Source organism: Athene noctua, chromosome 3 (genome assembly GCF_965140245.1).
Source record: "Athene noctua chromosome 3, bAthNoc1.hap1.1, whole genome shotgun sequence".
Lineage (NCBI taxonomy): Eukaryota > Metazoa > Chordata > Aves > Strigiformes > Strigidae > Athene > Athene noctua.
In genome coordinates this window covers 29,287,566-29,357,371 of record NC_134039.1, presented here as the reverse complement: position 1 = coordinate 29,357,371, position 69,806 = coordinate 29,287,566, and the positions used below count along the sequence as shown (strand labels likewise).

The 69,806-nt window shown below is 48.4% G+C and overlaps 4 protein-coding genes across 4 annotated transcripts; all 4 read left to right on the top strand.

Moving 5' to 3' along the window:
- The first annotated feature begins 433 nt into the window (after positions 1–433).
- SSTR3 (somatostatin receptor 3) lies at positions 434–1,639 on the top strand. The gene has a single exon (XM_074901342.1). The coding sequence runs from the start codon at positions 434–436 to the stop codon at positions 1,637–1,639; it is 1,206 nt and encodes a 401-aa protein (XP_074757443.1).
- A 7,776-nt stretch (positions 1,640–9,415) lies between these two features.
- C1QTNF6 (C1q and TNF related 6) lies at positions 9,416–16,013 on the top strand. Its single transcript, XM_074901340.1, has 3 exons — positions 9,416–9,524; positions 13,406–13,643; positions 15,140–16,013. The coding sequence occupies exons 2-3, from the start codon at positions 13,412–13,414 to the stop codon at positions 15,685–15,687; spliced, it is 780 nt and encodes a 259-aa protein (XP_074757441.1). The 5' UTR covers positions 9,416–9,524; positions 13,406–13,411; the 3' UTR covers positions 15,688–16,013.
- A 16,103-nt stretch (positions 16,014–32,116) lies between these two features.
- On the top strand, positions 32,117–43,746 carry IL2RB (interleukin 2 receptor subunit beta). The gene is made up of 9 exons (XM_074901339.1): positions 32,117–32,270; positions 32,602–32,728; positions 34,184–34,277; positions 35,458–35,566; positions 36,769–36,917; positions 37,344–37,515; positions 39,383–39,479; positions 41,284–41,368; positions 42,601–43,746. Exons 1-9 carry the CDS (start codon positions 32,144–32,146, stop codon positions 43,429–43,431), a joined length of 1,791 nt encoding a protein of 596 aa, XP_074757440.1. The 5' UTR covers positions 32,117–32,143; the 3' UTR covers positions 43,432–43,746.
- A 5,716-nt stretch (positions 43,747–49,462) lies between these two features.
- On the top strand, positions 49,463–69,203 carry TMPRSS6 (transmembrane serine protease 6). Its single transcript, XM_074902437.1, has 17 exons — positions 49,463–49,610; positions 49,779–49,921; positions 50,105–50,172; positions 51,403–51,578; positions 55,156–55,197; positions 55,994–56,198; positions 56,553–56,689; positions 57,265–57,377; positions 57,852–57,961; positions 59,037–59,182; positions 60,133–60,231; positions 63,191–63,304; positions 63,569–63,685; positions 64,461–64,629; positions 66,489–66,760; positions 68,003–68,139; positions 68,858–69,203. The coding sequence occupies exons 1-17, from the start codon at positions 49,463–49,465 to the stop codon at positions 69,014–69,016; spliced, it is 2,355 nt and encodes a 784-aa protein (XP_074758538.1). The 3' UTR covers positions 69,017–69,203.
- The last annotated feature ends 603 nt before the right edge of the window (positions 69,204–69,806 follow it).

The following is a 69,806-nucleotide window of genomic DNA, read 5'->3' as shown; positions in this document are numbered from 1 at the left end:
CCTGACACTTATAAATGAGAATCAGGCCCCTGGTGACTCTCCTCAGTACTGGAGCCGTTAGCAGAAAATTAAGAACTTCCCTGTCTGCATCCTAGTCTGTGATTCTTTCCCCAGAGGCTCTTTCCCTAGGGGAGAGGATCCATTGACCCACACTGAATCATGTCCCTCTTTGTCCTTCCACGCCTACTATGCCTCCCAGGACTAGATGGGGTCAATATTGTCCTGCATCTTCCAGCAGCTGCCAGCATCCACAAACTCACCTCGACTTCCCATGTCTGTCCATACCTACACACAGTTTATGTGGTGATTTTATCTATAGCTTGTTCAGCTGTCATGTCCCCAGTATCAATGGCTTTTTTCTCCTCCTCTCACCTCCAGATTGCTAGCTGATCCTGCAAGGACACTGCCCCCCATCCTCTTCCCTGCCTCTGCTATGGACACTTCCGCTTTCAGCCTCCCCACACCGGCAGTGCTGGAAGAGGGGAATGCCTCTGGCAGCTGGGCAGGCTTCACTGCCCCCAACGGCTCCACCACCACCAGCCCTGGTGTGGTTGTCAGCAGTGTCCTCATACCCCTGGTCTACCTCATTGTCTGCGTGGTGGGGCTGGCTGGGAATTCTCTGGTCATTTACGTGGTCCTGCGGCACTCTGTGAGCGAGTCGGTGACCAATGTCTACATCTTGAACCTGGCCCTAGCTGATGAGCTCTTCATGCTGGGCCTGCCATTCCTGGCTGCACAAAATGCCCTGTCCTACTGGCCATTTGGGTCTTTCATGTGCCGCCTGGTGATGGCTGTGGATGCGATCAACCAGTTCACCAGCATCTTCTGCCTGACGGTGATGAGCATTGATCGCTACCTGGCCGTGGTCCATCCAGGGAAGTCCTCCAAATGGCGGACAGCACGGGTGGCCAAGGCTGTAAGTGCGACTGTGTGGGTTCTGTCTTCTGTAGTGGTGCTGCCCGTGGTTGTCTTCTCAGACGTCCCTTTAGGGATGAGTACATGCCACATCCAGTGGCCAGAGCCTGCCTCGGTGTGGAGAGCTGGCTTCATCATCTACACTGCCACCGTGGGCTTCTTTGGGCCACTGCTGGTGATATCTCTCTGCTATCTTCTTATCGTTGTGAAGGTTCGTTCCTCTGGCAGGCGAGTGAGGGCTCTGTCCTCCAAGCACAAGCTTTCAGAGCGCAGAGTGACCCGCATGGTGGTGGCTGTTGTGGCTGTCTTCGTCCTTTGCTGGCTCCCCTTCTATGTCCTCAACATAATCAATGTCGTCTGCCCACTGCCAGAGGAGCCATCCCTCTTTGGTGTCTACTTCCTTGTGGTGGTGCTGCCATATGCCAACAGCTGTGCCAATCCTATCATCTATGGCTTTCTCTCCTACCGCTTCAAGCAGGGCTTCCGGAGGGCCATCTTCAGGCCATCCCGCCGAGTCCAGAGCCAGGAGGTGCCAGCATGCCCCCCAGAGAAGACTTATGATGAAGGGGAAGAGGGTGAGATCAGCAAGATCACCCAGAATGGTAATGACAGGCAGGAGCATCCTCTAAGCAGTGGGGAAGGAGAAAGCAATGAGCAAAAACCACTCCCTGAGGAGCCTGTGGGATGCGAAAAGAGCAACAAGTTGCACATCAGTTATTTATGATGAAAGGGATGGTGCAGGGGAAAGAGACATTGAGACATGGGATCCCCTTCACCCTCTGTGTTTTTCCACCTCAAAAGCGATGGGAGACAACAATAAAAGGGAATATTAAGGTCCAAGACTCTTCTTGAAGATGAAGAGGTCTCCATGAACTTGTGGAAAAAGCAAGGCATTGTTCTTGGCTTTGGAAGGGACACCTGAGGTTTGTGTGGTACCCGGTAAAGGAATGACTGCATTCAGGGAGAGCTGAAGAGGTGATGGGCACTAACAGTATGGAGAGAGCAAGGTCAGACCTAGATTGCATGATCCATCATTAGATTACCCAACTGTGAAGGGCATCAGCTGCCATCTGACTGTGGCACCGCAAGGAAATCCTCAAATGGCATATACAACAAATGGGCATCCCTGTGCCTTGATTATCTCCCTTATAAACTTGAGAAGCAGTTTACCCTAAAAGAAAAACAGGAAGTAAAAGGTGTCTCCAGTGAAGACATACCAGCCAGTTGTATGAATGGCTGACCCTTCTCTAGCTCTCCAGTAAGTCTTGGGGACAAACTTTCCTACCCGTTCTGGTCGTGGCTAGAGACCACTCTGACTGCTTAAAGCCTCCTCTTTCTTTCCAGGGGTCTCATGGACACTGGGCAGGCTGATGAGACTCACCTGGGAGAGCAAAGGGAACATTTCTTTCCTGCATTCTTCAGAGTTTTCCTGGTGCCTCTGTGCCTTGGCGGAAGATGTAACAAGCATACAGAAGAAGACAGAGGCATGGGTTGGAGGCAGGGTTTCTTACAAGCTGAAATGCCCTTTCCCTTTTCCTCTCCCTAAGCCTTATTGTAAATAAACAAAAAGCCTTTGGACTTAAAAGGCCAAATGAACAGAACCATTCTGTGTGTTTAGGGGAGGTGGGTGCTATAGATTTGGCTCTCCTGAGATTACACAATGTCTTTGAGATGAGTTGATCTCTGTATGGAGTAATGTTTGGCTGGTACAGGAGATATAAAGCATGTATCAGTACAGGATGGGGGTAGGGAGCAGAGGGAGGTCAAGGGATCTCCAGTTTGCGAGAGCTATGGTTGCAGGGGTCTCGGCAATACTAGGAACTGATTTGTGTTATGGGAAATGGCAGAGTATTTGGCTTAGAATGGAGAAGAAATGATGTGCCTGCATGTGTGCAAAAATTTGATCACTGGACTGTATGAGTATGAGAATGGCTGAACAGGATCAGAGATCGAGAAGTCAGGGCTGATGGGAGATGTGCATGGGTTGGGCACTGATGCTAACCTGTGTGTGGCTGTGGGGTGTGTATAAATGCATACAAATGTACTCTAAGGAGGTATGCATGTGTGTAAGTGTATATAAACACAGATGAGGAAGTGTGTTTATGTAATTGTGGGATGTTTATGTTCTGTAGGCATGCGAGTATGGAAATGGGTGCACACATGTGAATGCTTGGATAGGAATGTGAGAGTATGCGTGTTGCTGTGAGTGTTGGATGAGTGCTTGCTTCTGTGCATTGGTTGTTGGAGGGAAGTTGTGGGTGGGCCCGTCTGAGTGTGCAGGCTAAAGGAACAGCAATGTATGATGATGGGTGGGATGAAGTTCTCTCTCCCCAGTTTGGCTTCATTCCTGCAGGTTCTGCTAAATGTCTGTCCCTACACCTTGAACTTCTCCATGAATGCTGTTGCTAAGCTACAGCCACCAAGAAGACTCTCATACCAGAGCCCTTAGTTATATCTGGGCACTTTTCTCCACAAATAATTTTAAGAAATGGAAAGGAGAGACCCATCAAAAGGACACATGCATCCCTAATATTAGGAGATGTTGGAGAAAGCAGTCTGTGGAAGGCCAGCGGCAAGAGCTGGCTGGGTGATGGAAAGATGTCTCACAGGTCACTTGAGAGAAGGCATGAGATGTGAAGGGATGGCATGAGGTCAGATGTGCTGGAACAGAAGACAAAAGCCCTGGACTGGGAAGCAGAACAAGCTGCAGCAGCAGAGGATGATAGGAACAGAACCACTTCATGAGGAAGCAAGAGACAAGGTCATCCAAAGGCAATGTGAGAAGAAGTGAAGGCCTGGCAGGCATAAGGGGAACTGCAGTGCAGGGCGTTAGAGTTTGGGAAAGGACCGTCACAGGGTGTCAGGTGAGGAGACATGTCCTAGCCAGGCCAGAGAGCAGAGGAAGTGTGGGAAGGGTCTGCAGACATCACCTGGTAAAAGACATTCAGCTGTGCTCTCAGCCACCTCCCTGGCAGAGAAAGATTGTCCCTATGAATCCTCCAACCTCTTTTTTCCTCTTTGAACCTGTGACGCTAGTACCAAAGCTGTCCATGTGTGTAGCGTCAGTCCAGGAAGCTGAGCTACCAGTGATACTACACAGCTATTCCTTAGCTCCTCTTACAAAGTGCACTGGCTCAGTCAGACACTGCAGAGTGCAGGCTCAACTCATGGGGAAAAGAAAGTGCTTGATAGCCGGTTTCTATCCTCTGCTATTTCTTCACATCTCTTCCTCCTCCTATCCATGCATCAGCTGCCCATACTGTGGGCCCCGTGAGAAAAGCAGTCAAACTATTCATGGGCATGGGATACACAGTCTGTTGGACTAAAAAAGCCTATGTTTTTTTTCACTTGGGGAGCTCCTGCAGCATCCACTGGATGAAGCACAATCAAGAAATCCTAGTACAATGAAGATGAACTGCCAAAGCTCCTGCCTCTATATGGGGCAACAGTGAGAAGATTAAAAGGTCTGGCTACCAAGTGGTCAGATAGATGGACAACACAGCACTTTAAACGGGGGACTGTGTTGCTCCTCTTGCAGTGAGGAGCAGGGCAAGGAGAATGCTGGGCACCACTGGCACAGCAATCACTGTAGGACAGAGGAGAAATGGTATTAGCTGAGGAACACATAGCATTGTTCATGGTTGATGACCAGGCACTGAAGAAGGCAGGTGACAGTGAATGAGGACCTTGCAGGAGGCAGCTCAGGTGGGTGGGGGGCAGATACAGGGAGGGTTTCTTTCTCCACAGAGTGGCTGCACAGCTGCTGTGGGGAGATGGTTGAGTTCCCTTGTTGCCAACACACTTAACAGAGACACTCTCCTTCACCACTGAATCAAGCTGAAACTTCATTTCACACGCCTTTGCTCCATCTGCTGCAAGTCACCACTCAAGAAACTCCACCAACTGGTTGGCTTCTTAAAATACCTACATCTCTGAAGAGCCCAAACACTACAATCCAGTATCAAGCAAGTGTGCCAAGGAGACATCATTTTGATGCATGCAGTCTGAGCTCACTAGTGAGGCAGCTCTGCAGGGGAGCCTGCTGGGGAAAACAAAATGTGTTCCAGGGAGACCTGCAAAAAACTGGGGGTCTTTAGTTTAAACAGAAGTTTAAAACAAAAGGGTCACAACATCATATTTTTCTGTCTTGTGTTTTCTTCTCCCCCCTATGCTGCATCCAGAGTCATTTCAGTGACAAGTTGGGAAAAAAGATGGAGATGAACACAAAATAAGACTGGGAGAGGAAAAGGATAAGGTATTTTTTGTCCAAAATTCATGAGGAGAAAATGAATGCTACAAAATTCTGCAAACCATCACCACTGATTAAAAGGCTGTTTTTCATAGGAACAGACATTTGACATAACGGACAGTACCTCGCTCCCTCCTGACCCCTGCCCTCTCTCTACATCTCTGTCTCCCTCCTGGTGAATCTCCAGCTTTTTCTGTGGTATAGCATTAGTTTGACTGACCTTCTGATCCCTCTCCCTCTCCTAACGATGGTGCGATTGACTCTGGGCAATCCAGAGGCCATGGGAACCGGTTGCAGTAGCTAAGCAAAATTCTGGCTGTGTTCAGGGGGATTTGTTCCAGTCAGATGTGGAAATGGATTTTTCTATTCTGGGTGCAGAGGCATGGAGATAAGAGCTCCATCAAGCCCTGTTGCTGCACAAAAGGTTTTATTCTCGTCACGTAGAGATCAGGAGCTGCAAGACTAGAAAGGGCTACAATGATTTCAGCAGCATTGTGCAGTTCCTCTTCCCAGCAAATGTTTGATCATAGATGGGGTGTCAGATACATGGAAAGACCATTCTGCCAGCTGCTCAGAGAGTTTGTATGCACATGTCGGAGTGCACAAGAGCAGATATAGAGAGGCATATGTATGTGATGTGTATACATGCATAGAAATGAGTATTGATGTGATTGCATGCGTGTATGTGTGGGCACATGTGACTGTGTGAATGTGTATAAATATATATACATATTCATGTCTGTGGGTGCTTTGATTCAAGTATATCTACATGTGTGTGAGACCTTATGTGGCCACCTACACAGATGTATGCGTACCCAGATATACACCTACCTCTTGACCTAAGCATGAACACAAGAACACAACACACGTACACCTTCATACACACAGCCCGAGCATGGGCTAAACCTGGGAGATGAGAACTGGACCTTGCAAATGATCCTCCCTGCACAGGGACCCACAATACATGCACACCCAAACACATTTCTGTCAGCCCAACAGTGTGGCCAGGGGCAGCTTTGGACCCACTCCATGTGACCTTTTTGTGCTGCAGTGGATCTTCAGGAGAGAAACTGGGAGGGCAGTGAATGTTGACTGGGGAGGGGTTCCAGCATTGAGAGGAGAGGGTGCATTTCCAGGCTGTTACTAACACAGCCCACACAGTGTTATTTGAAGCTGTATTTGTCATCAGCAGGGAAACACAGCAGCTCAGCTCAGGCAACAGCAAAACTGTCCAGGCCACATTCTGCTTCAGGTATTGTATGGGACGGTGGAACAAGAGGGTGTGGGGAGAGGGCAGGAAGCAGTTAATCAGCTTTTGAAATCGGGTAGCCGGTAGATAGACGGGGAGATACAAAAAAGGGAAACAGGCCCTTGTAAAGATGTTCCTGGCTCTCCTGAGGATTGAACAGAGAACTGAAATGCTTTATCTGCGTGAACGAGTGGAAAATATGCAAATATTTGCTCATGAAAAGTTGGTGTTCTTTGCCTTCCCAAGCATAAAATATGCAAACGCCACGCACAATGCAGCCGGCTGGCTCAGATCTCACACTTACTGCATCATGCACAAACACACACACAGCTACCCGGCACGTCAATGCGGCCAGGTAGAGACACGTGCCTGGGCTGCAGGATGGCCTTCTAGACATGACAAACAGTGCCCTGTGTGAAGGAAATACAGACGCCTTGACCCCAGGCTCTGCGCGCACGGGCTGTGGCGCATCACCGTTTCCTTCAGTGGTCTTTCACCGGAGCGGCTGCGGAGCGGCGGGTGGGAGGTTGCAGAGGGCGGAGGTTCGTGCCCGCCCCGTCCCTGCCCGCCCTCGGCCACAGGTGGCACCCGTGGGCAGGCCAAGGGCGCTGCCCGCCGCCCGCGGGCAGCCGGGCCCCGCCGGGGCTGGCAGGAGGCGGCGCGGCCGGCAGGGGGCGGGCGGGAGCCGGGGCCCAGCGCGGGGGCCGGGGCAGCCCTGCCCGCCTGTCACACCTCTGTGGTTTCTCACCCGGAAGCGTCCCCGGTGTGAGGCAGGGCTGTGCTCGGCGGGAGGCTGCAGGAATGGCTGGTCCCCGCACACCGCGCGGTCTGCACATCCCGCAGGAATAAGGGATTGTCATCGGGATTCTCCTCGGGAAGCCTCTCTGACACCACTGTCTTCTTGGAAATCCCATGTACTCACCATGCAGGTTGTGGGCCTGGAAAGCCAGGCAGAGCCCTCTGTTAGACCCTTGGAGGCACTGTAGCTGCTGCAAGGCATCATACAGTCGCAACAGAGATATGTTGCTGTGACAAGCATCGAGCTTTGCTGCACGGGCATCGAACAACGCCTGTGCCCCGTGCCTTGGAGAGGGAGGGTTCAACATGCCCGGGCTGTATCAGATGGCCAGAAAACGTGGCAGGGCTCTTGCCCTGTTTACTGGTTTTAGGACCAGACACAAGACAGTGCTACCAAGTGATGGTGGAACCTCTCTGTTTCAAACCCCACCAGTGTCAGGTTGGTTCCCTTGGTGGGAAGTACCCATCACAGATACAAGAGTTTCTGTGAGCTCTTAAACACCAGCTTGCCCTCTCTTGCCACGAAGACCTTGTTTCTTTGGTGAGAAAGCTCATGGGTACCTCTGAAGAAGATTTTCTTGCCCTAATCACTGTCCACCTCTCTTAGCACTCCTTGTGAGAGTTGAGAAGACCCCCAGTAGTGATCTACTGTTGATAACTGCTCAGGACAGGGGAGTGTGTGTAGGAGAGGACAGCACTAGGGTAAAAACTCCTGGCTTTACAGAGGAGTGGATGGGAGGAGGAGGTGTTCAGATGCATTCACATGCAGAGAAGCAGAAAGCAGCAGGCTCAGCTGAAGGTTGTTTTTAAGAACTGGTTCAGACAGGCTACAGTGGCACCTGGTATCTCCCACCCAGCCAAGCTTTTGGGCCTAGATGCTCACAAGGCAGCAAAGCCTTGCTGGTTGCAGTAGGGTTAGCACTTGTAGGTACATGCCAGAGTTTGGGGGTGGATACTGGCCCAGCTTCTTGTCTCAGTGGTCTCATAAGCAGGGTCACAAGGTGGAGGTAAGAGATGGGACACTCAAGCTGGAAAAGTTGCCTATGGGGAGAGCAGCAGCCTGGGTGATGCGCCCTTAGCTGCTAGGCATCTCCAACTGACACAGCTTGTCACCCCATCTCTGATACACCATTCAGTTGTGTCTGGCAGACATGCGGTTGTCTCGGACTAGCTGTGGGGGCAGTGGGAAGTGGGAGAGAAGCTCATGCTTTCATGTCTAGTGCTGGAGACTGCTAGATCTAGCAACATCTTTGCTCCAGTAATTAGTACAGGTGAATAGCTTTTCCAGCTGCTCTTCAGCCACGTGGCATTTCAGCAATGCACAGCAAAAAATCCAGCAGTTTTGCCAGGCCTTGATCTCTGTGTGAGACAGTCCAGGCCACCGAGCAGCCCACAGCAGAAATCCCTGCTGGCAGAAGTGCCTTCAAACTCAGCAGCAGCCTGTGTTAGGCCAGGGAATGTGTTATTCCTGGTTGATCCAGGCCCCACACGGGCAGAAGTTATGACAGAAATGTAGCCAGGCAGCTGACATCCAACAGCCCTGCCCATCCTCAGCAACGTACAAGATATTCTAAGCCAGTAATTTTATATCACGTTGGTGCTCTTGGGTAACAAGGCCTGGCTGTTACACAAGCCTTGTGCACAGCCTGGAAAAGTTTTGTTTTATCATAGAATGATAGAATAATTTGAGTTGGAAAGGACCTTTAAAGGTCTTCTACTCCTCCCAATCCCCTCTGCAGCCTGGCCAGATGATCAGCAATCCTGATACAGCAGAAGGTCAACTGCTGTTACAGGGTAATCCAAGGGCACCCCGAAGTATTGAAGCATAAAACCACACTGCCACCTTTCCATATCTCAAGTGTACCCCTCTCCATTTTCAGGCACTACAGAAGAGCAAGGAAAAGGTAAGGCAGCGGTCAGGCAGTGATGGAGAGGAGGTGAGCGCAGAGCAGTGCTTCCTAGCTCTTGAAACACGTGAGCTCTCATTCCAAGGGTAGCAACAGCAGTAGCCAAAAGCCTGAACTTTGCTTCCAGAAGGAATCAGCTGTTGAGCTGAGCAAATCGTGATGTGATGCAGGGTGGGTGGAGGGAGGGAGGGAGAGCCAAGCCTGACACGGGCCAGCACAGGGCGGGGGAGGCTCTCACAAAGGCCTTGGAGGCAGGATGGAAAAGACAGTAATTACATAAGAACACTTGGCGAGCATCTGGCTGGAGTCAGCTGGGCCCCACCAGCCCGCTCTCCCTGCACTGCTAACCAGGAGCAGCTGAGGATACGGACAATCCAACGCAGGACCCCTCCAGAGGGGAACGGAGGTAAGAGGTCCTCCGCTTTTGATGCTCTTTGAGAGGCGGGGCAGAGGGGTGGGGAAAAGGGGAAAGGGAAAGCAGCTGCGATGGAGGAGAAGCAGCCAGGAAGGGGAAGAGAAGGAGCTGTTTCTCTGCTTCTTGGTGTTGATGATACCTTTGCTCCAGAGGTTTTGGTGAGGGAGGAGCCATGAAGGATGCGTGTGTGGGTATTTGTGTGTGGATGCAAGTATGTGTAGCAGGGCAGGGTATCCACATGTGCAGCAGGGCAACTGAGCTGTACACAGGGGCTGGAAAGGGGAGAAAACATCAAAGTCATTTGCTTCCTTCTGTACCTGTGGTAGAGAAGGTTAATAAGATGGAAGCAGTCACTGGGAAGAGCCAGGATTTACCCCCTACTTTGCCCATGTTGGGGGGGGGGGGGGGGGTGGGGGTGCAGGAGAAGGGAGGAAATGTAGACGGAGGAGGAAGCAGCTGCTTTTGAGCAGGGATTGTTGCAGTCCAGTGTGGCCAGAGCTTCCCTGGGCTGCTTCCAAGACAGAGTGTTTGATGAGGCAGAGGGAAGACTGTTGAGCACACAAGGTGCCTTCAGGCTTGGGTTACACCTAAAAGTGTGGCTGGCACAGGGTTATTGGATAGCATTCTCAAAACTCGTATCTTTGAGCACTTGGCCATACAAGCCAAAGCCTCCTGCAAATGTGGCTGCCCTGGCAAATGTTGCTGGTACAGCCAGTTCCCTTCAGGAAGCAGGGCAATATTACCCTGGCAAATGTGTCTCTGCTGGCATAAACTGCTGCCCCGCTGGACAATGCCACCAGTGCATGTCTTTGCTGGCTCCCTGTGGGTCCCTATTCAGCTAGATGAGACATTAAATACAAAGTCTTGCTCACTGCCCACTGTTAGCTGTTCTTGCAGTCTGATGAGACAAAGGCAAAGGCCCCAGCTGATGAGGTTCTCCATGAAGAACATTTGCTTGGTTGGGAGCAACTTGGGAGTACAAGTGGAAATGTGGGACAGAAATGAGGACAATGGCCTCCCTGCTACTTGGAAAGAGAGAGGGGGCCAGACATAAGGCTGAGAGCTGCAAAAGGGGATAATGTCATATTTGAAAATAAGTCAGGCAGGAAAACCTGAGGGAATGAGGCACTGCAATGTTTTTGATGGGACAGAGGAACTTTGTCTTCAGTGTCAATCTCTAAGTTTTCATGCACCCCAGAAAATTTATTGGCTTTCAATAGTACTGTCAGCTGCCAAAATCCCCACCAGCAGCAGGCAAGAGTAGACAACACAACTGATAACAAAAACCTGCTTCTGTCTGCTGACAAGGCTCCATTAGCAAGACGTGTTGCCCTAACCGTTCCCCCTCTCATTTTCCAGCAGGGGAAACTGAGGCACAGGCAGATGTGGGAGACCTGCAATGGGTCTCATTGCATGTCAGTGCTGGAGCATGGCTAGAGGAACTCATGAACACAGCAGTAAATTTCTTATTCTTCTTGCTGCCCCAGCTGGGAGACATGTTCACTCCATGTTCATTGAGCTCCAGGCTGACAGACAGCCTGAGAATATCTCCAGGCCTCACAGCCCCCCTTCCTCCCTTCCCTCCAGCTTGCAGCACATATTTTCCCAGAGTTTTCCGCTTGCTTCTCCAGTGGTGCTGGGGTCCTGCCAAACGCCAGCCACTCTGGGAAGCGGGGCCTCCCATTCCAAAACCAAACAAACGGGAGATGAAAACAGGAAAAAAAAGTCCAAGCACACATAGACACTCACAAAACCCTTTCACCCTCAGAAACCTTGGAGCCTTCTCCAGCTCCTCTTGGAAATTGCAGCAGTGCTGACTTGGCGCTTCTGGTGTCTGCAAAAGAGAGCTATTGTTCATCCTTACTTCTGCCTCCAAAAGATACATATGTGCACCCCCCGGGGTATAAGTTCCCAAATCCAGTTTTGCTGCAGGGTAGGATCCCCAAAATCCTCTTCCCAATATTCTGCAGTGTAAGGAAAGTCTCCTGCCTGTCCCCCTCCGCACTCTTCCCCCCCCCTCCCCCCCAAATACCCTTCATTCACAGGTTCTGGTGCAACCACAGAGTGCTCACCCCAACAGCACAAGCACATCAGTTGGGGGCAAAGATCATGGCCAGGGTTTGCTCCAAGTCCTCAGCTTTTCTGGCAGGCAGCTTCCCACTTCAGGCCACACACACCCTCCCCTGTGAACTGCTCAGCCTGGGACCTAACTGTGGGATGTGATGGGGGATGATGTGTACTAGAGTGCAAGGCCTGGGGCCCTGCCCAGGAGGAGGGGATGACCCATGAGGGAAAAAACCTGATGCCTCTCCCAGTTGGCAGATGAGCATGCTAGAAATATCATGCCTGGAGCGAGAAGCCACAGTGACGCGCAGAAGAAACAATGCAGGGCAGAATGAAAGATGTAGTTTGGGGACTATAAGTGAGAGAGGCACAGCTGGGGAGAGAGCATGGCCAGATAGGTGAAGGGTTAATGCACAGGACAAGGGACTGGTGAAAGGAGTGAGGGCAGAGTTCTGTACCATCCCACCTGAAGGGAAGTCTGTCTCTTGCACTGATGCACTCACCTTGCCCATTCTGAGATGCTCAGGGAGGGACACTGCTCAGCTGCCTGCCCACCCTTTGCATGGGGTGCAAATCTGTGCTACCTGCATTTTGCTGACCAGGGCTAGGCTGTTTGGAAGCAAAAAGGCAGAAAAAACAGCAAACAAAAATACAGATAAGGAAAAGGCACTACCTAGGAAAGAGTTAAAAGGCACTGAAACGCAAGCCTCAAGCCAGTTTGCAGCGGAGAGCGCCCAAAGCCAGGGAGGGAAAGGGAGGGAGAGGAGAGGGGAGGGAGCAGGTCCAATCCCAGCTTGTGCACCCAGCCAGCACTGAGCAGTGCCTGTGCCAAGAGCCAGCTTTATTAAAGCCATGGGCCCGGAGGCTGGCTTTGCAGGCGGAGGGGAGCCCTCGGAGCAGGGGCGGGGAACCAAAGAGGGGAGCCCTTAGCCTGTGGGGTGAGCTGCCATGCTGTGCTAGGGTGCAGGCAGAGGGAAGGGGGGCAGAGGCTGTGAAAGGGGCTTTCTCAGCTTGTTTGCATGTCTGTCTTTCGTAAGCATACTTCTCTGAAGGCTGCCTGCTCCGAGCTTTGCTTCCTTCTCACTCTGCAGTGGAGCAGCTGCCCTGTGGTCTGTCTGCAAAGGCTTGCACTGCCGGCTCCTCTCAGAGGAGGCAAGCAGCCCTTTGGGAAGGTGCTGGGGTCTGGCTGAGAATACAACTGAGCATTGGTAGGAGGGGGCTGAGGCACAGAAAGAGATGGGATTTGGTAGGGGGAAGGAGGGGGCTGAAATTAAGTTCCCATCCCACAGGACAAGGAGCCTCTCTGCAGAGAGATGTGGGTCAGACTCCTGTTGGGACAGGGTTATCATTGGATTAGACTCCTGTAAAGAGTTGATACCTAGTAACCGGAGAACTGGAGAAGGTTTTTACAGCCCTCCCCACAGTCAGCAGCCTACCAGAGCATGTTTTTTCTAAAAGGGCCATGTGGTTTGCCATGTTTCCTTCCTCTATCCCAGCCTGGGAACTGAACCTTCCAGTGGCTCCAGTGGTTTGCCTAGTGAGGGCCAAGCCTTCTTCCAGGGTTAGCACCTAGTCTCCATTTGTCTGGGCAGAAGGGCATGGGGCATGCTCTTGGGCCATGTGGTTGCTACTCAGATCGCAGCCTTGAACCTTCAGGGTCTGCAAACATGTGAACTCCCTCCACAGGACAATGCCATTTTGTCCCACTGCTGGCTCCAGCCACAGAAAGATGTTTTGTGGCCTGTGCTCCATCCCCCGTGTCCTCCCCTTTTTACACCTCACTCTGGCACTTCCTTGTATCTTCCCAGGTCACCATGGACATAATTTACCTGCGCACACCCCTGGCCTTCCTTCTTCTCCCTCTTATTGTACTTGGGGCACCCACTGATGAACCCAACCTCACAGAACCAGCCCCTGGTGCTTGCAAGCGCTGTTGTGACCCACTGGACTCTTCCACAGATGCCCCACCGCTCCCTCTCAGCCACCACCACTTGCCCTACCCAATGCCGGAGGTCCGTCCCTATATCAACATCACCATACTGAAGGGTAAGTGCCCGTCTTGGCCCTGGGATGCCAAGGCCTGCTCAGGGACTGGTGGCACTGTAGTGGAGGTGACAGCTGGGTTGCTGGCATGCTGGTCATGCGAACAGACTGCCAGGTGCCATCCTGAAGCATATGTGCCCACACACACTGTGCCCACGGTTTAGATGTTTTGTGCTGTGATCAAGAGTAGCCTGTGAGGAGGGAAGTCAGTGCATATCTGTGCTGTGACCTCTGTGTCTCATGATGCTGCCTGCGACAGAGTCCTGTAGTGCCTGAGGGAAGGCACAGTCTCTATCCAGCTGCAAAATAAGCATGTTTGGATGGTAGGCATTGGCACTGGGGAAGTCTGTGGGAAAACCTTCTCCAGCTCACAGGTCACATGAATTCTGGAGATAGTGGAGGGCAAGGGGACGCAGCAGCTATTTGCAAGCACCTCCAGGCTAACTGGCAGTAACCTCCAGCTCATTCCACACTGCTGTGGCTGGCTTGTCTAATGGGAAAAGGCTCCCTGTTTTAGATCAGCTCCTCCCTTCAGGCCTCCCCTTTTAGTCTTTGCTGTGGGCAAAAGCCTGTTCCCAGCTGGATCCTGCTTCACTCGTTTATCATTGCTTTGTGGTTCCTTTGGGCTAGCTGGGGAGATGCTCCCCCTTCCCTGCCCAGCCTGGAAATAGCTGCAATCCATCAAAGCTCAGAAGCGTGTCTGGGGCAGATGGAGGCCTGGTCTAGAGTTGGGTGTTGCAGTACCACTCCAGAGATGGACAGGAGGGAAAGAACAAGGTCCAAATTTGGGATGCTGTCACTTGTGCTGGAGGCTCCTCTGACCCCCATCTCTTCTTTCTATACACAAAGTACATCCTGGTGCTGCTCTTTCTCTGTATTGATGCCTGCCCAAGTGTGTGAGAGGGTAGAATTGCAGTATTAATTATAAAGGATGCCCAAAAGATGCTGGTATTGTCAAAGTACCAGTCCTCTAACTTGCACTGCCCCATCTGCCAAGTCTGACTTGGAGCTTGTGCCTCTGACCCACCTCACTGTCTCTCTAGTCATATTCTCCCACAGGCATTAGCACTTCTTCCCCTTCTCCAGCCTACAGCAAGAACGGTGTGTACACTGCATGGTTAATTGGGTCATAGGTGTGTAGGTGTGAAGGTGCTGTGATGGAGGTAAAGGAGTGTGGAGGAGGAAGAAGTTGTCAAAAGCCCCAGTGGTACTTTACACTCTCATCCCTCCCAGGCTGAAGTCTCCTAGGGACAGGTCCTACTGCCTCCAGCAAGGCTGTATCGTGATGAGCAAGGAGTTCATATGAGAAGGTCATACTCAGCTCCACTAGCTCCTTTCCCATGAAGCACAATGATATTGTGACCCTCACAAGCATTCCATCTTCTGACACTGCCCCTTCCTTGACCATTCCTATGCCTCCTCATTAGGTTTTCTCACCACCACCTTCACGTCTCCCTCTGTTATCACACAGGAGTTGTGTCCTCTGCTTCCTCTTGCAGGAGAGAAAGGAGACCGGGGAGAGCCTGGTATGCCAGGGAAATGGGGCAAAGAAGGACCACGAGGTGAGAGAGGTGCCCAGGGCCAGAAAGGCAGTAAAGGACAGATGGGCACAGCGGGAGACCCCTGCAAGCATCAGTATGCTGCATTCTCCGTTGGTCGCAAGAAAGCGCTGCATAGCAGTGAGGGCTTCCAGGTCTTGATCTTCGACACCGTCTTCGTCAACCTCTACAGCCACTTTGACATGTTCAATGGCAAATTTTACTGCTACGTAGGTGGACTTTACTATTTCAGCCTCAATGTCCACACCTGGAACTTTAAGGAGACCTACATGCACATCATGCACAATGAAGAAGAGGCAGTCATCTTGTATGCCCAACCCAGTGACCGCAGCATCATGCAGAGCCAGACCCTCATGCTGGAGCTTCAGGAAAATGATGAGATCTGGGTGAGGCTCTACAAGCGGGAGCGGGAGAATGCCATTTACAGTGATGATGTTGATGTGTACATCACCTTCAGTGGGTACCTGGTCAAGCCCAGCCTTGACTAATTGCCACTCCTCCTCCTTGGAGCCTCTTTGGCCTTTTCCTTCTTCCTCTCTTTCTCTCTTTTCTGCCCGCAACCACTGCAAATCACTTGGAAATGGGCCTGTCAAGTCTCAGGCACTGAGTGTGAAACTTGCCGCACTGGCTTCCACCTCACACTCTCTTGTAGCCAGGCCTGTATCTGTCCACTTACAGCATGATACTACCATCTTTTTTCCCTTCACCTCATGAGCCCAATTTAGGCTATTGGCTTATTCTAAATCTGCCAGTAAACTGTGTCTGGCATTCTGGGTTCTAGAGCAGGAGGAAAGTCAAAATGCTGCTCCTGGGTATGTGTCCATCTTTGGGGCTTCATACACAAAGGACTCCTGTAGAAAGGGCTAGAAAGTCCCCACCACCCAGGTGCATCCTGGTTCCTCTCTGTCCCAAATAGACATGTTGGGTTTGCAGCCTGCAACATGGCCTTAATGTCACCTCTCACACCTATAGTCTGGAGAGTGGCCTGGGGTCCAATGTCCTCCTGTAATGCAAAGAAAATATAGGAGCAGTGAGAGATGGTACTGTCTTTCCAGAAAGGGGACTGTTGGCCTTTTGATGTATGTCATTGGCTTTCTTAGAAACTCTTCTGGGTCACAGAGTCCAGGCTGACTGTAAAATCTAGGCCTAGTGGGAGTATTCTCTGTATTAGCTCTAGATCTTTGAGGAGATGAAAAGCCAGACACTCAGCCAGACCCTTCAGAGGCATCTGCCATTGAATCAGTGAAGTCCACCACTCTATTCCCATTAGGGATCATAAGTACAGAATGAGAAAGAGAGAGACAACCCTGTAAGTGGTAACAACCGTACCAAACCTCCCTCCCAAACCTCCTCTGGGATGCTACTCAGTATTGGTTCTCCAGCTGTGAGAAGCTAGTCCAGACAGCGAACCCGAATCTGCTCTTTTCTTTGGCAGAGGTGCACCCATGCCCTTCCATTGGTATCAGCAGTCGTCCCTAACACAGGGGAGAGTCAAGCCCTGGCTCCTGCATGCCATTCATTGTCCTTCTGAAGGTGGTTCTCCAACACTGGTATTGAGGGACCTGAGCTGGAGGCTGTAAGGGCAATTGCACTTAAATCAGTTCCAGACCTGGTCAGGTTGGCACCTCTTTGCCTCTGTGATGGAAAAGAGATAGAGGTGAGACTACAGCACCTCACCCCAGGGTTAAAAGCTTCCCTGCCACATGCTCTGTGCCCTTTTCTGGAAATCTCATAAGAGCGTGTGGCTAAATTAAACTCACACTCCTCTTGTCAGGTTGGAGATATTGAAATGGGAAAGGAGTGCCAGCAGTAGTTTTCTAGTACAGTTTGTACTGGTCTGACACTGCGCTCACTCACATCCCTCTGGGGTTGCTATGGTCCGGGGAGACCTGGTGACGCTGACTCAGCACTTTGGGAAAACTACTTCTGCATGTTGTGATGGTCCTGTAAACAGCAGTGCCAAGAATTGTATGGTTTTTGTTTCAGGACAGGAAAAGCAGGAGAAACTGTATTTCTCCTCTGCCCATTACTGATAATGAAGTCTTCTGACTTAACTAGCTTCTGTGGATTCATGATTAGCCATGATCTATAGCACCTAGGACCACCAGAGCTCTCCCATAGGAGATATGCATTATTATACAGAACTAGGTCGTCTGGTACACTCAGACCAGGATGGCAAAGGCACAGGGACTCAGGCTAAATACTAAAAATGAACTTGAGAGAATTACAGGGTATTTTCTCTCTTGCCCGTTTACTTACCCTCCCTGCTTTGCTAAGGAAGCAGTTACAGACTGGAATGAGTTTCAAACACTTTTTGCCCTGCATCCTCCCCACCACTGTCATTGAGGCAATGGGTATTAGAAAAAAAGTTTCACTGGGGCAAATCTGGGTTTTTCCCAGGAAAAATGTGGTGATGGTAACATGGGAACTAAAGGACACTGTGAGTTTATTCTACTCCCTTAGCAGGTCAAGCATGTGGCATTGTTCAGAGACAGGATTTCAGGCAGTAGAGAGGAAGCAGCATTCTGGAGGTGATGCTCAGGAGTGAATCCCTTTCTCTCTTCCTCAGCAGGCTGCAAACCCAGATATTGTCTATTTACAGTCTATAGTGCCCCTGCATCTCTCTGAAGAGAAGCAAGCCTCTCTAACACTGAATATTTCCAGAAACAAATTTTCTTCTTCCTCCTTTTCTATTTGGTGTTTAAATGCCAATAATAGGTCTCATGTTGTACCCATGAGCAGCCAGATGGTGCCTGATGCACATGAGAGAGGAGGGCAGGGGGACCAAAGGATGTGTTTAACAGGCTCCTTGGTGCTAAACAAGATGGCGATCCCTTGGTGCTAAATCAGATTTCAGGGGTATTGGGTGCTTTCTGGAAGGTGTAGTAGGCTGAGTTGTAATGTACTGTGGAATTAATGGTGCTTTATGTTACAAAACCAAACTCCAAGAACTTTTGTATATATTTTTTTCTCAGTGATATTAAACGTTTTTCCCTGGTTGTATTGCACTTAGATCTGCTTTTCCCTCCCAGACTATTCCTTCTAACTCTGGTGACCTGAAAAAGACAGGTACAAAGTCTAACTCAGCCCTGAAACTTCCCTGGGCAACCCTTGGCAATCTTCTGTTTGTTTCCTTTATGGAGATTTGAAGATATTTATTGCTTCAACACTTCCAATTATGACAACCCTCTCCTCTTTGCTTGAAAAGCTTTGAGCAAATTCAACGAAAGATTCTTTGGAAATTAAAAAAAAAAAAATCCAAGGACAATACAGTGGGTTGTAAGATTCAAGTACTTCATTATATTGAGGAAGGTTGGGCTAATGCTGGAGTTCTGTCAAGGTGGATCAGACCCTTTATCTTGTGAAATTTTGAGCACATCCTTCTATCAAGTACTTAGTAAGCATGTGTGTTTTCTATTTTCCCTATGGTGTTTCTCTTTTGTCTGCCCAGAGGTGAAAGCCAGGAAGTACAGATGTAAGAGGAACATTAAACTGTTGACTAGACACTTGTGCTTGCTAACAATGGGGTGAGTGGCAGTTCCAGAGTTAAGCTGAACACACATTTTTGGAGGACCTGTGTGTGATGAGAAAGGATTGAGGTTCAGGGCAGAGATGGAAAGACACTTGTCTTGTCCCTAAAGTTGGTGGAAATGGGAATCCATGAGGGAGGAGTGGAGACTTGGAGGCTTGAGTGGAAGATCTAGGAGAAGTAGAGTCCTAAAGACAAGAGGATGCCTTTTGGAGGTTTCAGTGCAAGTTGAAGAGGTAAGTGGGGTTTTGTTTAGCAACTTTGGAGTTTGGACTGAGAGGACTTCTGATGAAATGGAGGAATGAACAAGAAAACAAAAGGAGATGCCCATATAGGACCTTCTGTTTTGAGTTTATCTTCATGTAGTTTCTCCTGTGGTTTGACATATACCAGACGCTTTGTTTGGCAGGGGTAGAAAACATAATCATACACATCCTTACAAGTCTCTTTGGCCCTGTGACAGGTCCAGAACTAGGGAGATATATATTCTAGCAAATACTCTTGTCAGGTCAGAGCACGTATTTCTTTGTGGTTTTTATTTACTTCTGAGGAAGCAGACAGAAATTTGTCCCCAGGACATGTTGCACTTGTGCATGTTCCTGGCCCCTTGAGGTGAGATGCTGGTAGATTGGAGGTGACTTTGTCACACTTACAAATGGAGAGGAGTGAGGGAGGAGGGAGAAGTGAAAATGTGTAGCCAGAAGTTCTAGAAAAGTTTTCTATGATGTAATCCTTCAGCCTTCCCACTTGAAGAGGAAAATGCCACCCGATGAGTCTCTTCAGCAAAATCGATTGGGGCTACAATGCATGGTGAAAGATGGAGTCTGTAGCCAGTGTCATCCATCACACCATGGATGCCGGACTGGGGAGCTGCTGTAGGTGAGGCTCAGCTCAGGCAAGGTTGACCCTGCAGTGCTGCTGAAGGAATGAGGGCTAGACCGGGTCAGACCAGCCTTGCTGCCCTGCCTGTGGGTGAAGCCATGCCCTGAAGGCCACGAGATCTCCATTCACTTCATTCACCCCATGACCGAGTCCTTTTCATGCAATGGGGCTGCCCTCTGTTATGTGAGCCTGGGGTTGGTGACAGCCTCTCTCCTGGGTAAAGCAAGAAGCATGCCCTGGGATGGACAGCTACAGCACTACCCCCGGGGCCATGCCTCTCTTTTCTGCTGAAAGACGGGCCCAGGCTCTGTTGCAAAGGGCTCTGTGGCCATGTCTCAAGATTGTTCGAGGTATCTTCCAAGGGGTTGGCTCTTTAAACTGGCTTCCTGCGGGTTTGTGGTCTTACAGGTATGAAAGTGGGAGGGGGGGAAGGGGGAGTGGAGAGAACAGGTAGAGAGGAGGTAAAGGTCAGGATATGATGCTGTCTCTGGGAAGAAAGTGCATGTCAGGGCCAGCTCAGGAGAAGATGAAGGCCCTGCTCCTTGCCCTGTGATAGTTGTGGGAAAGGAGAAGAGAGAAGCGAGGCAAGAAAAGTAATATAAAAGAAGACCTTTGACCCTACTGGGGGCACTGAGATGGGCACAGGTGGACATGCCTGCACCCAAAGTACCAGGGAAAGCAGGGGCTCAGGTTAGTAGGACCTGGCTCCACATCTCCCCTGATCACAGGTGGGGCAGCCACGGGAAATGTCTCTGGCAGCCCCTCGAGCCACGGTGCAGGGCCTGCCCCACATCAGGGATTTGTGAACCATTCAGAGGGCTGCCACACTGTTTCCCCTCTGCTCCAGCCTGCTCCCTCCCAAAGCACCTAGACAACTGCTTCACCCACACCTCAGCCATATTTATGTCCCAGAGTCCAGGGAGGGAAAGGGGGTGATGCAACACCCCAGCCAACACTACCCAGTGCTGCAAGCAGAGCCCCTGCCTCCCTCCACCCAGTGCATAACAGCCAGGTGCCAGCAATGGGCTGAACCTGCCCCAGATCTCCTTTTTCTCACCTTCCCTTTCCCATTGCTGGCTGGGAGATGCTGTTGGGCCCAAAGGGCTGGATGTGGACCCTGCCCATGGCTGTGTGGATTGTGGGGCACAGCTGCATTGCCAAGGGCGATTGTTCCAGCACCTTGCATGGGTAGCATGGCCCTCCTCTGATCACAATGGGAAAGTGGGCATTTGCTGAACCATGCCAGGCTTCAGAGGCCAGCTCGATGTGCACTCTGCTATGACACCCACACATGTATACACATGCACGTACCAGCCCCATATGGACATCTCTCACTTTCCTGCCAACGGAAACTGTCACCCTTTGTGAACGTGTCTCACTCTGAAGATGCTATCAGGAGGTGGGTAGAGGAGGGCTGAGGCTCCAAGCCTCTTCAGTATAAGCACAGCTCCCTCACCTCTTTTCCCACAAGACCTCTGTGATGTCTCTCCCTGCAGTTATACCACTGTGAATGCCAGGGCAGAAGTTTTAAATCTGAGGCTTCTGACAGTTTCTCAACCCACAGACTGTCCCATCTCTTGAGTTTGTGTCACAACTCAGAGATGACTGGGGAATTATTGCAAAATCTCCCACCTTTCCCAGATTCTGTTTACAGTGGCTAAAATGGAAGGGAGCAGGATAGAGAGCTCTTGGGTTGGAGAAGATAAGGAGTACAAGGTTCCCCATCTACCTGGGAAGGCTGGGAATCCAGCCCTGGATGAGTGGAAGGCAAGGACTAGGTTGTTTCTTGATTCACATGAACATACTTGCATCCATGTCTTCGAGTAGTGAGGCTGACCTGTATCAGTCTTAAAGCTGCTGAAGTGCCTCGACTGCCAGGGAGTCCAGACAATGAAAACTGCAGTGCACCTCTGAGGCAGCAGATGAGTCCAAGCCTCACTGGTTGCTACTAAGGACAGATAAAATGCTTCAAATAAGCCAGGGGAAGAAAGTGCCCAGGGATAAAAAGGAGGACAATAGGATTCCTATCTAACTGACACACATCCTGCAGGCATAATTTTCACTGTTCTGGTCCCCTACTCTGAAGTCCAAACTACCCTCCAGGTGTTTGACACAACAATGTACTAAAGCAAGGCTTGAGCAAAGTATCTTCCATGGGGTGCCTGAGGGTCGCTGCATTCTCCTGTTTGCTCCATGCATGCTTTTCTGGGCTTATGCCATCCTCCCATTCCCCCCTACAGACACTTTTTTTTTTTTTTTTTTCCATGTGTCCTCAATTCTTCTCTTGAAGTAGTGGAATGGGGCAGATCACTGGAAAGGACTTCCCAGGTAACCAAGCCCTGTCCCCTGAAGTCACAGGCAGCAATTCAGCAGATCTTCTGAGCCAAGGCCCACAGAATTACCATTTCATGCACAGTGCAAAACACCTCCCAAGTCCTTGCTTTGCCACGATTCCTGCCGCTCTCCATGTGGTATGCTGGTGACACTGTCTGACTCTTTAGAAGACTTATGCAGGCTTTTACAGTGGTACAACATTTCAAGCTTGGTCCCGCAAGGCTTTGAAATGTTTTTTTTAAATTCCATTTGTTCATGATATACCAGAGTCTGAAGCGCTCCTCTGACCCTAGGACAGGCTTGCTTCTCTTCCCACATCCCCAACCCTGCCAGCTGTGGAGGCAGAACAGCTGTGCCTTCATTAAAATGGCTAGACCAGTCAGGGACAGTGGTGTGTTGTCTCAGCCTGTGACTCTCTTGTCCTGAAGAGTGGCAACCTAAGCTCTGGAGAAATGGAGAGAGGATCGATGCATTGCCTTCTCTTTGCTGCAGGGCTGCTTTTTTCCACTTCCCCCCTCCTTTACACTCCTGTGCCAGCCCTCCTCATCATTGCAAACCACTGTGCAGAGAGCTCTCTGAGTGCAAAGTGCAGGGGAAGTGGTGGGAGGGCCAGGTGAGGACTGAGAAGGGCGAGAGGAAAAGGTCAGTGACGCAAGCCCAAAGCGATGGCTCTCAGCTGAGCTGCTTTGCTGTTTGTCCGTGGTGTGCTATTTCTACCCAGCAGCAATTCACACATCTGGGGACCACAACTCCTTCCACAGCCCACGCTTTTTCTCCCCCCTTGCAGGGGCTGAGGTAGCAGAAGGGGAAAGGAGGGAGAGATACTGCACCAAGCTGCCAGCATAATTTCCAAGACCAAAGGGAAAAAAGCCCCAAGCAGTCCTTTTCAACAGCAACCTTCCCTCTGGACACTGAGCATCTCTGATGAAGGAACCTACTGCTTGCAAAGGGGGTGGGGAGAGTAGGAAGAAAGGAGGGGTGCTTTCTCTTGGGCTGCAGGGAAGGTCAGCACTGGGGAAATGTACTGACACCCTTGTCCTTGAAACATAAAAGCAACAGTGCAAATTTGCCCTTAGAATTAAGGTCTCACCTGCATAGACCATGACTAAGGGAAGAGACCCTGGTGCCTGTACACGTATTGTCCTTGGCCTGTTTCCAGGGTAAGCATTTGAGTGGAGCCAAGTGCTTGATGTACCCTGGTGTCTCCCCACTCAGCGGCAGCTATGTGTGCATGTGTGTGTGTGTTTGTGTTTGTGTGCATGAATGTGTGCACAGGTGCAGGCAGAGGGCATGCCCCCCCCACACCTTCTCCACAGCCTGCTCCCAATTGCGGGGCACGGCACCCTGCCTAAAAAAGCCCTCCTAGCCCAGTGCTGGCTGCAAGGTCTGCAATTGCTCTTTTGAGCCGCAGGGAGAGGGAGGATGAAATGATGAACTGCTTCAATGCTCTGTGCTCTTTCCTTCTTCTTATGCGAGAGGTACTGCAGCAACAGGGAATGGTGATATTCAAAGGGGCATTCCCCTCCTGTGCATGCATGCCACTCTCAGGAACAGAAGAGGAAAGTGGCACCCTGCTCTTGTCTTTCTCTCAAGTGACCAAGTCCCATTTCCCCTGAGACATACACATCCTGTTTCCAAAATACAAGCACAGTCAATGGGGCAGATGTGAGATGTGGCCTGGGCTTTCTGTTATAGGAAGGAACCTGAAATATATCACATGTAAAGGGCTCTGTGTCGTATCTCTCAAGGAGCACCTTCAGGCTCCTCAGAGACCATAGTGGGGAAAATAGTAATTTCCACACTGCTTGTCTTTTCTCCAAGTGGTGGTCTGGCAGTGTTCACCAGGATCTGGTTAGTAATCTCCAGTAACAAGCAGCCTTTCTTACTACAGCCCCCACAGCCAGAAAATGGGATCTTCAATTGTGTGCAGCCATACCCAAAAGCCTTCTCAAGCTGCAGACAGTTAACCTCAGAAAAGGGCTCCCCAGGAGGAAAAGTGTTCAGAGGATCAAGCCCACAGCTGAAACTCTGGCAGGTGAGCTCTCAGGAGGAATGAGGAGCCCTTTGGGCTGATCTGTTTCGCAAGGCAGTACATCACTTGGAGGAGTGAAGTGCCCTAAAGTCCTTGGGTCAGGTTGTGGACCTGGACTTCACCCTTCCCTTCCATTCCTTCCATCCCTGCACACTGGTTGTGGCCATTGCCTTTCACACTGTATTTTCTGCCTCCTGACGTGGGGAAGATTTAGGAGCACAGAATCACAGAATCATCAAGGTTGGAAAAGACTTTGAAGATCATTTAGTCCAGCCATTAACCGAACACTGACTGTTCCCAACTACACCAGATCCCTCAGCACTGGGGACTATTAAACACCTCCAGGGATGGGGACTCCACCACCTCCCTGGACAGCCCATTCCAATGCCCAGCAACCCATTCTGTAAAGAAATGCTTCCTAATATCCAGTCTAAACCTTCCCTGGTGCAACTTGCGGCCATTCCCTCTTGTCCTGTCGCTTGTTACTTGGTTAAAGAGACTCATCCCCAGCTCTCTGCAACCTCCTCTGAGGTAGCTGTAGAGGGCGATGAGGTCTCCCCTCAGCCTCCTCTTCTCCAGACTAAACACCCCCAGCTCCCTCAGCCATTCTTCGTACGACCTGTGCTCCAGACCCTGCACCAGCTTCATTGCCCTTCTCTGGACACGCTCGAGTCATTCAATGTCCTTTTTGTAGTGAGGGGCCCAAAACTGAACACAGGAATCGAGGTGCGGCCTCACCAGTGCCGAGTACAGGGGTCAGATCCCTTCCCTGTCCCTGCTGGCCACGCTGTTGCTGAGCAGTGACATAAGAGGGACAAATGGGGGGTGCTGAACCTGGGAAACCATGGAGCAGGGGAAAAAAATGGGTCTCCTGACTGATCCCAGGGGAGAGATAGGAATGCAATTCCTGAGCACCGAGCTGTGGGGAGGCAGGCAGCGCCTCCAAACAAGTAATTTCTGTTCAGGCATTTTAATGACATGAAAAGTAAAAACTGCCATAGTTGCAATTCAGTAACCCCTGGAAGGGCTTAAGGGGGAGCGGGGGGTTGTGCTTTGGATAAACATGACATCATCAAGCATATTTTGAAACAAAATCAACAATCTAATTAACTTCTTTTTCTAGAAACTGCTCAGGCACAGAGGTAAGAAAAGAGAGAAAGAGCAAAAAGAGCTCTGAGCGGAGTGGGAGTGGTTGTTGTAACTATTTTTTCCTCTAGAGAAGAAAGGTAAATGTGATTAAATTGGGAGCAAGACTTGCTAATCAAAGTACTTGAGGGTTTATTCTCAAGAATGTTCTTGCAGTATCATGTCTTTCCTTCAAGCAATTTTGAATGTACAACCAATCTCTGAATTCTCCTCAATTTATCAAGTCCAAGAAGCAATCTTTGCTTCATATTAGACTTGTCAAGCATTTGCACGCAAGCCCCTCTAACTTTAGAGAGAGATGTAACAATTATCAGGCTGCAAAACAGAGCAGGGCTTTATCTTTCCAAGACCACCCAGGTAACAGGTAATAATTTCCCTCAAGGATGAGAGCAGTTGCTGTTGCTGAATAGCAAATCAACCAGCATTCAGCTCATTATCTTGCTCAGGCACAGATTTGGTGTAAGGCTGGTTTCTGAATCCGGTGCTGCCCTCCTGCAGATCATACAACCTGCACAGGCACTCCCTCTTCGATACAGGTTAGTGAGAAAGTTCAGTAGGCACTCTGGTGATGCATCTTCAGCATTCAACACCAGGGGAACACTCAGGGACTTGAACAGGCACGTTTTAAAACTAGAAGTTATTAATGTCCCTACAGACTTGGGCAGTGAACACCTGCACACAATGCAGGATCTGGTACCTGGTCTGTGAATCTCAGTTCTTGAAGAAGATGGGAAGATGTCCTTTACGCCCTTTCTCTGCTGTGGAAATTGAGATGCAGAGAGGATGTGAGAACTGTACAAATACATTGACAGTCCCATGGGTACACCACCTTCCTTACAGTTCACACTGGTGAGTTTTCCATCACAGGTGTGCCAGGCTAAGCCATCTGCATATGCAGACAGCATGATTCAGCTGACACAGATCGCTTGCCACATTGTGATGGCTCAGATACCTGTTGTGCCTCACACACTATGTCCACAGGCTCGGACAAGGGCATAAATACTGGCCTTTCTTCATGTTGCTGAGCCCAGGGGTACTGAGGGACACAGACTGTTAGGCCCAGGGTGACAACCCAGGCCTTCCATTAGTGTCTCTAGGGAGGGACTTGAGGTCTCAGCAGCCCTTGTGGCACCACAATCACCATCAGGGAGGCAGACAACTAAACTCAGGAGCTCTCTCAAGCCTTAAGTCTGCTGTGTGGGTTCCAGCCCTGCAGACTGAAGTCCTGACACTGTCTAGTTCAACCCAAACATAATGAGGATCCAGGGCTCAAGTCCTGAATGGGGGCATCTTGTGACTGTCCCATGCTCATGCTCATGAATTCATAGCTGTGTCTTCACAGCCAGACAGGCTAAGAGTGAAACTACTCGAAAGTAGCGTGCTTCTCCTCCCACCCTTTTTTCCTCAATTCTCTGGGCCTGTGACCATCACTGTCAGGGAGTTAAAGTGAACACCTCTTCTGTTTTCTCCCTCTTGTGACCCCAGACTTGGCACAGGTGAGAGTGCCTGCAAATGCCTCGACTTCCTACTGCTTTTATCCATGTTCTTCCATAGACTACAGGGCTAGGAAATACCTACTTTTGAACATTTTGTGTATTCGTGTGTATACCTGATGTCTTCTACTTTTATCAGACAGATCTATCAGACACTCTCTGTGGGACAGAAGTTGGAAGAGAAATAACTCAGGAATATCATCTGTTGTGTATGTGGGTTTAACACTTGCTGCTCGGCATGGTTACTCCACTGGTAGTACCTGATCCCAGAATTTAAACTCCATTGCTTTTAAATGCCTCTCCACTTAAACATGGAGATGGAGATTAACCTGAGGGCAGCATTTAAGCCTATAGCAGCAGTATCCCTAGGGCTGATGGAGTCGGAGGAAAAAAAAACACTTTAGTGTCAGCCCAAGGCTGACATTTTGACACAAAGCAAAGCCTTTTTTAGTTTGATAACATGAACAAGTTCAATAAAGACCTCACTGATACACTAAACAGTGGTTCTCTTGTGGGGCCATTTTTACACTTTTTTCAGAGTAGAACCACAATTTAAGGGGAAAAGAACAGCAGACGTAGAACATCATAGTTTTGAGAAGTGCACGTATACAAATGGCAGGAAATTCAATATAAAGGTTATAGTTAAAAGAACATTGTTTGGAAAGTACCAGAATTAACCTAGAGAGCGTCTCAAGATCTTCACAGTGTATCCTGTCAGGAAGCAAATTTTGGTGGCCATCAGGGTATCTCTGCCTTCATCCCCTCACCTCCTGCTGGCTCTGCACCCTTCCCACTGCTCCACCCCAGAGTGCTGTGGGGACAGGACACAGAGATAAATATATTGAGCCCTCCACTGAGCTCACCCCTGGTGAACTGAGTGGTTTGTAAACCACAGGTAAGGCATCCCAGTTAGCCTGAGACTCCAGTCCCAGCTGAGAGACAGCAAAGGGGAGGGATATGGCTAGCCTTATGACAGCTAATGAGTTGATGAATCCTGGGATATTTTCACACCGTGTAATACTTTTGCTCTTCACGCCTCTTCACTCTCTCTGTTCTCTTGTTTACCTCTGACATTTTGCAGAGACTCTCAGTGGACATGCAGCTGAAAATAAGAAGTTTCAGCAGCACTGCTCTTCTCTAACAAAAGCAGAACAAGAGGAAAAAGATGAGCCTGTGCATAAGCACCTGCCCCATCCTTGAGGATTTTTAAAAGTTACATTGCCCCCGAAACACCGATCTGGCCCAAACAATGCCTTTAACCAAACCTCCCACACACACTTTTACCTGCTGCTTTATCACTGAACAACAATGCTGACTATTGAGTTCACCCATCTCAGTCACCATTATGGGGACAGGAAGGTAATCACAAGAACACCTCTCATGTGTTGCTGACAACGTGGTTTTGTTTGGCTTCTCACATTCCTAACAATGTGCCAAATTCTCAGTAGCACAATCAAGTCTAAAAACTGTGCTGACAGCAAGTGTGTTTGTCTGTATTAGATGGGATCTGGATACAATCATACCATGCCTATGTAGGAAACCCTTTCTTACTTATGCCACACAGTTTTTGCTTTAGTACATTTTAAACTGTGATTCCAATGGAAATCAAACATGCTGAGGCAGTGTCTCTGTCTCCATACATTGGTGTTTGGCTGTCTGTTAGCTGATTTGTCAGACCATTACCCCTCCCTCCACAGTGTTGGAAAAGTCAATCAATTACTGTCACACTTGACAAAGAGGTATATCCCTTACTACTGTTAAGCAAAGGTGGCTAGATAGAGGAGAGCTGGCTCTCCATTAGGACCCTTGCTGAGTAATTCTTCAATGTGACATCAGTCCTTTCTAAATATCAAAAAATCTACATAAGAATCTATTATAGAGATCGAGATCTAGAAAAAAAATGTCTCCAGTGAATTCGCTGACCAAATAAATCCTTGTTTTCAACTGTAGCAGCTGCTAATTTTCTCTAGGGACTAGCTACATGTTAAGTTTTCCTTTTTCATTAATTTAGGTACCACAGCGCATGAACAACCTCATCTGAATCTTACATATTAAAAAAAAGAAAAAGAAAAAGAAAAAAGAAAAAAAGACCTGAATTGGTGGGGATTTTCTTTTTTTTATAAGCTGAACAAAAAAAAAAAAATGGGTGCTTTGTGCTCTTGCTTTTTCACAGCTATCTCTGGTTTGACAGAAGATACGGATTTCTCATTCTGAAGGACAAATGGGAAAAATGATTGTTAACATGACTACTCCATTGCAGCTGCAGAACTGGTGATACCACAAAATTACTTACAGAGCACTTCACTGCTTCAGCTGGGCACTTCTGTGCCAGAGTAAGCTGCATTCATTTTAAGAGTTCCTGGGAAAGGCAGGCTGTGCCCTGATGACACATGCCATTACAGCTCCACTCTAGTGGGAGACTCCAAGGCACAGCTACCACAGTCAGTGATAGCAGAGCAGGAGAGCACACAGCCCATCCTCTTCCCTGCTGCTCTTCAACGGAGACAGGCTGGTCAGATTCCCCAGCTGCCTTTACAAAGGGTGGCTATAACAAGAGTCTTCAGATGAGTAGTGAGAGCATCCAGAAGACACCTCTCAGACTCCTGGTCCATGTTGTGGTGAGGAACTGAGTGCTTGAAAAAATTCCTCCTTCTCCCACAGCCTTTTTCCACTACCTGAAACCAAGATCCCTTTGCTGTTAAAGGAGACACCATCCTCCAGGTTTATAGTCCTCAAAAAGGAACAGTCTGGAGACTTGGCATTAACCTCTGGCAACTTTTGGTCAGCAAAATCTGCTTGCCAGGTCTGAGCATGGGCCTTGAGCTGCTCTAGGAGAGAAAGGTGAGGAGCACATAGTGCAGTGACCACTGTGTGTGTAAAAGGATATTCTTGTCATCTAGCCCCACACCAGTGGTCATCTCTGTACAGACCAGACCAGACAGGAAACGTGATGTGCTGCACTTCAGAGAATTGTATTTGTGTATGGAAAATGAGAGGTGTGCAGGGACACATATGAATGTGCATACCTATCTGTGAACTGGACAACCATTGGGCTGTGGATTTGTGTTTGCACATCTGTCTTGGCTTGGAATGTGAAGGCAAAGCGTGCTGGGGAAGGCATATCCGGTGGTGAAAGGATCTTCTAAAATTAAACAAGACCTGCAGGGCCTATGAGGGGTTATCTGTCTGTGAAAGTGAGGGCACATGAAGCTTTAGAAGAAGGTGGACATATTTTTGCATCCCTGTCTGGCCTGTTGAATGGACAAGCCATACCAAACAGGCACTGCAGCTACTGTGGGGTGGTGTTGCCTGTCTGGACTAGCTGCAAGGCTCAGATCAAAGCGGGTGATTCTGTTGTCTGTGAAGAAACTGGGGTGCTCAGCTGGGTAGGGAGGCCATGGGATGGGTGTTGTTCCTGTGGTGTCACACCATCTGCAAGTGTGAGGGTTGTGCCTCAAGCTTGCTCACACTTAGCACTGCCCTCATTCCACTCCTGCTCTGACCCAGGATGGGTCCTCTGAAACTGGGGCATTGATGTAGAGGCTGGTTTCATTCTGGTGTTGCTTAGGTCAACAGCTCACATTATTTTTCACAAAGTAGTCTACGGTATTTCTACTGTAGATTGATGCCTATCCCCAGTTTCAAAGTGATCCTTGCACATGTCCAGACCCCAAGAGTGATATGAATGATCTGTTTGGGTGTCTGAAAGAGGAAGCTATGGGTCTCTTGCCAGTGTCCCAAGAGGACAGGTCCTTCTCTCTCTTTTGCTACCCAGCAATAGCTACAAACTGGTCCCAGTATATCTGAGCACTATAAGCTAACACCTGATCCCTCCACCCTTGTTTCTGCACCTATTGCTTTACCAGCAGGAAGTAGGACGTGGTTTGGGGCTTTTTATTCTCGGCCTCGCTAGCCTTTTCGATACTTCAGGGCCCTCGTCTCAGTCTGACAAGGCAAGCAAGCAGCAGCTTCCTGTGCAAAGGTGAGAGGGAGAAGACAGAGAGAGACCACGCACGTACAAGAGGAACAGCTCTGCAGCAGAAGTGCTGGTCTGGAGACACATCTCTCATGCCAGCAGCCCTGACTGACACCTGGACATGCACTGAGCTAGGATATATCCTCCTCCATCCCTCTCCCTTTCCCCTCTCCCCATTCCCCTTACTGTTTGTCATTCAGCACCTGCTTCAGTTCAGCACCTGCTTCCATCCAACCCTACGACCTGGTCCCTGGTCCTTGGGGACGCCCTTCATCTACACCACTGGTTGCCTGGAGCTGGAAGGTAAAGGGGGCAATGCCAGCTCTCTCCCACACGGGGGTGGCTGATCTGAAAAGTGTCTTGGAAGGAGTTTCAGTCTGACAAACTGAATCTTGCCGTTGGGGCGGTCTGGGCGCATATTTATCTCTCTGTCTCTCCACAGTCCTCTCAAATCATAACCCACATCTCACATCAACTCTGCCTGTTTTCTTTTTCTCTCTTTCTCTTCCATTTGTCTGTTAATGCATTGTCGTCATGTTTTTCTTCATCTGAACCTAATCTTTTATCACAATGGGAATCGGTATTATGCCTCATGTCAGTCCTTTATAAACCCTCTCCTCGTTCCCCAGGCAGTCCTAGCAGGGTCTAGCAGGACGCTTGTCTTGTTTTACTCAGCTCTGCCTGAGCTGCAGGCTTGCTGAGAGGTAAGGGTGGTTGCTTCTCCTGTGGGCAGAGGCAGACCTCAAGGCACAGATGTCCATATAGATGGGGAGAGGAGGAGGCTTGGATGAGAAGCCTGTAAGCCCAGTCTGTCTAATATGAAGCATGACTGTACAGGCTTTGTAAGACAAGAAGTCTCCCTGGGTGCCATGGGTGGATGAGGGGTGCTGCAGAGTTTCCTAATTACAAAGCCCAAATTTTCCACTACACCAAAAAGCACAACTCCTTCCAAGGCAGTGCAGGGTCTACTTGGCAAGGATGGTGCATGGTTTGTGCATGACTATGTAATATTTTATGATATGGTAAAGCCTTGATTTTCCAGAACCTGGTAAACTTCTCCCTGATTTCCCACCCTGTCCCAAACAAGGCGTTCAAAATCTGCCTCCTAAGCAGAGCTCTGCAACTAACTTTTGTCAGTTGCAGCTACAGACCCCTCTTACTCAGTAAGCACTTAGTTATTTCAGCCCTAGAGCTTACAAAAAAAAAAGAAGCTCTTCAAAGCACAAGCTGTGTGCAACCAAGGCAGCACTCTCTACCTGAGTCAGCAAGCAGCCTGAAACAACACATGCGGACTGTTGTGCACTCTCACACACATTTCCAGAAGGCATTACTCCTGCAAACAGCCTATCTGTGCTGCACTGTGAACAGTTTCAGTGCTGAGCAAAGGACCCAAGGCAGGAAAACAGTGAGCTGCTGAGGGAAAAGCACAGACTCTGGAGTAGAAGGAGTATGAGTTTCTGAACCTGGAAGAACGGCACTGGCTTTGAGCCCTGCCCTAAGACAGTGGATACCTCCTGTGAGATGACATCTTCCTAATTTGAATTGCTCAGCTATGCTGGGGGGGCGTCCTCTCTCTTTCAGTGTGTCACCAGTACAGATGAAGCCCTCTTTGCTGCTTCTGTGTCCCCTCTGGCTGTTCAGCCTCACGTTTCTCTTGTGGGCATCAGACTCAGCACAAGGTAAGAAGTGATTCGCTTCACCCATGCCAGCTGGGCGAGCAGGGAGGGTGGTCAGCTGGAGTGGGGGGTCTGCCACAGTGTGTTGCTCTGCAATGCTATGTTGTAACATACAGTCAGAGGAGGCTGCAATAGTTACAGGTCTCTTATGAGTACATCAGCCTCCAAGGACATAGAAAGGTGAGTGGCTCTGCCTTTCTTACTTGGAGAGAGTTACCCAGCAGAGGAGTCAGGCTGTAACTTGGGATGGGGCAGAATTGTCCAGGGTGATGGTTAATGCCAAACGTCACTGCTAATTCAGCCACGTTGTTGTCCATCTCTTCTTTGCTGGCAGGCGCCTCCAGCCTAACTTGTTGGTACGACTCGCGGGCAGCTCTCTTCTGTGACTGGAACCCAGGCAGGGACCTGGTTGAAGCACCATGCCAGCTGGAGATTTTATCAAAGTTAGCTTTTTGTGACAGGTGGGTGACTGCAGAGATGCTTTGAATGAAAATTGTCCTGGAAAGTTTACTGCTTAACAAAAATGTAGACTCCCCCTCCCCAGGCCAGCTGTAGTGGAATCACAGAACTGAGGGGCTTTGTTTTGAACTCTGTCACTAACCCCATGTGGGCTGAGATGCGGGCTATTGCTCAGTGTTTGGCAGTCCCAAACTGTCTAGCACAGCCCATCTTCCAGCTCCATAGCTCTGTCTGTGCTTCATTTTCCAAAACATCCCTCTTCCTTTGTAGCTGTCCTCTGGACTGAAAGGTATTTCAGTGGAAGGACAATGTATAGAGATGGGGGTGGAGGAGAGCAGAATTAAGGTTATGCAGAGGCCATTTGACCATTGCCAGGATGAGCTTGGATGTTGCACCCTGGGTAATAATAAATGAAGGAAAATATTGCTCCGCTTATCTCCCCTAGCCCTTTCATCTCTCTCAATTTATGATGTTTTCCTCTCCCACAGAGGGGTAGGTGTGTAGCCAGTACTGCATTGGGGGCTGGCCGAGTCTCTGTGGTCTCCAAGCATGACAGCTGGAGCCTCCCTCAAGGGCTTCCCTGGGTGCCTGTCATAAGGAGTGACTCAGTGTGATTCTTGCAGTGGGTGGGTTGCTTGTGACTGTCATAAAGACACCTCTAACGAGGTGAGATGGGCAAATATATTGTGGGTTGTGGTGCATGGACCTAGAAAGCCAAAACATTTATGTTGCTCCATGGGTGTGAATTAGAGACTAGGGCTGGAATTTGGGCTGGATTTGGAACTATGTCATTGCTTGAGCAGGGCTCTAGGACACCACCTCTCCCTACCATCAGTCTTGATCTGACCTGGAGCAGGCAGCTCAGTCTACCCTCTCAGCTGAAAGCACATGGATGCTCTCCTACCCTGTTGCCCCCCTGTGCCATAGCTCAGCTTAGGCTGTCCAGCCACACTTGTCAGAGCAGAATAGAGGTCACGGTGTAGTGCTGCCAAGCGTGACATACAGTCCTGGCTGACTGGGATGTGACCTGGTTCAGAAGATACATCTCACTCAGTACCTGAGATCCTACAGGGCTCAGGTCTCCTACTTGAAGGAGACCTGTAAACCATAGAGGAGATGAAGCAGGAACCTGTGTTCCAGGGCCACGTTAGTGCAGTTGTGGGCAGCAGATGTGTTTGAGGTCTGCATGCTCTCTGATATTGACAGAAAACAGAGAAAGTAGCAAGAGGGGTTTGTGAAGACTTGGAAACTGGAAACCTACTGTTATCTTTGGCTTGAAATAACAAATAAAATTTGTCTGAATGATGCAGTGGAGAGAGAAAGTGCGATTACATCCTTGTTGTAGCCTGTTGAGCAAATATGGTAGGATGCAAAATGCTTCAAAATGCCTTTAGTGTTACATAAAGTTTAATGCAAAACAGCCTCCCCAGCTCACTGGAGTTCTGCTTAAAACCCAGGTTAGTTCCTTTACCTGAGCACTGTGAGTTACCCAAGGCAGAAAACATGACAGGACTGAGGAGATGCATCAAGACCTTCAGCAAAAACAGTAATGTAAGTAATTCATCTGGAATGTCCTGGCTAATGGCAAGGTGGAAAGGATTTGTATGTGGATTTTGGGTGTATAAATAGTGTGACACCCAGGAGCAGTATAGAAAGCCTAAACTTAATCCATGACTACAGTTCTGGAGTTAGGCTTGATGTTGTGTGTTGTTGATATGCATCACGCCTGTTGGTTCCCCTGCAGGGGGGACTGGCTTTATTGTGAGCTGGACCATGCTGTTCTGACACATGCAAAAGAGGTGCAGGACAGACAGATCACATGCAGTGTTCCATGTCTCAGTTACCTGGGTTTGGCCCTAATCCCTTCCTCTGAGGAGGAATGGACATCACCCCCAGCTCTGACGTCACCTCTTGACTTTATTTTCCTTGAAGAGGTCAGTACCATTTTCCAGATCATTAACTACTGTGAAGTCTGGTTAGATGTGTCAAATGCAAGATGTAACAGCAACACATCTCTGGAGCTAATGGTGATGCAAATCCTCTAGCTATTATTTTTTATTTAAATCAATCTTTTTTAGACTCATTATGTACTTCCTTCAGTCATATACAGAGTTACTGTAGTCCTTGTGTTTTCAGAAAAAAACACACCCAAATATGAGCTAATTCCCCTTATTGATAAAGTCACAACCAGTCCTAACAACAGACAAGCTTTCTTACATTGGCACATCATGTGCAAAGACAAATTGCAGGGTTGGTAAACAGCTCCAAAATATTATCTTTCTAATCAAGATAATTTCCCTATTGCTTATTTAATGCTACATGACTTATGTGACCCTTTAGTATCATTGCATTTCAAGAGCAATATTTAATATTGATGTCATCTCAATCTTACCAATGAACACAAAATGCTTTAGTAAAAATATTTTTTCTCAATAAATGTCACTCATAGAAAGTAATTTTTTTCCTGTTTAGTCAGTACGTACTGCAATCCTACCAAACTAGCATATCACAATATTTTGTGCCCTTCTCACCAATGAACAAAAAAATCTGGTCACATGAGGTATAAATCTTTGGTTCCTCACTCACCACTGAGGCTTATGCTTTTCAGACACAAATATTGCCCATATTTATTGTCAAGTATTCCTAAACCTGTTATACATAGGCAATATTTAGAAATATTAATGCTTATTGATGAGGTTTCAGTGTCACTAATGGTAAACTTTCCTTGCAGACTCAATGCTTCACCACTGCAGACCGTCTTACCATGTCTGTATGTTGCCAGATTGGGGAGAATAGGTCTATACCTGTGCGGATAGAAGATTTCAGTCCACTTGCAAATAGTGAGTACTCAACTGTCTTGCAGAATCTGAAGCTTCCCCATAGCTAATTTATCTTCCCCATCCACCCCTATGCAAAACTATAGCTGATTTTAGACTTGTCTTTTCATTGTCCCCTGCTACAACTAGCACAGATGAACCACACTGACTCCTGCCACTTGTGCCTAAGTAATTGTTTTGCCTTCCTCAGGTTTCCTGAAATAGCCTTCTTCCTTTGAATAACAACAAAAACCCCCATTCTTTTGTATTATTTAGAAGCACAAAAACGCAACAATGCTAAGTTCAGTGGTCTGGGCAGGATGGTGAATGGCTTGTCTCAGAATCTCAGAATCACCAAGGTTGGAAAAGACCTTGAAGATCATCCAGTCCAACCATTAACCTCACACTGACAGTTCCCAACTACACCATATCCCTAAGTGCTATGTCAACCTCTAACAGGCAGTGTCATGCCAGCCACTTCCTGTCCTGTCCTGGATCCAGGACACTGTTAAATGACAGTGCTTTGCACTAGGAGTTCTGGCTTCAAACAGGCAATGACAACTCAGCTGACCTCCTGAAAAATTCATGCTGCAAGAAGGAGGGAAAGTCTTGCTCTTCCCCTGCCCCTCCTACCAGATATGTGCTTCCACCCTACTTTAAGCCAGTCTTTGCATCCATCAGTCTTTGCTGAAAGGATTCAACTCACTAATCCAGGAGAAAAAGATCTGCTTGTGTCATTATTTTTGCCAGATGTATGAGTTTGGCTGGCTCAGGGAGACAAAGGAGTCCAATAGAGCTGCTGCAAGGTGAGGCATAAGAAGGCATGGCGGGAGTCAGGGATTGCGAAGGATCAGCCCAGACAGTCTATGTAACTCCATCCTCTGTGGCTGTAGATCTCTGTCCATACTATTGCCTTGTGGATCATCCCTACAAGATAGTAGGCATGGCCATGTGGGGGAAATGATTGCATTGACTGCAGGGGCCACTGTCACAGACTCACAGGAGGAGCTGGCTCTAACTAACATAGGCCAAAGATAACAGACCTTTTGCCATCAGTGACAGTGGGGAAGAAGGAGGAGGAGAGAGGGGGAACTCACTAACAGTCTCACGCGGCCATGGCTGTCTGGAGTCTGTGAGCACAGCCAAGACACCAACCCTGCTGCAGTGAGCTTTGCGGTGAAATTCTGTTATGGATAGAGAGTGCCCTGCTCCTTCTCTCTTTCCAGTAAAGCTGAGGCCTCCAGGAAATCTTCAGCTGGTTAGTAAAACTAAAAACACCTACAACTTAACATGGAGCCTGAATATTTCCTCTCACTATTTGGATGGGGAGCGGGAATACCAAGTGCGGTACAGAACAATGAGTCAGGCCTGGAAGGTGAGTACAGAGGTGGGTACTAGGACCTGTCACCATATGAATCCTGGTCTTTACATCACCTAGGACTTGCTCCTGGGCCTCCCCTCAGGACAAAACTGGTTTTGTTGAAGCTGGAGAGCGGATGACACACACACACACACACCCCCCCTTTTATCTTTGTCACCTGTTGCCAGTGTTTGATGGTGACATGGAGGCAGATGGGAATCCTATTTTACTCAGTGTTGTCACAAAGAAATCCAGACAGCTCCAGAACAGAGCTGAAAGGGATAAAATAGCAAAGCAAAGAAGAATTTTCCTCCAGGGTGAACAAGCAGTGCACAGGGTTAGGGATCTGAGACAGGTTCTCTCTGAGGGCCTTGGAAGAGATGGGCACATGAGGCTGTAAACCAGGATGTTGATGATGCTCTAATTTTTCCCTACTCCCAGGATGCCAGGAACTTCACCATCATGCAGGACCAGATGTGGGTGGTATTTGAGAGCCTCTCACCTGACTTGAAATATGAGGCGGCTGTCCGTGCAAGGCCAAGTGCCTTAAGTACCTACAAAGGCGTGTGGAGTGACTGGAGCGAGACAATACTGTGGAGGACACATGCTGACCGTAAGGATCAGAGTCAGGCAGTCTAACTTGGAGGGGGAAATGGGGACTCAGGAAAAACAAGGTAGGAGCACCAAAGCAGGCTGAGAAGCTGGAGGAAAATGGGTAGGGAGGATAGTGTTGACCAAAGAACAATAGAAAGGTTGGAAACAATCTGTCAGTCCTGATCTGTTAGGTCAGGCTGCCTCAACAGGGCTTAAGGGAAAAGACTACCCTGACCCCACCACAGCCCCTCTGACTTCCAGAAGCCAGGCAAAATCCACAAGATGTAAAACAGGGATTGCTTCCTCAGAGTAGTAAGGCCAGATATCTGACCTTCGGAAGCAGGGGCCAGGACTGACATTTTCCCAGGTGGTAATGTAACATAGGAACATAAAGCCAGTTTTCTAAAATGGCCCAGTTCATTGACCAGTGAAATGCAGTGAAACAGAGTGCTCAGCTTCTAAACCGAAGGACACCTGAGACTAGAAAGCAAAATCTCACAGAGAATGGAAGAGACAGACCATGTTAAGTCCCTTCCATAAAGGTCTGCTGAGACTTGCATCAGTTGTTGCTGTGAACCACAGCATGGAGGAGACCTCCAGCCTTGAAAGACAGTGCCCTGAGCAAGTCTCTTTGGTGAGTCTTTGGCTGTGGTCTCTGTCATTTCTTTTCTGAAAAATAAGCAGATAGAGGTTATTCCTTTGCATGTCGCCCCCACTCTGCCCCTTCTTAGCCCCTCCCTGTTGTGCCTGGTGCTGTTATAAACAGAGGAGCTATGTTTAGAAAGGGCACTGTGTTGCTGTGGCAATCAAATTTTGACAGTGTGTGATGTCAATGAATAGGATACAACCGAAACCAGTTGTCATAGCAACCAAGACCCAACAATAACCAGGATACCAGAGGCAGAGGAGACCATATGATCTGAGTAACATCTCAAGGACAGGCAAAGAAAGAATGTCCTGAAAATGTCTCCTACTTCTTTTATTTTTCGCTACTATCTCACAGTTACTCCAGAGATCCTCTGCAGGCCCAGACCAAGGGACACTAGGGATGGAGGGAGACGAGGGGGCAGGCAGAGGAAACAGGCACTAATATAATAGCAAGACCAAGCAAAGGTGCACTGGGAGATGTGTGTGAATGAGACAGATTAAGAAAAGTTTTAGATGATGCCAGACAAGCCTGAGAAGTGCTGGCAGTGCTGGCACTGTGGGAACTCAGTTTCTTTCTCCTAATTCTACAATCCAAGTAGTAAAATATGCTGGAAAACTGTAACCTTCCATAGCCTCCTAGAGTTTTCCCACACCTCTCCAAATAAAGAAGCCAGTTCCTTGACACCTAACCATCTCCACCCTTGTTCCTCTTGCCTTCTCAAAGACCCATGAACCCCATGACTCTGTCTCCCCCACTAACCCATAATGCTGTTTCAAATCTCCAATCCCACTTAAGCTGATTTTAAGCTTTCCTTTGCAATGAGACAGACAGGTTGATGGACACTTCAACCAGTAGACTGTGGCACCTCATCTGTGGCAACCCCCAGCTGTGGTGCTGATGGGATATGAACAGGGAGTTCAAGCTGTTCAGCATAAATTATCTCTTAAGCAATGCCAAATAGACTCTGAAAGCTGTATCAGCTCAAAGACATCCTACACAACACAGCAGAACTCATTTATCTGACCTGTATATTATAATTCTATATAATGTATAATATTACATTATTATATAAAATTATAATAAAGGCCCTGTATGTTATAATTTTATAATACCATGTAAAATTATAATAAAGGCCCACTTTTAGCTCCTTGAACAGCCATAGAAAGGTTGCAGCTCTTACCTCCAGAATCCTGGCTAAATTTCCACAGCAACTCCCCCATTCTCTCTCATTTTGCAGAAACATCCCAGCCGGTCATGCCAGCTCTTATAGTGAGCAGTTGCATCTTCGTGATCATTGGGACTGCCTTCCTTATTAACTTATGGACCCTGAAATGGTAAATGAGAATCAAGATTTCCTCTCTGTATGTTGTATGTCTTCTCAAAACCTGGATTATTTTTACTTGGTGTTACTCAGGATAGAGAGTTACTTAAAAATATGGTTCATAGCCCAACATTTTGAGGCTGACATTTGTTTGCGGAAATATATCACCACCCAAGATGTGGTTTCACCATCGCTGCATTGTGTGGCGCTCCTGTGACCTGATGCCATGCCCTGACTGAATTAAAAGCAGACACCTCAGCATTTCTTTTGCCTAGGGATTAGATGGGTGTTCCCTGGCAGGGATGTGCCAAAACTGTCTCTTAAAAAGCAGGCTATTGAATTTAGCAGTCCCTCAGTAGAGAGAACCAAGCAAGCCTAGGCACTGCTACCTTCTCATTTAAACACTCCAGCAAGAGCTCAGGCAGGACATAGTGACATCTGGTCTGCAGGTAAAACTCCTGAGTGAAGAGTACAGTTCTTCCTTTCTTTGATCTGTGCAGTCCTGGTGTCTCATTATGTGCTGGTAAACCTCTACATGATGCTTTAATGGTCTCTTTGCCAGCTTTTCTGCCTAGACAGTGATTTTATTCAGGATGGAAAGTGTCTCACAAGGTTACCCCATGAAATAATATGTAGACTGACCCGACAGCATGATGAGGTTAGAAATGGCCATAGGTTTTTCTCATCTCAGGACAGGGGCAAAGAAGCAGGGTGCTGATGTTCGTGTCAGGGAGCAGGAAGAAATATTCCCAGGGATGAGGTAGCAGAAGCTGGATGGCTTCTCTGTAAGGAAAGAAGGAAAAGTATGTTGAAGGAAGATGGATACTAAGAAAGTCACTGATCACTGTGTTTTACCTTTAGTCATAACATGAGGGTGAGGAAGTGGTAGCTATATGGCACAGAGAGACATAAAATGGCCCCGTTTCTCCACAGAGTACAATTAACCTGGGAGAACCGGATGGAGGATAATGCTGAGGTAAGATCCAAGGAAGGATTAGACAAGCATGAATAAAAATAGCATCTGCAGTGATGTAAGGTGGTTTATATGCAAGAACTAGCAAATTCTGATGCTTCAGAAAGTACACTGATTGCCTCCAGGGGCCAGAATGGTCTTTCTTCAGAGCATCCCACAGCAAAGCTTCAGCAAAGAGCTGACAGAATCAGCCAACCTCTCTGAGGGATTGAGGAGTAGATTAGATCACTTCATGCTGCCTCAGGATGACAACACACTGGTTCCAGTAAAATAGAGGCCTCTGGACTAATGCAAGGCATACTCACATGATCTGCACGGCCAGTGTGTTCTAGCTATACCATGCAGCAAACTGCTAACAGGGCAGAGAGTTGTGGCACAGCTTTGCTAGTGATGGTCCCGCTCAGGCCATGTGGTCCTCTGAGTCACTGTGGTGGCAGCAAAGCAAAGAGGGGGCTGCTAGCAGCAGATGGAGCTTGGAAACAAGGGAGATCTGCCCAGCTTTTCATCAAGACAGGGTCTTAAGGGAGCAGGTGCAGAGGTTAAGGTGACCAGCCAAGGCAGGGAAGAAACCAGTGAACTGTTGGTTGTGCTTCCACAGGGAAAAGGCAGTGTATTTTCCAATGCCAGGTTTAACTGCCTCATCTCTATACCCCTCATCCCCCAGCTACTGTGTTTCAGGCCACTCAAGAGCAAGGAGAGCCCTCAGGCTTGTTCTTATTTTACCTCTCTCCCATGCCAGGGCAGTACCCATGAGCTGCAATGCTCTCTCCTACCCCCTCCACAGTGCCAGATTGGTCAGGATCAGGTCCTGCTTCATTCCTCCTTCTAATTTTCTTTTCTCAAGGTTTAAGAAGATCCTGAAGATTAACATCCCAGACCCTGAGAAATTCTTTCCCCCACTCATTTCGGTTCATGGAGGTGACATTCAGGTATGGGTCTGGGAATAGAGCCATGTGGTTATGAGGGAGGAATGAGGGAAAGGAGGGTCCATCTGCACATGCCCAGGACAGATAGCCAGTTGTCAGACCTACATGTGCACACATGATACATGTGCCTGCTGGGTTCTCCACTCAACTTTTATTTTCTGACCTAAAACCTGACACTCAGCAGAGACATCTCTAAATACAGAACCGATAAACGGCAAGCCACGTAAACCTCAGCACCCTGCTTCCCTAACCGGGTGCCTGAGAGAAAGCAAGGAACCTGCAGGAGAGAGCTTGGCCTCTCAGATCCCCTCCCACACCACTTTGGTCCCTCCCTGCCTGTCCTAGGCTGCCCAGCTCTTCCCCAGATTTCCTACTGTGATCCCCTCCTCCTGGCTATGAGCCTTTCCTCTGCTCCTAATGTGAATTGCCATCATGGTGGATGGCACTTAGCTGTTTTCTGCATTCTTGTTGTCTCTTTCCTTTCTTTCTCCATCCCCACTTTCTCCCTTCCCCTAATCTCTCCATGAGTATGGGCAGCTGCAAAGAGACAATCATCATTCTGTGCAGTATTAAAGGAAGTGTCAGATGCAAGATGTGGGAGGTGATTTCATGGGGCATCTCACTTTAAGAATGACGGAAACAAACTGCAGAGGGTCCAGAGGACAGCAAAGCTTTAAAAAGCCTAAGTCTGAGTCTCTTTAACCAAGTAACAAGAGATAGGACAAGAGGAAATGGCCTCAAGTTGCGCCAGGGAAGGTTTAGACTGGATATTAGGAAGCATTTCTTTACAGAAGGGGTTGTTGGGTGTTGAAATGGGCTGCCCAGGGAGGTGGTGGAGTCCCCATCCCTGGAGGTGTTTAAGAGTCGGGCTGACATAGTGCTGAGGGATCTGGTGTAGTTGAGAACTCTCAATGTTAGGTAAATGGTTGGACTGGATGATCTTCAAGGTCTTTTCCAACCTAGATTATTCTGTGATTTCTGTGAAATCTCAAAACAGAGGCTTGCAAGATCTGGTCTTGATTTCAAAGTCACAGAAAGATGTATTCTCTCTGAAAATCCTGCAGATAAAACATCATGAATGTGAATTTCCCTCCCCACCACCTCTGGCAACTCTTGCTTGAACAGAGAAAACGTCGCTTGATTGTTGTGGTTCTCAGGAGAAGAAACCTTTGGTTCATCACCGAGTGTTATACTTTGGGTGTAACAGTCTCTCTCCTGTGTTTCTTCCCCATCAGAAATGGCTCTCCTCCCCATTCTCCACATCTTCCTACTGTGTGAACAGCACAACCCCAGAGATCTCCACGCTTGAGGTGATGCAGAAGAATGACCAGGAATCCCAGCTTCTACTTTCCAAGGGAACCCTGACTCCTGATCCTCCCTTGGAAACCAGTGGGCACTCTCTATCCAGCTGCTTCACAAACCAAGGCTACTTCTTCTTCCACCTTTCCAACTCCTTTGAGATTGAGCCCTGCCAGATCTACTTCACCTATGAGCCTTTCACTCAGGAGGGCAGTGGTAGTGAGAATGGGGAGTCTTATCATGCTCTCCCCTCCCCAGATCTCTGCTCACTGGCAGAGAACATGCCTGTGTTTTCCCATAACTTCATTCACTGTATCAAGGTGACCCGGGGTGTCCAAAACAGCTCCTTTGTGGAAGAGAGAGAAGGTGAAGCCCAGCAGGACATGGCTATTTCTAGGGCTGTCCAGTCAAGTGAAGGCACCTCACCAACACCGGTTCTGAAACAGGATGAGAAGGTGATGGATAAAGAAGCTTTACAACCTGCTGAGGTTGTAAAGTGCCAGCTGGACACTGACTTTCCTGACCCACTGGACCTGCATGACAGCAATACTATCAATGTAATGGAGGGGAGTGGGAAGGAAGGCCCTCTGATTGACCCCTGTACACCAGCAGCACATGCTCCCTCTTCTTTCTCTCAGCCTCCACCTCTAAGACAAAGCCAAGATGAAGATCCATGCAGAACAGCCTTCTCCAGCCAGTTTCCAAACACTGGTGCCTACCTTTCCCTGAGGGACCTCCAAAGCCAGTACAACCATTGTTCTGTTTAAGATCTGCCTGGAGGAAACCCACAGGTGGGGAAGGCCTTCTCTGTAGGGAAGGCTAGTTTTTCTATTTAGGACATGAATGTGACTTCGGCATCAAACCCATTGGGACTGTTCTTTAATGAGGCTGGAGAACAGTTACTCTAGAGGTCTGCAAAACCAGGTGTAAATTCATGGATGGCTACATAGGTAGCACTAGTTCCCAAGGTAAAGTGTTAGTGAAATAAACCACTGGAAATGAGAGAACATTTTGCATGGAGAACTGTACTAGTGAGTAGTAAAGCAACACATGGAGAATGATAAAAGCACATAAAAGCTGTTCAGTGGCTACACAGCTAATGGAGATGTAGATGACTGATCCTTAGGCATACAAGCTGACAAGGACTCACCTTCATACCTGTTTCTCTGCTATTACTGGTTCCAATGGCATAGAAACCCCTTCCCACACTGCTCAAGTGCCATTTCAAACCTCAACAGCTTGTTTTTTCTTTCCCAGCTCCCAGTAGGAGGCTGTGCCAACACTTCCATGCTCTCCATCTTGGTGTAAAATAGCACTCAGCTTTGAGGCTGACTAGTCACATGGTCCATTTGCCTCATCCCAGCCTAAAAACCTCTAGTGGGAGGGAGAAATGTCTGAAGAAGTGGATATGAGATTTTGTACAAGGGATAGTAGCACTGCCAGTCAGTGCTGGGGCTGATGATGAAAGGGATGAAGACATCTCCTCCTGAGTTAGCAAGGGTGTAATTTTTTCTGTGGTGTCCCCACTTCTGTTTTTAATCAGAGATTACATTCTGAGCTACTCAGTCCAGCTTTAGACTTGAGTGTCTAAGGTCAGCTCAGAGCCACAACTGTGTCAGCTGTCTAAGCAGTGCAATGTAAAAAGAAATCCCCATTATTGAGTTAAAAATACTGGGGAAATCCCCTCCCCCACCCTTCTTTCCCTCAGGTCTGATGATGGCAGTAAGAAGAACACACACAATTTCCCATTCTTGCTGCAATATTTTTCATGAAATCGAAAGCCTCTCTGCCCTGCTGGCAAAATACAATTATTTGACTACGATAAGATGATTGCAGAATAGTTCATCCCACATCCTGTATTAGTGGAAAACATCACAACGGTGCTGCCCATTCCTTCCATTGCTCAAGAGAAACCATTGCCTAAGTAGTGACAAAGATGTGGTGAATGAGCCCAGAAAACTAACCCACAAATCAGCACTTTTGCTGAAAAGAAAACCTCAATCCACTCACAAAGAATGGGGATAGCAAAGACTACGTTTTTTTTCTTTTTCCTCTGCATTTGCTGATCTGGGTTGAGAAAATGCAACACAGAAGAAAAAGTGGCAAGGCAAAGGAAGACAAGCTGTTCTGGTTACATCCATTCCTGCATTCAACATCTGTACTGTCCACTTTCTCACCATATTTCTGGACTATGCAGCAGTGGGAAAATACCAGCCCTGTGGTAAAGATTTGTTATATCTAAGAGTTGCTATGTCAAAAAGATCAGGAATATCGATCTTGTTGGTATTTCTGTCACCCCTATGAGTATCACCCAGAACTAATTCTTCCCTACCTCTGTCTGCACAAGCGTCAAGCTTCCTCTTTGTCCTTTGGTCCCACACTATTACCTGACCTTGCATTATACAGCCTGAATATCATTATGATTCCCAGCTACAGGGTCACCCACGGACTTGGATTTCACCTCAAAAGATCTGCTCGAAGGAGTTTAGCCTGCCTGCAGCTCAGAAGGCTGGGGGGGGGAGCTATACCTCTCTTATCACCAGCTTCTTCATCACCTGCAACCAGACATGGACTGCTCCTTTGTCTCCAGGAGACAGCAGGTGAAAAAGACCCCACAGCTTCCCAGATAAGAAAATACAAGACTTGCCCAGCTTTTTGCTGTACTTTGACAATCTTCTCAGATGGATTTCAGAAAGAGACACTGAATCCCTTGCCCATGATGGGCAATTTACTATCTTACATGGGCTAAGGATCCTAGCTCTACTGGTGGTTATCCTGTCCCCATGTAGATCTTCATAAGCTTTCCAATTATTCTTGCTGCTAAGACGAGTACAAAAGAAAAACATTGTCTCCTTGTAAATAAAAGGAATATTAAGGAATCTACGGTGTTTTTCTGTCATTTGGGGTGGGGGAAATGATTAAAAGTCTTTCTAGATAGGGGACTAGGCAAAGCTTTGCTCTGACCAATATACCTTTAGCCCTTCTTCCTACTCTCTTCCCCAAGAGATTCGGCCACCTAGAACAGAAAGCAGAGTTGGAGGGGACTCTGCTGCAAGCCCCTGAGGATCATCCTGCTGGCTCAGTTATTTTCCCCCCACTTGTGAAAATGCTGACAGCTTTCGACCTGGCAAGCTGTTAGCACTGCATTCACAGCCACGCTGGGTGTGAATGTGTGACACACTGTGGCAGGAAGTGCTCAGCATCAGATCTGGTGATAACTGGACCTTTCTTCCAGGAAGACAAGATCATGTGGTCTCATATGTGACTAACCCAGGTTGTGAATACCAGAGACATAACACTCTCAGTGATACAATGCCCTTTCTCTGCTGGGTTGCCAAGAGCTCTTTGGAAATGTCATGTGGGGAGCAGTCCCCTCTCAAGCCAATGTGAACACACAGTGTGTGGTTCACAAAACCACAGAAAGATGCTACAACAGTGTCCATCAGTACCAAGGGCAAACCAAAGCTGAACACCAGCGCTGTGTGGAAAATATTGCGCCAACTGCCACAGACATGAGTCCTCTCTTTATCTAAAGCCCAGAGACAGCAAAGATAGCTGTCACATCTCTCATCTCCCTCTTTCCAAGATACCTTGTTTGTAAATAGGCAACATCATTCACAGCTCCCTCCCACAACCCTTCCTTTTTTTTTACTGTGGAGAAGCGGAAAGTAAAGGGTACTTGCAGTAAAGGAATTCCTCTGAAGTAGATATGATCAAGGTTTTGGGTCCCTGGTTGATTCAAAAGCATGTGGTGATAGATGTGGTATGCTTGCTTAGATAGATCAGATTGAGATTCTGTATTTTTTATTCTGCTGAAAACACCAGAGAAGGAGGATGTTTCTTTCCAGGAAAGTTGGATACAAAAAAGGTAATGTCTCTGGCATTGGGAAATACCCTCACCTGGGTTCTGACCCACTGTGGCAAGCCCTCATAGTGAAAGCTTGGAAAAGCCATATACAAATATATATATATATATATATATATATGCCTGAAGATGCAGATAGTCCTCACTTATCTGGGGAAATGTTGGCTCAAAGTAATTTTTAAAAGTGAAATCTGGTCTCTTAAATCTCTCAGGCTGTTCTGAAAGCATTTCTTACTGTCATTCCATGCCTCAGTTTGCTATATGTACAGCAATGGGTTAGTCAGTATAACCAAACTGACACATTCCCAGACAAACACTGCAGCTTTTCATATTCATTTAACATTTATCTACTAGAATCCACCATGAGGTAACTACAACAATGGCTTTTGGACTTCATTCAATCCCAGACTAACTGGTGGCAGAGTGAAAACAGCTCTACCTGCCCAGCTGCCAAAATGAGCCCAAATGAGTTCTGGCCCAAATGAGCTCAGCCTTATCAATGCCACTGGCTGAAGCTCAGCCCCAGGTCAAGAGTTGTCCATGTCCCCATTCCCTCCACCCATTTATTGACAGAATAACTATTTACTTTGCTCTAGCTGGAGCATGGTTGCTTTTTGTGAAAAACAAAGGGGCACGTACAGAGCTGCAGGGCGGTAAGCAGGAGGTGGTGCAAGCAAGGTGGCTGAGGAGTATCTGGGGCTAGAAGAAAACCAAATGCTTCAGGGAGGAGTGAGTGGCAGTGCAACAGAGTGCATGGAGCCAAGTGTCAGGAGACTGGGCTGTGAGAAGTGCAGGAAGACCAGAAGGAGTCTTGCAGGTCGGGATTAAGAGACACTGCTTTGTTTTCATCTGCATGACCACTGTAGCAACCGGAGCTGCTGTCTACTGCCATCTTCCCTGCTTCATCCGTGTGCTGGGGAGCACACACCCTGCGTTTTGCCTCTCCTTCCAATAGGACCAAGAAGGGTAGCTAAGAAATACAGCAGTTGCTCAGCAACTCCCTGTACCCTGAGGAGGACAATGTAACCTATCTGCACCAGTCTCCTGGGTCGTTCTTCTCTGCACAGCTGGAGGTGCTCCTACCCTGACTTCTTCCAGGCTTTTCCTGCTCAGCCTGCAGATCTTCTCTCCCTGCAAGCCTCCAAAACCTCAATTTCAGAAAATAAAAAAGCCACTGTACGGGGTGCACTGACCCATCACAGCAGGACGCTGCAGGACAAAGGCCGAGTTGAAGAGACATGGCATCAGGTTATTGATCGCTGAGGAGACCTTGAGCTTGGGTAAACAGATGTCCTCCTCTCTCCCACACTCCATGCGTGTGTGAGCTGGCTTGCGTAGGGGGTGTGGTCCAGGCCTCACAGGTGGCAGCAGGCTTCAAAGGTAGGTCTGCAGCTCTGGGGGAAACCCCGGTGCCTACCATCAAATCTTTTAACAAAGAGGCTCTTCTGCTGCTGCTTCCTGCCCTCCTCCCCCCACCCCTCAGTCTGCGGTTGTTTGCTTGTGCCTGCTGTTTCTGAAGGGATTCTGTGATAGCAGAGCAGTGCCCTTGCTCTCCTGGACCGCCCAACCTGGTTCACTGTGGAGATCCCCCCCAGGGGTTGCATCAAAAGGTGCCCCATGAGAAGCAGAGGAGGGCAGTCTGTGCTGGGCCTGTTTGTACCATGTGCCCCTCTGGAAGGGTGCATTAGAGCAAGCAGATGTGTGGCTGACTGTTTGAGTGCTGATGTTCACCATGATGGGTTTAATGTTCCAGAGTGCATTACCTTGTGCTTACATTCTGCAAGTGTGTTTCCATGTTGCACACCTGGAGGGCTTGGGGTTCAGTAACTGGGAGAAAGCAAGGAAGCTGAGAAGCCCACTTGCCCCTATCATATGAACACTCCATGGCTTCCACGTGGGCTAAAATGTGCATGAGGCCAACCACCTCTTCCCACATCTGCAGCAAGTCCCTCCCATGCACTCATGCCCCCACGCTCACACGCACCACTGGGCAAGAAGATGACTCACAGACATGTAGACAGGGCACAGGCATTCCCCAAGACTTTTGTTTCCTCCCACATGGATGCATTCACATCCCTTTCCTCTCCAGCCACAGAAACAAAGAAAGCCTTTGGGGGCAGCTGTGCACTGGGTGATGGCAGAGGAAAGGGGAAGGAAGGTGGGTGAGATATAGCCAAGATTGTGGCTCTTCTAGACAACAGCTTTTCTTACTCTCAGAGTTGGGCTGAGAGGAGAGCAGTCAGGAGGAAGCAAGAGAAACAGCCTGGGAGAGACAAGGGGCAAAGGAAGATGGGAAGTGTCCCCTGGCGCAAGCAGAGTGTGGTAGAAGGCTGAACATTAGGCAGGTGCTCTCTCCTCACTAGCTCAGCTAGAAAGTCAGTGCCAGCATGGGCTTAGCCCTGGGACACACAGTCTGGTGGGAATGGCAAGTTTTGCTTACTTTTAGGGACCAAGAGCAAAATAGCACAGAACGCAAAGTGCAACTTCAGGCTCCCAGGTTGTGCCTGTTTTGTTCAACATCTGTGTGTATTTACGGTCACAGATTCTCTTTTGCATTGATTTCCAGGTCAATAAAATACCAGTTTTAAAACTATTCCCAGCATGGGAGGACAAAATTTTTTTCTCTGAAGAAATTCATTATTGTACTCATTTGCAGTATTGGCAGAAGCAAAACCCAAGGAATGCCTTTGAAAATTGAGAGATTACACAGAGCTGTAGACAGAACAATGTCCTGGAAGCCTGCCTCCCACTGAATTAGGAATTTTACTCACATTTGCACTGAGCAAAGTCTTTGATGGCTAGCACACAGATCTCTTGGGGCTACAGATCTTGGGAGAGGAATACAGAGATGGCAGAACACCTCCAGAGACGGATGTAAAGGGATGCAGAAAACCCAGCCTGATCATGATGTGCTGTATCCCTAGATGCCCCTGATGGAGGCCAAGGAACAGGAGGAAGATACCAACTCCCTCTCAAAGGACGAATTGGAGACTAACTCACGTGACTGGCTCCGCTATATACCCCTTGGGATAGCCTTTCTTTTGCTGGCTGGAGCTGCTGCAGCAACATGGTATTTCCTAGGTAAAAATTCAACATATTTTGTCCCCATGAAGTTGGGTGTAGTCAAGGCAAGTGCCCAGCCCAAAGCATGTTAGTGACTCTGTGTGATCTTTACAAACTCATACGTAGGGGTAAACCCCTCTCTCCTATATATCATCAAGGTAATTCAGTAATGTTTTCTGTTGGCAGACTACAGACCATGGCACCTGGAACCAGCCGTCCTGCAGTTTTACTGTGGCAGCCTCCAGGTCCTCAATCGCCAGTACTCCCCTGACCTTGGACAAGTGGAGTCCAGAGCCTTCTGGTTGGAGTCAGCTAAGCTCCAGAAGATGGTGAGGGCTATTTCATGACCAGAGCTGGCCCTCTGAGTAGAAAGAGGAAGGGGTCAGGTACCCCCATCCAAGTGACAGACTTGATGGGTCTGTACAACAAGAGGGATGAATCATAGGGTTTGCCATAGATCCTTTGCCACTGTAACTCTGCACGATAGTTATCAGACTACATTCTTGTTGCAGCTGAAGGGACTGATTTGTGCCACAGAACTGGATCAATATTACAACTCGAGCACAGTGTATGCCTTTGGGTGAGTATCATTACCCATAGCATATTTGCTTGTTTGTGTGTGAATGCTTCCAGTCAATTGTACTCTGGTTTCACTGAAATCTGGCCATGACAAGCTGCTGCAGTCCCTACTGTGAGCTCTAGGCTAGGCTGGGCAGTCCAGATCTAGAATGGTTCCAGCATGACAGAGCTGGGGATATTTTAATGTTCATCCAAGGTCATGATGAAAAGCAAAAACTGAGACATTTTTCAGAGAGGCAAAAGTTCAAGAGAAGAAAAAAATTAACTGGGAAGAACTGAAAAAACCCCATGGGCTTGGCATTCTCAGTAAAAACTAAGCAGATGAAAATTAATTTGTCTAATTCAAAGAAGTCACTTTATGGCCTGATTCTAGGCACCAGAAGGAGGAGGCCAGAATGCACCATGGAAAAGGTATTCCAGCCAAGAAGCATGGTCCACCTGGGAATAGGGTAACAGTGAATAGAACAGATGTGGGACTACAGCTCTGCAGGTCATCACAGTAGATCAGGAAAGCAGGAATAGCTTCCAGATTGAAGTATCCATTTGCTTCTGATTTTTTTCCTGTGGAAAACTACACCCCTAAATTTGTCCTTCAGCTAAGAAAAATTCCAATTTTGTTGTAACTCCATTTTCAACTGGGGAAAGAAAAGTTTCACTTGCGATTCTTCCTCTAGCTTTTTATTGAAGAAAGGTTTGTTTCAACATCTCTTCCCCCTCCCCCAGCCAATTTTATCTGCCAGCTGGTAAGAGTTTTCCCAGTCACAGTCTCCTGCAGCTTGAGCCTGCCCAAGCGTTAATGGCTTGTGGTAAGGTATTGAGTCATTAATCATCCACTTGTCACCATTGGGAGGTGAGATAATGAAGTTTTGAGTGCTTCTTTTCAATCCCTGGTCAGTAGTAACCAAAGGTCATTTCTACCTGAAATGAGACTTCTCATTAGACCAGTCTTGATTAATTATCACATTAATTTGACCAGGTATGGTCATCACTAAAGCCAGATGGCATAAAATGGCTTCCTTCCCCAAAGGACTGATCATTAACAAGCACCATGGACATAACAGCTCTCCTGCCCCACTCAGAATGATTTCTCTGGGTCACAGTAGTGAGCTGGAAAGTCCATACAGATATGTCTGTTTTATGGAAAAACAGTGGGGGGTTAATTTCTGGGGTTTGCATCTCCAGTGATTCTGGAGAGGAAGAGAGGATATTTAACATGCTATTTCTCTGTTAGGGAGGGGTCTCTGACCTTCTTCTTCTGGTTCACCCTCCAAATTCCTGAGAGTCAGCAGAAGGAGGTGACTGCTGAGAGGGTAAACACAATGCTCCACCAAGAGCTCTCCACCAGCTTCAACAGCCTGTCCTACCAGATGGAGTACAGTGTCAACCCAGACTCACTGGTTCTGCTGGGTAAGTAGCAGCTGCTCAGCTGCAGCCTGAGCAGTCAGAAATGTTCCTGTCATGTCCCGCTCACACGAGGGAGACAAGTGGCTCAAATTTGTAAATCCCCAATGGAGTGGACAACGGTGAGACAAATCTCAAAGTCCAAATATTTATTAACTTCCCATAATGTACTAATTGGATACACAATAATTGGCTAAGTAGATGATAAGTCATGGCAAGCAATACAGTATGCCTTGCATTTCTTAATGGTAGTGAAGGAAAAGGGGAAAAAGGAAAGGAGGGAGATGGAGAGAATAGAGGAATAGAGATCACGGGTCTGGGTTCCTGCGCGCTGATCCTGCCAGCAAGGGTTCCATGAGGCATCCGTCTTCTTCACTTCACTCTCTGGAAACACCTTCCCCCCCTTGCCCCCTCTTGTTTAATACACATTTTCCTTGGGTCCATCCCCTAGGTCAATACATATACCTACAAAACCCATGTATGGGAAGGGGTAAGATGTTTCATAGAATGATGTAATTATCATGATCTTGTTAGTCTTCGCTAGTATATTGACGGATGTTAACTTTAATATGCATTTTTGGATAATGAAGCAAAGTTCATTCACCGGACAGATGGCCTTTGAAATTTGCCCAGGTGCCCCAGAGCAGAGCCATCCTGTCTCCACAGGACTCCCCTCTCCAGCTGCATCTTGTGTCATTGGCACAGCCTTATCAGCTTCAACCTCCACACGATCCACCCCATGGCTATAGTTTCATTACTTGCGAGTGTTTGAGACATTCCTTAGCTCAGAGGACCTCCGCTCCCCTCGCTACCCTTTATCTCTTTCTCAGGCTGTTTTTCTCAGTCCTTGTTTCTTGCAAGCCTGTTTCTTTCAGGACCTGTTTTTACAAGTCATCTCTCACAGTTCTAAGATTTAAAAGGTGCTGAAAGGAGGTTAGGAGAAAAGGCCAGAAGTCACTACTGAAGAGGATGGAGGAAACCTGAAGAGGATAGAGAAAAAGTGAGGATCAGGAGATACAATTACACATATATCTTCCTGATAGAGGAGAAATGAAATTTGATTTTTAAAATCATCCTTCCTTTGAAGGGTTAAAGATTATTTGAGATACAGCTGACCATGACCCATGACTGGGTGGATAATTTTTTTTTTTTCCCCTCCTTCTCCCATCAGCTTTAGCTTCTGTGGAGTAAGATCTTACACAGGTCATGACTTTTGATTAGTTCAGCTCAAAAATAGCAAGCAATTATATTTCCTGCTTTCCTTTGGGAGATTATTCCAGGCTACTTGATTGAGAGAAAAACATAACCTGAGTCATCACTAGTCTTCCTCTGAGACAAGGCATTGTTGACACTTCAGTTCTTGATGTATGATCTTAAGGATCATTTATTGTTGCCCACAGTGAAGATTACAGGCTGTTTAAAAAGCCACCCTTAAAGAACTGCTCTAAAATAGGTGTTAGATAAAGAACTAGGAATGTGTCTATATTCAATGCATCCAATTCCAATGGAATTTGTCTTTAGTCTTTATGAGACTTAACTTCTCAGCTTGATCTGATACCTCTTACAGAGCCCCAAACTTCACAGGTTTTAAGATGTATTGTGTTTCTTCTCTCCCCTTGGGACTCTCATTTCCAAGTTTCTTCTTCCCATGAAATGTTACATCTCCAAGTTTTTTCCCCCAGACATATTATCTTGCATTTTTCTAAGGTGAATCTTATTGTAATATATCCCACCCATATTTTCTTTAACTTTTCCCTCCATATCTCAATTGTTCCATTTTGGGGGTCATTTTTTTTTGTGTGTCCCCAAAGTTTGAAAATTTCTTCAAAATTATTTTCACTCCCTCATCCAGACCATCATGTTAAGATCTTATTCTGAAGCCACATTAGGATCTCACAAAGACACCTCCTCCTGCAGTTACCATTAGTCACTTCTACTTACGATTTGTTTCCACCATACCAGACCTTATGCTCAGCCTATTAAATTAATTTTCTTAAGAAAGATAATATGCTTAATATTTCCAAGCCCGTCTAGCATTTTCCCTTTATTTACTCACTTCATAATGTAACTCATAAACAAACAGAAATGATGGTGCCATTCTTTTAGCTGTTCCCACTTCCCTCCTATTCCCTTTGCATCTGTTTCACTGTTTTATTCATTTCAGCAGACCACACTTCTTTCTATTTTGGAATTAACACAGCAGCTGTAGTTTCTCCAGCTCCTTCTGCTTTCCCTACTCCTTTCCACCTCCCTCTCCAGTCAGAAGCACAGTCTATCAACTAAGGCAAAAGCCAGAAACCTCATACTGCTGGGCCAGGCTGACCTCAAGTCAGTGACTTAACCTCTGGCTTCATTTGCTCTGTAAAACTGGCGAAAAAATAGCTAGCTAATAGCAAGTCATTAGCACTTCATTGGCTTCTGGCAGACTCATTTGCTGTCCTGCTTAGCTCTACACATTGTCTCCCTGCAGCCTGCCTTAAGACACAGAGCTGCAAACCATTGACTAGAGCAGAAACCTCTCCAAAGCTTTATTTTTACTAACAGCTACACTCACCTCAGAACACTGGCTTCGCCTTTCCCCTGAGAGTTTCAGGACTTCCTTCTCCTTACAGGAACTCAGTTTTATTACTTTCAGGTAAAAGAGTACTTAATATCAGCTCAGCATACATACTTCCCTACAGCACATGAGCTCTAGGAGCCTGCCTTATGCCTGCAGGATCATCTTTTCCACACTATCTGTTTTTGCCATGACAAAACTGCTCAGCTCTCCCCACAGAATTGTAAGCTCTGCTTAGGAGCTACAAAAGACCAAAGCCCTGACCCAGGCAAGACCCCAACAGGCATTCTCACACCCAACTGACCTCATGGTGCCTTTTATTTTGGCATTTATTCCCAGTACCACTTGATCTCTGGCCACTTCCAGTTCAGCTGGGAGGTTAGAGCAAAGCCCAGCTCTCCTAAAACTGTTGTCCACCCTGAGACTCTTGCACAGATTTGTAGTCCTGGCTGGTGTGGCTGAGAAAGCATCTCCCTTCTGCTGAGGTGGACTCTGTAAGGATGTTGAATAGCTCATCAGCCACTGGTCATCAAAAGATTCCTCCTTCCCCACCCTCAGTAACTGGCATACTTTTCAGTGAGGGTTATTTAAACTGGGAGAGCAGGAGAGGGGTGAGCAGATGGTGAAGGCTCTGGGAAGTGGGGTTGTGCCCTGTGGTGTAGCTGGCAAAGAAGGTGGATGGCTGCCTGAAGCAATGCCCAGCCCTTCTGGAAGTGGAAGAAGTCCTGGAATAGCACATGACAATGGGCAAGGAAAAAAAACAGAGAAGCCGGTGGTGGGATGGAAAGAATGAATTTGGGCTGTTGGATTTGGGACAGAGGCCAGAGATTTCCCAGAGAGAGGGTGTGTGGAAGGCATGACTGAAACAGGTCCCTGAGAACTGACAGAGAATTACCTGGAGGATGCTCCATGCCAAAGTTGTAAGTGAGCTGTTTACATAGGAAGTCATTGCCTGCCATACTAGCATTTAGATACTACCAGTTCATCTTTTTGTTTATCTTCCTTTATATATTTTTTTCCTAACAGAATCCAGTGTGAAAGACATAGTAGTGCTGAAATCCACCCTGGGTAGGCTATCTTTTCCTTTCCTTTGTTTGTGACTTTATGGGAGGGATTTTTTGCAGGGGACAGAAATCTTGTTGGCTTCCTGAAGTTGTAAATCCTGGGAAGGGGAGATGAGAACAGTAGCAAGGGAGCACCAATACTGCTTGACCAGATCCAAACTACATGATGCAGCTACATGCTGGACTGTTTTGAGCATCCTGACACCTCTGCCCCAGTAACACACTGCTGTGCAGATACCAGCTCCCAGGGGCAGTGCAGCCACCTTAGTTTTGTCCCTGTCCTATGAGTCCTGTCAAATAGCTTGGTGTACTGGTACAACAGTGTTAATTCGAGGCCCCATGAAATTCTGCTGAGTGGGATAGGAGTTTCCCTGAATGACTCTGCACTGGATATGCTGTCAGTCATTTAGGAGTCTGTTGTCTTAGTGACATCTGAAGATGCTTTTAGTAATTTGAGGCACTGTTGTAAGTGCTGTGGCTGGCAGCTTGCATTAGCTATTAGAAACTCACATTTAAGCTGACTTTTTCTCAAAAATCCTGGTCTGGGAGCCTGCTGAAACCTGGATATCAGATGAGGGGGATGTAAAGCCAGGAAGAATATGGGGGCGAGAGAAGAAAGAGGTGAAAAAGAAGAAAATAAAGCCAGTGGAAGATAACTGTGCTGTGCTGATATTTAAAACCTGATCCCCAAAGTGAGAATACCGTGACTTGATTTCCCTTACAACTGCACCTAAGCCTCACTTTTCCTCCTTTTACACCACTCTGAGGTTTAAATCCCTCTATCTTTCCCCCGGATTCAGGTTGCTACAGGTACAGCTATGTCCAGGAGGATGATGTCCTAAGGCTGGAGGGCCCTGACTACCTGGCTTCCAGTTGTCTTTGGCATCTCCACAGCCTCAAGGGCTACATGATCAAGCTACACTTGGAGTGGACTCTCCCAGACTGCAGGGACCGTCTGGCTATGTATGATGCAGCTGGGCCCCTGGCGAAACAGCTCATCACCTCGTAGGTAGCTCCTGAGCAGGACAAGCACAGCAGGGAAGCCGGGCAGGGTGGCACAGCACACCACAGAAGGGGAAGGTGTTAGTCTACATCAGAGGAAATTCTCTTTGATGCAGAGCCTGCCTCTTGCTGATCATCTGAAGTCACTGGTGTGGGATATCACACAGCCAGCCATGCAGTCTGAGAATACAGCAGCACAAGCTGTGCCTCTGCTGGCCCTTTATTTGATCGAGTTAGTGCCTCACAGCAGGCACGTGTTGTGAATAACACAGACCTCCATTGTCTCTCTTCCTCGTTCTTCTGTTTAATTTGTTTGTTGCTTTCTTCACTCCCATCTTTTTATGTCTTTGCCCTGAGGATCTACGGCTGCAGCCGGCAGGAGCCCATTGTGGAAGTCCTTTCATCTGGCCCTGTCATGTCCATTGTGTGGAAGAAAGCCATGTACAGCTACTATGACCCCTTCATCCTCTCAGCACAGGCAGTGCCCCTCAAAGGTGAGGAAGGCTGGAAGAGGGCAGCCATATATACAGGAAAGAGACAGGTTATATCCTACAACATCACAGTTCCTAGAGGTGTTCCATCCCCATTAGGGGCAGAATTCACTCTAGATTGCAAGGGTAGAGGCTGTCAGTAAAAAGCAGGTTAGATGTTGTTCCCTCAGCTGGATTCACACATTAGCATCTGGCTTGAATCTTTACAGCCCAGGCTCTGGCAAGCAGAGCCTGAGTGGTCATGATACTTTAAAAGAAGGCCAAGGTCTCATGCATGGGCAGATCAGATGTGGTCTGGGCATCATATCCAGATGAACTTGCAGATAAATGTCAATTCAATATAAGAGTATAAAGCAGCAATATACATTAGCATTGCCCTCCTCTAGACAAGAGGAGGAAGCTAAAAGTCTTGCCAGGACGAAATGGCTCCTTGAAGAGGGATAGTGGAACATTCCAGTCACCTTTAGCATCAGGCCTTAGAGCCCCTTTCTTCCCTCCTACAACAGGATGAGTACATGACATCCCCAGGCTGGGGTTGAGCTGACAGGTAACATAGCTTTGAATGTCTGTATTTACAGGCTGCAAAGTGAATATAACTCTGCGGGAGGGCCTGGAGCTGCAGGGGAAGATTGGCACCCCACACTACCCCAGTTACTACTCGCCCAACACACAGTGCACCTGGCACATGACGGTAAGTGTCAGCCCCCACAAGAGCATCCACCCCGTCCCTGATACCCATGCAGCACTGCCCACATTGGAGGGGGTACAGCCAGTGCTCTCAGTTAGATCATCATAAGAAGCAAGCAGAGAGTGGCAGCCCCCCTAGCTCCCGCATAATGTGTGTTTCTGAAAAGGAAGGAGTCTAATATGGCATGCCAGTGCAGAAATGCCATAGCTGAGGAGGAATTTGAAATCTGGTCTCCAGAGGAGTTCTTGAAGACAGAACCAGGTTGCTGGCAATTGCTAGGAATTACCATGCTTTGAGAACAGCAGCAGAGCCACCCTGGGCTGTGGCATGGCCCCAGTTTAGAGGGTGCTTCCTTCTGACCTTCAGTGTGTAAATTGGCAGCTCTCCACATCTACCCTGCTTGTTTCTGTAACATGGAGTGGGCTGCAGCACTCATAGGAGCCATCTACATTCTGCTCTGGACTCTCTTGCCTACAGGTCCCATCTCTCGACTATGGGGTCACCCTGTGGTTCGATGCCTACGCACTCAGCAGACAGAAGCACGACCTGCCCTGTACCCAAGGCCAGTGGATAATCCAGAACAGAAGGTGTGTGCTGGGGTCTGCTTTCTGTCTCACTTCCTGCCTGGGATTAAACAGGGATTAAACCTCTGCAGGTTCCCTGCTCACTTCAGCCACTGGGTTTGAGGAAGGAGAACCTATCACCACACTCAGTGGCCACGGTTTGTGCTGGTGCCTCTTGCTTTTTTACTTCTTTTTCAGCCTCTCTTGTTCACAGGCTCCCCAGTGAGCACTTTTCTTACAGATTTGCTTCAAGATACCAGCCTGCCTTCTCTGTCTTGCTTTTTGCATCAGGCTTCCTAGTTTTCTCCACTGTGTGTAACCTTGGTGTCCTCCCACATCTCCTGTGTTTGCAAATCTGCCTGTCACCACCTCTGCAATATTATCTGTGTGTGCCATTGCCTTGTATCCACCTCTGTATAGATCTTCTGCCTAGCTCCATATCCTCCTGCTTTGACTGCAGCCACATTCCCCTGCAGGACTTTCCAAAATTAGCATCCATATGTATCTGGGGTTGCTGCCCACCACTGCCCAGGTGCAAAGGACCAAGAGTTGCTGTGCTCCCATCTCCTCGAAGCAAGCTCGAGATGGACCTATGGCTTTTGTTTTTCCTCCCACTTACTGCAAAATTGTCCCTTTCCCTCCAAAACCTCCCCTAGACCATCTCATTAACTTCTTCTCCATTGCTCCTGTGGAGGTAACTTCTTTTCCTTTGAAGTGTCTGATCGAGAAACTATGTTCCCCTGGCTTAGGATTTCCACTTTTTCTCTCCCTGCCTTCCTCTCTTAAACTGTCAGTGCCACAGTTTCTACAACATGTCTTCTTCAGGAGGAACTGAATGTCTTCTTCAGTAAGAACTGAATTGTTTTGTGTGCCTGAATTCAACACTTGCCCAGAAAGTGCTAAACGTCCAAAGATAGTAGGATCACTCTGGGCTCTGGATCACATGCCATATTGAAGGCATTTTTCTTTCCTTGCTTCCCCCTCACACCCAGTCTGTGTGGCCCCCTTCCCACCCCAGCACCACCAATCTCCCTTGCCCCACTCCATTGTCTTCTCCTCCCTCCCTAACCAAGATATCCCTTCTGTGTTTGTTCCTCAGGCTGTGTGGCCTGCGGACCCTGCAAGCCTATGCTGAACGGATCCCAGTCACATCCTCTGCTGACATCACCATCACCTTCACCTCTCAAGTCTCCTTAACTGGCCCTGGTGTACAGGCAGCTTACAGTCTGTACAACCAGTCTGACCGTAAGTATAGGTTCCTCCCTGCTCCCTAGTGGGGTGGTGGCTGCCAGCAGCCCCTGTGCACTTTGCTCGTGTTAGGAGAAACACAAGACACATCCCATGAGTCCTAGGTGCCATCTGCCCTTCAGGCACATGCTCACAAATCATTGACACACACACCACTTATCTCCCCAAAAGAAGAGGCATTTATGTGCGAAGCTGCTTCTGCATGTGTGGCCCTGCCTCATGACGCCAGAGCATCCATATATCAAAACCCAAGGCCAGAGAGTTGTCTACAGTTTCACACCCATGCCCACATCATGGACTGGCCTTGGAAATTCAATGAGAGACCATCTCCAGCTTGAAGCGACTTTTATTTTGATTGTAAGAGCTCTTAGAGAGAGCTGTTTCCCGCTCATCTTGGAATCTGTACAAGTGAGAGACAAATCAAACCACACACAAATACACATACACACATATGCAAATGCACGCCCACAGTCTGTCTTTCCAAGGTTTCTCCATCTTCCTCCTAAAGGCTGACTGTAACGCATAGCAGTCTGTGAATATATGCACTTGCTAACGCGCGTCTAACAGGAACCTCTTCAAGGTCACAACCAAATTTTAATAACAAAGAAACTGTTTCAGCTTTCCTGCAGCACTCAGGAGTCATGAAACAGCTCTGCACCAGAAGTCCATCATGCCAGGCAGGTAGTTGTGCTGGCTCTTGCCCGTTGGTACAACAGGAAGCAGGAAAAGAGCCCCTTCCCTGGTGCACATAGCCTGGCTCCATTTGCCCTTGCTCAGAGCAGATGACATGGCAGATTTTGGGGAGCTCAGTGAGTGCCGTCAACATGGTGCTGCAGCACACATGTGGTCAGGAAGGTGCGCAGCTACATGCTCCACTTTCAAGCCACAGTGTTCTGCTGCAAGATTTCCAGTCACTGGGGACTAACTACTCTCTGGTGGTTTCACAGCCTGTCCTGGGGAGTTCCTATGTTCGGTGAACGGCTTGTGCGTCCCAGCCTGTGACGGGATCAAAGATTGCCCCAATGGATTGGATGAGAGAAACTGTGGTGAGTGATTTCTTCTCCCCACTGGTCCCTGGTCTCAGCAGGACACAACCCCTTGGTCTTCCTAAAGTAGGAAGAGATGTGGACAATTGTTGTGGTTTGAGCTCAGAGGGCAACCGAGTGCCACGCAGCCGCTCACTCCTCTCTTCCCTCCCAGCTCTGGGAAGGACAAAAGCAAAAGGCCCAGGAAATTGAGATAAGGACAGGGAGGGATGATCTCATCCATTAAGGCACAGGCAAAAGACAGGCTTATTAGGGGAAGAAAAAAAATAACATAAATTTAATACAGACACTAACAACAACAGCACTTAACAGAGTAGGACCATGAGAAGCATTACCACATCTTGAAAACACCTTTCTCCATCCCTCCCTTCTTCCCGACCTCAGTTTTGCTCCCAATATCTCTGCCTACTCCCCTCCAGTGGTTCAGGGGGCACGGAGTGGGGGGTTCAGCCAGTCCTACCACTTCTTCCACCTTGGGGAGGGGGAAAATTCTGGCATTCTTCCCCTACTCCTACGCAGTCCTCCACTCATAGGATACAGTTCTCCACAAACTTACTCCAACATGAGTCACTCCCATGGGCATGTAGGTCACCCCCACGTGTTGCAATCCTCCCAGTGCTGAACTAAAACAGTGGGTCCTTCTTCCCATAGGTCCTGGCCTTCTTCTGGTGCAGTCACCTTGTCCCAGCATGGGGCTCCCCCACAGGCCCCAAATTGGTATCTGTTCCACCATAGACCTCCATGGGTGACAGCAGGGCAGCCCTGCCATCTCACCATGAGATACAGGGAAGTCCCTGCTCCCACACACCTCACCCCCTTCCTCTTCCTTTCTTCCACTGACCTTGGTGTTTGCACAGATGTTCTCCCCACAACTTCTTGCAACTCCCACAACTCCTCTCAGGTTCACTTTGGTGCAAAGGCAGGTCCAACTTGGAGCTGGGGGAGCTTCAAGAAGCTTCTCACAGGGGGCCACCACTGTAGACGCCTCCCCTGCTACCCAAAAACCCCTGCCACTCACTCAAACCAGGACAAGGATTTGGTTGACCTAGATACAGCCTTGTACCACCCCTCCAGGAGCTTAAACCTCTGCATCCTTAAAAGCTTTGTTCCACTGCCACATGGCTTCAGCCTGCTCGGGAAGGAGCAGCAACACTTCTTGCTCCTGTGAACAGCACAGTCTTCCTAGGGGAACCTTCTAGTAGCCATGCACCAAGAGCTCCAGGCAGCCTGAAAGAAGGACCTTGCCAAGACTATCTTCAACCTTGACCTGCTTTCCTACCACCTAGGCCCAACAATTGACCTCAGCCCTGGTCTACATACTGCTCTGCTGTCATACCACTCAGCATACCCCTCCCAACCCTCCCACCCTGTCCACACCTCCTCCCCAAGCCCACCTGCTGCCCTGTTCTCTCCCCTTTCTCCTCTGTCCATTTGTGACACTTTAAGCTACACAGATCCTCACCCATACATTGCACCCCAGTTTGGAAGCATCTGAGTCTTCCATCAGCCATCAGTTCTTCATGTCAACAGCAGTTAGTGCTGATGCAGACACCATCCCCAGCATCCCAGGATTCCTGCAAAGCCCCATTCTCTATTCAGGCTTAGGCATGACACTTAATTCATCTACTCTCCAATCCCTGGTGTGAATGGGGGAGGGGCTCATCACGTTGCTGCCACCACTAACATTTCATTAGTTGTCTCCTACAGCTGTTTTTTCACAGACAGAAAGATCCCTGAACCACTGGAGACAGTGACCAATTCTGAAAGATTCAGAGGAAGGTATAGAAAAGTCTAAAGTAAAAGGAAGAAGAAATCTTTATCAAGGAAGTTTTAATTCAGTGCTGGAAATGTGAGACCTCTCACAGAATTGTTGAGGTTGGGTTTGATATTGTCTGCTGTCTTTCTGATGGTGCACTCTGTCCCATCATCCAGCTGTCTGATATCAGGGCTTGCTTGCTTCCCTCATCTAGGCGTGGATACATATGCATCCCTATGAATATCTAATCCTTTCTTGAATCTTTTTAGCTTCTTGGCCCCAGGGATATATTGTGTCATTCTGTTCCACAGGTTAACACAGACCAAGACTCAACAAAAGAAGTATTTGTTTCTCAGTGCTTTCAAACATCCCTTTATATTTAAAAAAGAAAACAGAAACATAATGATTGCCTTCCTTTCTTATACTCTTGCCACTGTTGCATCGCTACTTATTCACTCTGTGTCTGTATGGAACAGTCCCTGTCTTTAAGAACAATGTTCACATTGCCTCAGAATTTCATGTGCCTTTAGTTATCTGGAAGCCTAACCCTAGTTACTGAAGAAATTATAGTCATTGCAGTAAGAAAATGCCTGGGAGGTGCTGCCCCATTATGTTTGGTGTTGCACATAGGTACACACAAACACAGGACAAGTTCCTGCTATGAAAATGTATAATCAGAAGTCAAACTCTGTGATGGGTAGGCACCTTAGGTCCATCTCCATCCTGAGCAACTATCAGAGCTCATGGACACTGAGGAATCCATTGCTGTTCAGAACTCACCTATCAGAGAGCAAGGGGAGCAGCTCCTCTGTAGGGAAAGAAGACAAATGAGCCGAGGGTGACAGCAAGGCAGGAGAAACAGTGACCTCACCAGACAGGATGCAGTCCTACAGAACCTGAACAAGGCAAGCAGACCAGGTCTGGTGATGGTAACTAGGGATCAACCAAGAGTCCAGTGACCACAAGTCTATAGTAATGAGGTAGGTCCGAGGTCAAGACAAGAAGTCCAAAAAAATTATGTCAGCATGAGCAAAGCGTAAGACAGGGTGCAGGCATACCTACACAGCTGCACTATACCTGAGCTGGTCTTAAGCACACGTTGTGAAATGGGGGAAGAGGTTCAGAGCCTACCAGTGCACTTAGGACCCTGACCTGACACCTTGTCTTGAGTGCCTAATTCCTGGGTTCTTCCCTCCTGTGCAGTGTGCCCTGCAAAGTTCCAGTGCCATGAGGACAGCACTTGCATCGAGTTCAGCAGGGTCTGCAATCAGCAGCTAGACTGTGTCAACGGGAGTGATGAGGAGCAGTGCAGTGAAGGTAGGGAGGAGATGGCGTTGGGCTGAAAAATACCTTCCCCTACACTTGAGCCTCTTGTGAGATAAGGGCACCAGCTGGGAGTTAATGTGCCCAACCTGCTCACAATGTTTGCTCTGTTTGCAGATGACCATGCTTGCTCAGGAAATTCCCTGTCATCATTTAGGGAGTTCCTCCAAGCTCTCTGTTGCCTTTTCCTCTCCACTCAAAGGACTTCAGGCTGCATCTACAGCCTTCCTCAGCTTCATCTCCCCTTCCTCTTTGCAGGAATCCCCTGCAGTCCTTTCACCTACCGCTGTGAAGATGGGACCTGTGTGAAGAAACCCAACCCCCTGTGTGACACCACTGCAGACTGCAAGGACCTGTCTGATGAGAAGCGCTGTGGTGAGGAAATGCTCAGTCGCACATCGATCAGACTGGTTCAGGATGCCACATAGCTGCAAGTGGTTCCCTTTTCCCCCCACCACTGAAGCATAAGCACCCACCCTCCTTTATTCCACCACCTTCTCCCTACCCCAGCCACACAGCAGCAGTGCCACTGCTCCATCCTGCAATAGCAGTGGCAGCAGCAATGAGCCAGCTCTCTGTGCTGAGCTGTGAGCAGGCATCTGCTCTTTGTACAGCTGCTCCCCATCTCCTTCAGGCAGAGGCATCAGGCCAGATAGATGTGTCTCACAGGCCAGGTCCTACCCACAGGCTGCCTGTTGGACTGTTATGCTGGCTTATGTGAAGTAATGCCATCTTACAAGGCTCCAGCCAGGGAAAACACCAGTGACTGTAATGCTCATGGGCAGGGAGAGAGCTTGTGTTTTGATTTCCCTATTTGTTTTTTCTGGAGCCTCAGTGGGCAGCAAAAGGGAATGACTGCAAGGGTTCCATGGCAGGACAGCAGGAAGCACAGACAGCTTGCTGCTCCAAAGGCATCCCCAGGCTGTAGCTGGAGGTGGGGTAAGGCTGCACAGGCATCAGCAGGGACACGCACTGGAAGGGAGCGCTCGCTAGACCTTTCCTGGACAGTACATAAAGCATCTGCTGGTTGAGTAAGGCAAAGGATTAGATGTCAAACTTTTCAGTCAATTTGGTAGGAAAGGAAGGGCAGGCACAGTATATCGTGTTCCCTTCCTCCCCTGAAGTACCTGCTGTGTCTCCTCCTCTTCAGACTGTGGGCTGCAAGCTCCTCTCAGCAGGATTGTGGGTGGTGCGAATTCTGTGGAAGGGGAATGGCCGTGGCAGGCCAGCCTGCAAGTTCGGGGACGCCACATTTGTGGGGGAACGCTCATTGCTGACCGCTGGGTGGTCTCAGCTGCTCACTGCTTCCAGGATGAGAGGTAAATGGAGGGGTGTGTGTGTGTGTGCTGAACAGGAGAGGGCTTTGCATTGCTTTCCATGTCATGCATGATGGGAGGATCATTCAGCTTGTGAAAATGTAATGGGGCAGCCACACCCCTCATCTGGCACCTGTGCCATGCTTCTCCATGACTTGGAGCTGGAGAAAGGGGTATGGATACCTGCAGTAGTATTTGGGTGTGCATTCAGGGAAAAAGGGACAGCACTGGGATTCACAGAGCAGCTTTGGGTGGGCAATGGTAATGAAAGACACTTCACAGCTCCACCTTTACTTTGGCTCTGGCTTGTCCCCATGCTGTCACAATCATGGAGGTGTCAGTTCATGCTGGGAGGGGGCAAGGATAGCATTACTTGAGGAGGATGCTGTTTGGGTCCTATGCTGCCTCTGCTTTCAGGAGGAAGCATGGTCTCTCTTCCAGTTCCATTCACACAGTGTATGTACCACAACAGCAGCAGGGGGGTTCACTCATTCTTTCAAACTGTGAAGTGAGGAGGAGGAAGGTCCATGCTGTGCTGCATGACCAGGCTGGGTGGAGGAAGGAGTCTACACCCTCAGGCCCAGTCTCCACCTCCTCCAAACTCCCCTTTTCCTCCACCAGTGGGCCAGTGGGGATCCCCTTCCCAGCTGCTACAGCTGGACTTCCCTAGCTGCCTTTTCCTCCCAGTGTTATGTGAGCTCTGGGAGGATGAGCTGCTGGTCATCCTTGGTATGGTGATACCAGCCTTGGTAGGTCTGGGGCTGCTTTGTGCTTGTGCATATCACCTCACCCTGCTCCTCCCATGCTCCTACCTGTGTCCTACAACCCTGCAAGGAAGCCCACCAGCACTGGGAGCAGACCCTTCAGGCAGTCCATGCAGGCTGAATTTGGCCATTTTGGAATGTTCCAGTGCAGGATGGATGGAGCTAGCACAGCCCTGTTAGATGGCATATGTGTGTGCCTGTCAGGGAGAGAATTTAAGTGGTGTGAGAGAAAAAATGTAAGGGGAAAAAAAAGAGGTGCAGAAGAACAGCAGCAGCCTGGGGTGGGTCATGCTATGGGAGCAGCCTGTGCAGGCAATAGTCTGGAGGGGAGTCCGGAGCAAGAGAGATGGTCAAACTAAACCAGGGAGTTTTTCACTGCCCCAGTGGGGCAGTGTGGGAGAAAACAGCATGTGAAAGGCAAAAGGTAGACTGGACTCTAAGTCTGAAAGCAGCCCTCTTCCTGCTCCCTCCTGCTCTAGTCCAGGGTGAGTTCCCCTCTGCCCCTCACCCTCCTGCTGCAGACAGGGTGCCCCGTCATTGTTAGCTCTTAGCTGTTCTGTTCTTAGAGGTGTTGCCTTGTTACACTGTCGCCAGCTTTAACCCCTGTTTCTGTAAAGGGCTGTCATGCCTTTTAATGCCCTCACCTTTGAGCTGCTTTCCTCACTTCACAACCTCTTAAAAATGTCTCAGAGCTTGCTTTCCTTCTGCATGTCCCCTTCTCTTTACAGCTTTGGTTCACCAGCTCAGCTCTTGCTTTCTGCCCTATCACAGTCATTTGCACATGACCAGCCCCCCTTCGTTGCCTAACCTGAGTATACCTTTTAGCCTGTTTTGCTAAGAAAAAATAAGCAATTATGAGCAAGCTGCCTGTGTGTATAAGTGTCTGCCCAAAGTTGGTCCCACTATACAGGCATGTCAAGGCATCAAAGAGATGTCCCACTTAGTTTCTTGAAATCAGTAGCCAAATAAAGAAAGAGATCCCTCTGAGGGAGATGATCATCCAAATCAAAGATACCTCAAAAGACTACGACAGAAGCAGCCTGGCTCTGCATATCCTCTGTTCATGTGATGAGTTATCTTCTCTGATGCATCCTACAGACTGGCCTCTGCCTCCATCTGGACTGTTTACTTGGGCAAATACTTGCAAAATGCCACCAGCCACACAGAGGTGTCTTTCAAGGTGATCCGTCTCTTCCTCCACCCTTATTACGAGGAGGACAGCCATGATTATGATGTGGCCCTGCTCCAGCTGGACCATCCTGTGATCATCTCAGCCTTAATCCAGCCCATCTGCTTGCCTGCTCCTTCTCATCTCTTTGAGCCTGGCCTTCATTGCTGGATCACTGGCTGGGGAGCCCTCAAGGAAGGCGGTAGGTACAAGATCTTTGCTGGTGGCCTACTGTAGCAGAGCCAAGGCAGAAACATAGGTTCAGATGTGGGGTAGGCAGAACAGGCTTCTGTTCATCCCAAAGCATTATGTCTCCTTCATCCTCTCTGATTTTGGGTCATGGGTTAGTCAAAATTACCTGTTAACCTCATTCAAAGGTGCAGGCATAAGGGTCTGGTAATCTACATGGGGACAGCATGTGTTCCTTCATCCAAAAACTAGAACAGCCCTTCAGGAATTAGGGGGCTGTCTAGTGGCTATTCAGCCATGGTCACAGCATAGAGCTTGCAACCCCATGCTTACACAGACATGTGGGATCCTGTGGGGTTGTTCCCCAGGGATGGTTCCTGATCGGAGAGAGTTGAGATAAAAAACCTGCTCTTCATCAAACTGGGATGGGGTCTCCTGGGGACACCCATCTGCAGACCTTGACACTTTCCACATGTCAAAGATGCTAGGACCTGTGTCCCCCCAGGAACACCTATACTAGTAAATTCAATGGGAGCAGCACAGGGTCCCCTGAAGATCCCCCTGTGTAATTGTTAGTATGTGCCCTGGTACCAATCAACCATTTTGACCACATAGCACTCACACACTGCTAGGGGACAGCGTGGGCCAAGACATGTTCCTGTGGGGTGGTATGGATGAGTCCATTCTGTTTCGTGAGGAAGAGTTTAGCTGCATGGGTATGGACCCTTCATGTTGCCTCCCCACAGGGTGAGCAAAACAGGTCCAAGCTGTTCTCTAGCAGTGCATGGCACAGGAAAAGAGATGTGCTCACCCAGGACAGCTTAGTGCCTTTACTCATGCACACACTTGCTCCAGCTGCTTCCTGAATGGAAGCACTCAGTGGTCTATCCAGAACTGGACAATCCTGATCTGCATACTTAGCTGGAAAAGCTTAACATCCATTTCAGTGAGAAGCAAACCCAAAACTACAACATCCCAGAGATTTCTCCAAAGCAGAATTCCCCTTGTCCCAAAAGCTGAAGTGCCCACAACATATCCCTGTAGGGAAAGGAACTGAAGGGGAATGTTAATCATTCCATGCATGTGAAGTGCTCTGCTGAAAATCAGAGACTGTGATGCCAGCAGAGAGCAGACTTGAAATTCAGATGGCAGCTTTCGGCATGCAGTGAGATGGGCATGGACTGGGGGATCATGGTAAATGGTAGGAAGCTCCACCATTGCTCACCTGCACTACTTTTGGTGTTCTACCCTTCAGGGCACATCAGCAATGTTCTGCAGAAGGTGGACGTGCAGCTCATCCAGCAGGACATCTGCAGCGAGGCCTATCACTACATGGTTTCTCCCAGGATGCTGTGTGCTGGCTACCACAAGGGCAAGAAAGATGCCTGCCAGGTGACAGAGGAGTTGTGGGATCAGGGTTGACTACTGGAGGTGGGGCATGTCCCAAGTATCCCAAATGCACTCCGTAGTCTGAAATGAGGGTGAAAAGACTATAATATGCCTGACTCCCCCAACACTTCCTCTGATCTAAGTGACCAACACAGACCTCAGGACCACTTCTTCCCAGCATCTTTGCCTTAGGCAGGATCCAAATACACTTAAACTTCTCATTTTCTCATTTCAGCCTATTCTCCACTCTTTACCTCACACTTTCAAGTCACATACCTACAACAGTCTCTTACCCCCTCAGCCTCTTTAGCATCTGTCACACACAGTAACCTGTCTGTTCCTTCATTACTATCAATTTCAAGGAATTCCTCTGACTCCCATCCTTCCAGGTATCCAGTGAAATTCCACCAGCTTTCTTGTTTTCCACATATTTGGAATTGCCACATGGAGTTGAGGGAAACAATAGAGCTGTCAGCTTCTTGGGACCTGGCTAAGGGGGAGGAATTTGCATGATGAAGGAATGCAACAATACTTGCACAGATGTTTGCGCTGGAGACTGTTTTTGACATCTGCCTAAGGTACAAGGAATGTTGCAGATGTCCCAGGCATTAGTTGAAGAGATACAGGAATATGTATACAGAGAGACTCAAAGCCAGTGTAATCATCCAGCAGGAGAAGCTGGTGGATCACCATCACCCCATTTTTCTTTCCCTTTCTCTAGGGTGATTCTGGAGGTCCGCTGGCCTGCAAGGAACCCAGTGGCAGGTGGTTTCTGGCTGGTTTGGTCAGCTGGGGAATGGGATGCACACATCCAAACCACTATGGAGTATACACCAGGATCACTCAGGTGCTGGGGTGGATGAACCAAACCATGAGCTGAGAAAAGTGCATCTCTGCCTTCTCCCCATCAGACCTACACTTGCATGACACTCATTCCTGATCTTGCTCACTTGCCTCTCAGAGAAAGAGAGTTCCTGTGTGGGATGTTGTCAGACCGAGGATGCTCTTCTGAGTAGGGTAAAAAAAGCCTGTCATGGGGATCTTAGACAAAAGCAGGCAGACCCTCTTCCCCCTCAGTGCTTCTTAGGGAGCATCCCAAGGTGTTTTTAGACCATCCATCCAAAAGAGTTGGGCGGGACGACGACGACATGACACACAGAAATGGTTCCAAGTTGATGGTTTCTGAGAAAAGAAATAAGGGGACTTGAACTTTCCATGAACCATGTGATTCATCCGCAATCTTATGCTGGAACACTTGCTGAAAGAAAATGTGACTGATGTAGTTAGAGATTCCAGTAACTGCGAAATCAATCTGCCTCCCTCTTCCTTCCTGCTGATCATCCTTCTTCCCCCCTCCCCTCCCATCACTCCTCTTCCATCTCCCTAATTGCTTCTTTTCTTAGCAGGCATGTGCCGTTCAGCAGTGCTGTTCAGCTCAGCCAGGCAACTCTTCACGTCTCACTGATTCCCAGGCACAAGTCCAGCATCACACCCCCAAGCACGCATCCTGCCTCCCTGCTGGGGCAGCACCCAGCCTCCACTGCTGCACTTTCCACAGGGAAAGGCCCTGGCCCCCAGTAAAAACACTGGAGCAGCCTCCCATCCTCTTCTCTCAGCTCTTCGAAGTACCTTTAACATGAAGGTGTCTCAACTGCTTCCATCTCCTAACT

What these genes read in the sequence shown, in the direction of transcription:
- SSTR3 (XM_074901342.1), top strand. Translation starts at nt 434, where the DNA reads ATGGACACTTCCGCTTTCAGCCTCCCCACACCGGCAGTGCTGGAAGAG.
- C1QTNF6 (XM_074901340.1), top strand. Translation starts at nt 13,412, where the DNA reads ATGGACATAATTTACCTGCGCACACCCCTGGCCTTCCTTCTTCTCCCT. An exon ending in CAACATCACCATACTGAAGG is followed by an intron (nt 13,644 to 15,139) that starts GTAAGTGCCCGT and finishes TTCCTCTTGCAG; the next exon opens with GAGAGAAAGGAGACCGGGGA.
- IL2RB (XM_074901339.1), top strand. Translation starts at nt 32,144, where the DNA reads ATGCTGGGGGGGCGTCCTCTCTCTTTCAGTGTGTCACCAGTACAGATG. An exon ending in TTTCAGTCCACTTGCAAATA is followed by an intron (nt 35,567 to 36,768) that starts GTGAGTACTCAA and finishes CTCTCTTTCCAG; the next exon opens with TAAAGCTGAGGCCTCCAGGA. An exon ending in TTCATGGAGGTGACATTCAG is followed by an intron (nt 41,369 to 42,600) that starts GTATGGGTCTGG and finishes CTTCCCCATCAG; the next exon opens with AAATGGCTCTCCTCCCCATT.
- TMPRSS6 (XM_074902437.1), top strand. Translation starts at nt 49,463, where the DNA reads ATGGAGGCCAAGGAACAGGAGGAAGATACCAACTCCCTCTCAAAGGAC. An exon ending in AGTGCACCTGGCACATGACG is followed by an intron (nt 57,378 to 57,851) that starts GTAAGTGTCAGC and finishes TCTTGCCTACAG; the next exon opens with GTCCCATCTCTCGACTATGG. An exon ending in TGAGGAGCAGTGCAGTGAAG is followed by an intron (nt 63,305 to 63,568) that starts GTAGGGAGGAGA and finishes TCCTCTTTGCAG; the next exon opens with GAATCCCCTGCAGTCCTTTC.